We start from the raw sequence: 72089 nt of genomic DNA on the forward strand, positions 1-72089 counted from the left end.
ATGTTTTTGCTGACTGACCAAACAGCATCCATCAGAAAAATTGAACAAGGGTATGTTTCTACAGGTAGCTCTATGAGCTTCTCTTCATATTCTTGCTAACAAATTAAATTGCTTCTTGGAGAGAAAACCTTACATTCGCCATTAGAAATGAAGTGTCAGGCTTCCTGAGGAATAACATTAACGTCTCTGCCCAGCCTCTGCAGTTCAGCTCTTATACAGGTACAGTTGATAAGGTGGGACCAGGACATTTGTCATAGAAATTGAGAGAACAGAATCAAATTCCATGTGTTAAGACGGATGTGTTTTGCTCTCTTTAACCACCCGCATGACTCATATTTCACAACCACAAGGTTTATCTGTTACACGGTGTTCTGTCCTTGGCTGTTTTTTATGGTTAGTAAACACCTTGGATGAGATTTTGTTCGCTGCTTCTTCAGGCTTTTAAGATGCATAAAACAAAAAAAGCATGAAGGTGCTCTGATAACCTTGGTACCAAGTTGTAGAGGGGGAGAGGGAGGAATTTCACCTCAGTAAGAACATGGAAGGCAGTGCTATCACTTGTCCTCCAGGAAGGCCCTCCTGCTATCACTTGTCCTCCAGGAAGGTCCCATGTCTGTGGGATGCAGGTCTCAGGCACAGCAAATCCTTCTTACCATCTGTGCAGTGCATCCTGGCCATCACCACTTGGAAAGCCCCAAACAGAATTATGATACTCAGAAAAGCTTTGTACAGCTTATCACGGAGGCATTGCTGTTGAAAGCAGCTCTGTTTGGAAGGATTTCCTGTCTGAAAACGAGGCAGATGTGCTTGTGTGAAGTGCCCTCCAGGAGTAGCCTGAGGCTGGGAAGCACCAGCTGACAGCAGCAATGCCGTGGCACCCACTGAGCTGCTGCCCCAGTGACTATGATCAGTAAAGTAAAATGGCTCATTACAAGCCACGTGGATACTGTAACATAACTGCACAAATGCTGGCTATGTTTCTATTCACTAATTGCATTCAGCTTACGGAAACTCTCCTTGCAGCTGTCACTACATATGACTGTGCATCCCAATAGATACTGCTATGTAACTTAGTCACTCTGTAAATGTCTGCTGTGGCTGTCTCTTAGCTGAGTGACTTGACAATGAAAACAGAAAACCAAAAACCCATTAGCACTACAAAGGATTATGTGCAATAACACTGAGTTATACAACTGGGTACATCTCTGCATATTATAGTTCTGATAAATTGCTCTTTAAATCAGTCACTGTAACAGAAATAATCCCATCAAAAGGAGAAGCTACTCTTGCAGCGGCTGAAGAGTGAACTTGAAGACTGACAGGGAAACTGTTTTCACAAAATCAGTATTTCTCTTTGTGTTTTTTTAATGCTCATGAGAGTTTTTGCACTTATCTGTATCAGTGTTTTTGCTCTCGAGTTATTTGTAAGTACATTACCTCATCTTCCAGGGAAAGAAAATATATGAGTAAAGTTGGAGGTATTGGCTTCTTTAATTTCTTGCAGGTATGTAAATGTCTAAAATCTTGTTTTTGACTGCTGTCTGTCTCTGAAATGTGACACAGAGTTAAAGGCTTTTACACAGACACAGAGTTAAAGGCTGTCTGCATACGAGTGGCTTCCTGCTGATATTGCAGCTGGCTCCAGACAGAGCCTTGGTGTGCCAGATACGGATGGGATGGGGCTGGCCATAAGCTGTGTGGTCTGGGTTTGAGGGAAGGTAAAACAGTTAGATGAAATTAAACAAGATGTGTATGGTAAATTGTCTCTAAGTTTCCTGCTTGCCTGATTATTGAGACTTTCTGAGCATTACTACTGAGGTTTGTTACTGAACCTGAACTGTATGTGTACTGGTAGGTCAGGTTTACTTTGTAGAGTGCCTGACTAATATTAAACCAAAAAAGCTCATCTGTAGTTTTCTATTGCTCATCCACCTTTTGTAGGCAGCAAAGGAATCTCTGTTTTCCTCTAAAATTGCTTTACTTTCAGTGGAAATTAATACATATTTGAATATCCAAATGTTCATTCAAACATACAACCTCATTTCTTCTTGAGGGATGGGGCATCCACAACATCCCTGGGCAGCCTATTCCAGAATGTCACCACTCTCCTAGTAAAGAACTTTCCCCTAACATCCAACCTAAATCTACTCTCTTTCAACTTAAAACTGTTTCCCCTTGTCCTACTATTATCTGCCCTTTCAAAGAGTTTACAGCCCTCCTGGTTATAGGTACCCTTCAGGTACTGAAAGGCTGTAATGAGGTCACCCCGCAGCCTTCTTTTCTCCAGGCTGAACAAGCCCAGCTCCCTCAGCCTGTCCTCATAGGGCAAGTGCTCCAACCCTTGACCATCTTTGTGGCCCTACTCTGGACCCTCTCCAACAGCTTTATGTCTTTCTTGTACTGAGGACTCCATACCTGGACACAGTACTCCAGATGGGGCCGTAGATTCCAGATGAGGTTGGTAGATTGATCTGTTTGTTGGTAGGTAGGTGTCTGGTTTCTGGCTGCAAAGCCACTAAACTCAGTGCATTGCTCCAAGTACTCAGGTCACAGCAACAGAAAAATGCCAAATCTGCAATGAAAAACAATTGCTTCCTGGTGTTCAGGTTTCTGACAGCTGGATCAGAAATAAAGGCAATAGCCCCGCACTTAACAAGTGATTCATTTGGTGGTCTGACAGGTCTTTTCCAGCTCTTACCTCAGTGAAACAAAGGTAGTTCCTCTGCTCCTGTAAAGGAACAAAAGTTTCCTATTAGCTAATCTGAGGAAGAGCCTGCTGTAAAGCCATAAACTGAGTTAATTAACAGATAACAGTAAATAGACAGCAAAAGAGAGCCATTGAACAGTCTGCCAAATTAATGCTTTCTAGTTTAGCAAATTAAAGCAATGCAAATTACCGAGAGCACTGAAACAACAGAGAGCAGCAGTAAGCATGCCTCATTCTGGCAAGAGTGACAACAAAAGGATATTTAAATTTGATACCAGCAACAAAGGACCTCAAGCTTTCTACTATGGCACAGAGGAAAAGAGCAGAGAATCAGCAGAAATTCAAATAGCAGCTAGCAGGTCAAAAGGTGAGGATACTATTTGTTCAGTCAACTACAGACAAACAGTGAATAAAACAGTATTAAAGAAAAAATTGGTCATTTTATATACAGAAATCAAAGTGTTTTGTGTTCCTTAGTGAATGTATTGGAAAATGTCACTGTTTTGCCATAGAGCTAAGGCTGGTTTTCGTCAGTTGAATTTTAGCTGCAGGGAGGAACTGTGTAGTTGATTTAAGTGAAGTTTATGTAGATACATAATGATTGCTCCAGCAGAGGCACAGCACAGTGTAAGGGTCTCCACTCTTAATCATTCTGCTAAATTCAGTGAATTTGGTCTGGAATTGGTAAGAATAGAAACGGGCCTCTAAAGTGCCTTCAAATAAAGAGAAACATTTCACATGTTAAGAATTAAATGGTGATACAGCAAAGCAAAATGCAGTGGAAGAATCAACAACCCACTAATTTACAGAGATTTTTTCAGACAATATAAAATAACTCCTGTAAACAAGAAAGTAAGAACAGTGAGGCACTGAATAGATTTTCAGGGATGATACATAGTCCCCATGGCTAGTAAACTCTATTTAGAACAAGCTTGACAAACAACTGATGATGTGGACGTCATCTAAAACCTGTATCCAGGTGGTGATCCTGCTTTGGCTATGCTGTAGTCTAAATGACCTCTTGAGATCTCTACCAGCACTATTTTTCAGAGCTGACAAAGTTCTCCCTTTACCACCCACCTCGTTATCTATTATAGAGCAGTCGCTCAGATTTATAGATTCAGCTTATATCTGGGTTACGGTGTTGGCCGGTTGTGTAACAACCCGCTGAAGCACCTTTGGTTTAGCACCAATTCTTTACCCAAATTGACTGCAGAAGGCAGGAGGTGGTCACTCACCTGATCTGTGCCTTCCCCATGAGAAGCATGAGCCTGTGGGGCTGCCCAGAATACAAGAGCAGGGCTGTACTTCTCCCTCTTGTCTATCCTTAAGTCCTATTATCCCTGTAGCATTATATCCAGTTAATCTACTGTACAACACATCACAAATACACGAAACCTTTCCCATTTGCTTATTTTTAATGGCCTGAGTTAGGAGAAAGCCCTTCTGTGCTGGAAGGCATCAGGAACGCTCACTACATAGGGAGGCCCCTGCTGGAGAACGGCAGTGGGGCAGGGGGAGATACAAGCAGCTTGCAAACGTAACAACCGGCGACAAGAAGCAATGCCTGGTTAACTGCATATGTTTGATACAGTTCCAGGGTTACACAGGTCGTTCAGCAGTGCCCTGATATTTGCCCTGGAAGCTAAACTGCATTCATTCCTCAGCTGCTTGAGCAGCTGAGCAATGGCAACAGAACACACACTGCCAAAGGAGGGCACCCTGCAAACCTGTGGAATTCGCTTCCACTGCAATCAATAGGAGTATGTATGTGAGCAACGGTTTGCAGAATTGTATCTTTGGTGTCAGAGCAGAGACACCCAAATCCATCACTTTGTCACAGAGAGGGAGAAGGCTGGGCATGCTGATTGCCTCTGACAGCTCCATCATTTGTGGTAGACTTTAATCTCGTTTCAGATCACAACGGGAAATAGAGTAGAAGATTAAATGAGGAAAGGGAACTGCTTTGGAAGCTGTGATATGATCTGTTAGAAATGGAGACCCAAGCAGTTTTGTGAGAAAACTTTGTTGGGAGAGGTTGCTAAGGGCTGAGAGTCACTGGGAGGGCACAAGCAGTACAATGAGGGGATGGCTGCAGATTGAAACACTCTGTTGACACAGTGGTAAACTACTCTGCTCTGAAGGCAGATTCCTTTTCATTGAATAACTTGGACAGTTCACAGTGATGGTCCATTTCAGCTGGAGCAGGGATGATTCCGAATGATCTGTTGGTTGCTTTGTTCAGCGTAGCTGAGGGGTGGTTTCTGTAGACAGATTGGTCATATGGCTGTCCAGAAGTACAAAAGGGGAAAAAGATGTGCTGATTTATGAGGATTCAAGGAATGGGCAGTGAGGGCTGGTGGCCACGTAGTGCTCTGATGCAGAGCTGGCAGTTGGCTGGTTTATGCATTCAAACACTGAAGGAATTTTTGGTTTCTGTAGCCTACATGGACCAAAAAGCAGCTTTCTCTCCTTTTTCCCACACTGTGTCATATTCAGCTTCCTGAGGCTGGGTAATTTCATATGTCATAACTAAAACTGTTGCAGCTGGTTCAGTGTAGTGGTAGGGAGGAGTGATTTCCTACACAGCCTGGAATTGAATGAGACAGAGACAGGGGAGGAATACCCAGGAAGACAGGAATTACTCATTTATCTTCAAATAAAATGGTAGTGCACCAAGCATCTTCACGTTATCTGCTGGTATCCCAACTCTTTGGTATTATAGAACACTGTCTCAGAAGTAACAGAAACAAAAAAAGTGAGGGCATCACGTTTCTAAATACATTCATTTATTATTCTCATTCAGCATGAAATTGTAATAATAACTACAATTGCTTAGAAAATGATTTTTATATTGCAACGTCAATTTCTTTGTGATAGATAGAAATGGCAGAGTTTTAAAACCGGACCAGTATTTCAATATTAAGGACAGCTTTTTTGGAGCAGTACCTTAAATTGACACACGATGGCAGGAGGATGACATCTTTAAGCAGATTTCCATGAGAGCGTTGTGGTAACTATAGCAACAGTTTGAAACGTAGTCCTTAAAGTACGTTTTGCAGAGGAAATTTATTTATTTCACTTTCCATTTAGAAGTGCAAGTGATATTTCGTTACCATTTGGGTCAGCTACATCATCAGGGGCTAACTTCCTAAAGTTCGATTGGAATGAACAATTAATTCAGTACCTGGAGTTCCTGTAAGAAAAACACAGTGCAGATAACTGAATGTTTGTTTGGGCAGTGATGGGTTTTTATTTCTTTGTTTGGGGTATTTCCTTCCTTCCTTCCTTCCTTCCTTCCTTCCTTCCTTCCTTCCTTCCTTCCTTCCTTCCTTCCTTCCTTCCTTCCTTCCTTCCTTCCTTCCTTCCTTCCTTCCTTCCTTCCTTCCTTCCTTCCTTCCTTCCTTCCTTCCTTCCTTCCTTCCTTCCTTCCTTCCTTCCTTCCTTCCTTCCTTCCTTCCTTCCTTCCTTCCTTCCTTCCTTCCTTCCTTCCTTCCTTCCTTCCTTCCTTCCTTCCTTCCTTCCTTCCTTCCTTCCTTCCTTCCTTCCTTCCTTCCTTCCTTCCTTCCTTCCTTCCTTCCTTCCTTCCTTCCTTCCTTCCTTCCTTCCTTCCTTCCTTCCTTCCTTCCTTCCTTCCTTCCTTCCTTCCTTCCTTCCTTCCTTCCTTCCTTCCTTCCTTCCTTCCTTCCTTCCTTCCTTCCTTCCTTCCTTCCTTCCTTCCTTCCTTCCTTCCTTCCTTCCTTCCTTCCTTCCTTCCTTCCTTCCTTCCTTCCTTCCTTCCTTCCCTCCCTCCCTCCCTCCCTCCCTCCCTCCCTCCCTCCCTCCCTCCCTCCTTCCTTCCTTCCTTCCTCCCTCCCTCCTTCCCTCCCTCCCTTCTTTCAGTTCTCTCTCTCCCTCCCTTTCTTTCATTTGTTTTAAATCCTTCCATTCAGAGAGCATTGTCTTATTACATTACAGAGAACTTTTGCTTCTTCCCAGTAAACTGAGTTCCACATCTGCAAGGAGGGGGGCTGTGAGCAGCAGAAAGAGAATGCTCTTCATTTGCTCCTACTGAAACTGTGTTACGAATCCCAAAAGTTTTGATCTGGATATCAATCAAAAGGCTTTATGCCACTTTACATGCCTTCTGAAAGAGATGTGTGTTTCTTATAGTGGGGAAACAAACAAACAACAACCTGAGATGGATCTGTGAATTTTGAAATGCTGAATTTGATATGTGAAGTCTTTGCTTTTGTTAGTATTCAGATAATGGATAGTTACTTCCAGAAATCAGTGCTTAAAACAATCCAAGAAGCTGTAATAAACCTTTGTATTATGTTTTATTGCTTTCCTCTATTTGGCAGCATAAAGCGGTCTCAAATGTCCTACTGTCACCAACCAACAAACCAAGATCACCTCTCCATCTTGCCTTGGGCTGACAAAAGAGGACAGGTTTTTCAGTGAAATCCAGATATTTCTCTGGGTAAGTGTGTGCATTTATTAACAGATAATACTGGAGGAGTGCAATTTATATTTGCAGAAACTGAAATAATTAAGGAAAGTTGGGTATTAATGGGTATATGTTTTGAGCAATCTCAAAAAAGTTCTTTGTGTGGAAAATTCAGATGCTTACCAATATTGAAATAGCTCAGATTGTTGCAAACTCCATGATTCTAACCACTGGGAATCACTTTCATAGTCTGTCAGTGCTGATGCTGCCTCTTCGGAAGGCTGAAAATGTCAGATATCTCAGTATTTTCAGGATTCTTTTGTTCCCATTCAGCCTGGCAGACAAAAAGACTGCCTCTTACTTCCTCCATTCCTATCTCCCTTTGCTCTTCCAATAACACCACTGTACGGAACCATTATGCCAAAATTTACACACAGAGACAGACTGGCCTGTCCCACTCCATCATTTTGACACTGTTTTTAACAGAGATGTATTTTCTGAGGATTATGTTTAAAAATAAATGGTTTTGGGTCTAGCGCTAGTAAAAGAAGAAAAGCAAATCCAAAGAATCCACTCATTGAGTTCAGAATGGCTACAAGGGAATGTTGTATCTTGCTTTTTAAGCAAAATCTGCAATTTTGTTCATCCAGAGCAATCTGTAACAGCTCTACGGTAAAGCTGCTTCGAGGTTTAGTTTTGAACTTTACTGCTCCCAGTTTTCATTTATTCCATCATACACATGCATAAAACATTTTTATTATTTGGATAGCAATTTGCATGAGCACCAGGACTTTATCTCAAATGCTCATGAACAAGACCGTTCTTCAGTTAGGTCAACTGGAAGTTATTCTGCTTTACTACAGGGCTTTCAGTTAATTAAATTCAAAGAACCTGTTCAACTGCTAAGGCCTGTTATACTCCAGATAAGGAAAAAAAACACCATTTTTCATCAGTCTATGGGAACAGACACTGCTGATGCTCCTCCTGCTGTTGCCACAATACACAGTGGAAGGGAGGAAGAATGGCCTGCCCAGAGTATTTCAGTGGGACATTCCCATCTGTGATGAACATGGAAAGGACAATTCAGATGCATTTGTTATATGGAATGAACTACATTTCTGATCTTCTAATGCAGTGAGTGTTGTGCTCTGCAAGTAATGTAATTAACACAGGAAAAAGAGGAGTGAACTGCAGTTACAGTAGAAGTCAGAAAATTGATTGTCCTTATAACTGTTGTTGATGATGATGATGATGATGATGATGATGATTTTCTTGAGTTCCCCTTAATTTGGATAGGTAATAAAATTGGTTTTGATTCTGCACATTGAAACCCTAGTGGCCACATTCTGACTTTATTTGAACTAGTGTAGAAGCTCATGTGGAAAATTAAGTGAAAATCAATTAACAGTTGCCCCAGGCATTTGAAACTGATACCAACCAGGAATCCCTTAATGTCTCTCAGTTCTATATAAATCACAGCTGACAAATGGTGGTATCTCTGCTTTCACTGAAAATTTGCTTTGTTACAGTGAAAATACTTTTATTATATATAGTTGTTGATATACATATATATATATACTAACAGTTTACATTTTTTCATGTGCATCTTTCATAAATCTCTTTTTGAGTCTCTTCCAAAGAAACTAACCTATGTTTTTGAAGAAAAGATGGCTACCTGGTTTAAGAAAAGGGGTAATGGCGAACACATTCTTCAAGGTATTTGATAGTATTCACTGCACCATCAGGAGATCTCTTTGTTTGGTACAGAGTGCTAAAGCCTTAAAAGACACTAAAGTCAAACAATAATGAATGGATCTGATTTCCCATCTTTGGATTCTGGAGTGCTGATGTGGGAGCTTGAAGATGGTGGAAGAAAGCTATGGGCAGTATTTACTGATGTAAGAAATTCAATAATTAAAGGTAATTGTACAATTTCTCTAAAGTTTGTTGATATTCAAGATTTTTATTTTTACTTTATTTTGCTTTTTTTCCTACCCAAAAATGTAATAATATTTACCATACTACCTAATTTATGTACGTCTTTAAATCATTAACAAAGTTAATTGATAACACAAAAAGTGCCCACAATCAGAGAGAGAATTTGTACAGATTTATATGAATCTACAAACTTGAAAAGGCTGTCTCTGTTTCAAAAGTTCCGTCTCTGTTTCAAAGAGAGAAACTGAAACATTACGTAGATTGGAGAAAAGGAGCTGAAGGTTGTAGATAAAGGAGAAATGAGCTTAAAGCCTAAGGAAGAGAACAAAAATATATAATACAATCAGAATGATCAGAGATAAAGAACAAGAAAAAATCATCAAGAGATTTTTCTTAAAAAGAGAAGGTAGAATGGAGATGTGCTTTATAGGCTACTCCGTTGGATTAAAGAAGGCCTGAAATGAAAAGGTATGTGCAACAAAGGTGTGAGACAGATGGAAGGCTTCTCTTCTTATTTCTCAAGGCTGTATTTCTCAAGGAGCTTCCAGTCCTTTTCGCATTTGGCTGATTGCAGAGTCTGAAATCTCAAAGGGTCACAATCATCTTCAGCTTTTGCTGGTGAGAGATACAAACCAGACCACAGTGCATGTTGCTCCTGCTATAATAATATGTCCTTTCATCAGGAGGAGTAGACAGAAGGACAGATCTTCCTCTTTCCTCTTTTCCTCTGCTTCCCCTTGGCATAATCCAAAGTACCTCCCATGTAAATGATACTTGAGTCGTAGGTGTACTGCATGGCCTCTGAGAAACCAAGACCACACGGAAACTGTTCCCCCTCAGTTCTGCCAGTAACATCAGATTGTGCATTGCTTCCCCAACAAGAACTGCCCTGTATCAGAGGCTAGCTTTGTGCATGGGCCGATGGTTCCATGTGGTCTGTGTGGCTTTGACTGGGAGAGAGCAATGCCTCTAGCAATACACAGAGCTGCCCACCATCTGAAACATGAGGACCCCTTAATGATGAAAGAAACCTGGAATCTGTGCCCGTATCATTGCAACCTCTCTGAGTTTACTTTAAGAATCTTTGTACAGCTCTTCATCTTTCACTGTTATCACTGCAACATCTCTTCACTTTGGTTTCTAGTTTCTTCCTTTCCCTGCACCAGCAGTCTGCACAGATGCTGCTTTTCCCACAGTCAGAGCCTCTTTTGGCATTTTTGCACTTTACCTCCATCTTATTTCTGAACTTCTCTCCCTGTCCCTCAGTGACTGTGTTTTTGCATACTGTAGAGATACTTGATGCTTTCTTTTTCTGTGCCAATGTCCTCCTTCTATTCTATGACCTCTTTTATGCTGCCCTGTACTCCAGGAGTGCTGAGACAAACAGGCTGGGACAGAACACATCTCCGTGCTCTTCCTGGGAGCACATTTTATTCCAGAAAATTTGTTCTGCTGGTCTCACCTATATTTCTTCAATTGTTTAGTATTAAGCACTTATCCAGCAGTGTGAATTACAATTAACATGAATTATACAACATGGCAGTTTCTGCCCTGCTTTGCTCTCATTTACATAACTGCTAGACTGTAATCACATTTTGTTTTCCAGACAGAAGTCTTCCAGATTTGTCCCAGGTTTAATTGGAGGTGTTTTGTAAACCTTAGATGGTTAAGAACACCAGATTTTGGAGTGAGATGCTGGTTTATCTATATCATTTCTGGTTTTATAAGACTTGATTTCATGGCCACTCATTGCATCTTCCTGTTGGTGAGGGTTGTGGATAAGGTGTGGGTAACTAAAGAAGAGCAAATGAAGCATGCTAGTTTATAGAGTTGAAACCCTTTGTGCTGAGTGAAGAAGCTGGTGCAATAGTGATCTTTCTGCAAGCATCACAGAGGCTGGCTTTCAGATAATGTAAACGTCTGAGGATGTGTTTTGTCTCAGAAATCAAGCTGGATTCTAAGTCTGACATCCATTACTGTGCTGTGCATTATCACAGCTCTAGAAAATATTCTCCCAGCAATTTAAATTTAATATTTCAAGTTCACTTTCAAACATCATAAGCATCATAAGGCTTGGTCAGTACTTTCCTTTTTGTTTTTAGGTGGTAAATTTTTTATCTTCTCCTCCACATAATAAAACACATGCTGCATTCAAAAGTCTCTCATTCTTTCTTGCAAAGGTCACGTAGTGATGTTGTACGTGTATCACACTCGGTATCAGATGTTATTACTGATGTAAATAACATGTCAGCCCTGACCTGTGTGATGCTGCTATTTCATCTGGAGGCATCCTTCTCCAAGCCATATAAACACACTGCTCCAGTGCTGTGTTCTCTTCAGCCCTTAGCTGACTGCATAACATTTTTGAACATGTGTTTTGTATGTAGCCCGTGAAATCTGTTTGTGCAGCAATTGGTTGCCTTCCAGAAGAGTGCTATATGAGTGTAAGCCATTAATGTCGTCATTATCCAAGGAAAAGGATGAAAATATGCAGCTATATCTCTTAGTGTAGATGTAATTATAGCATTTTGTAAGACTACTTAAACAGTACTTGTTTGGCATAGTGGTTGCTATTTAGTTTTAAGCAAGATGAAAGGTAGATCATTTTTGCTTAGTTTTGTTCCATTTTAATTCAGTGCTATTAAACTAAGCACATTTAAGATTGGAGAGGGTGAAGTAATTGGATGATTTGAAAAACAGCGATGAAATATGAAAATAATTGTTTTTTAGAGATAAAATTAAAGTAGCAAACAGCAGTAAAACCATACCTGCCTCTAACTTTTTCATCTGTTTCTGTCTTTTTCATCTTGAGATCCCAGAAGCTTGAAAGCACAAAAGAAACAGCTTGTGGAAAATCTGTGAAGTCCATCTATTTCTACAATAGGATTATTCATCACCACATGTTTTTCCCATCTGGAAGTAAATGGACAAAATGCTGAAACCCCCACCGTCTCACTTGCAAATTGCTCCACAGTCTAACCAGTCATGCTATTGAGAAGATATGCCTGCAGTTCAACCCAAATTGTCTGTAATCATGTTGCTTCCTTTCCCTTGTTATCCTGAGTAGTTCCTCCCCACCCATGTGTTTAACCTCTCTGAAATATTTGTGGATGGCAATCAGATCCCTCTGAGTCACTGCTTAGCTAAGCTGTATGCATTTTCAGCATCGTTCTTTTCTTGTGTAAATCTTCTCAGATATTTAACCATTTTTCTCCACTTTCCTGTGAAATCCTCAGCATTCACTAAAGATGTTAGAATAATTGCCCCTGGAAGAACATGGGGCTGGATCATGGGCCTTACACAGATGGTCCCTTTAGTGGCCTGGGTACAAGTGCAGTGGATTGAGCGTCTCAAACACTCCCTTACCACACCTAGAACTCCTGCTCCATGAATCACGGAGATGTATCAGGGCTATACAGTCTGTGGAGTACTGGACCTGTACAGCTGGGCGAAAATCCCAGGTTTGCTCCACCTGGACTGTGGCCACAATGGAAAATTTTCTGGTCAAATTCAATTTTTTTGCTGTCCCAAAGGTAAGGCTCCTAAGAAAAATGCCCTTGAGCTCTTGACAACTGCAGCTAGCTGTGATCCTTCATCTGCCCCTGGGCTGGGAGCCCATCAGGGTAGGCTTCTAGAGATTCAATCAAAAAGGATCCCTTTTGGGGGCTGATATTGATCATGTGCTGAGAGACGATGAAAGGGAAGGGTGAGTAGCTCACTGAGGAGGGGGAGAAGATAAATTTCCCCTTCAGTGCCATGCAGTAAGTCGTGTGAGCCTTGCCATTCTCAAACCTTTAGCTTAATCACTGTATTTGATTGAAGCAAATTCTACTGAATCATTGTATTAAATTGGCTGATGATTAAGTGCTGATTAAGTGCTACTGAGAGTCATACAACCTAATCTTGTGATTTACCGTAAAAGCATTAATAAAACCTAAATTTTTACTAAGTTGGAGTTATGTAAAAATCACTCCATGACAGTGGCCTCTGTATGGCTGGGGATATGCTATGAGCAGTTCTTAGCTACAAAGAGAGGTAAAGTCCCTGCTCTGTACAGCCATGCCCACACTCTTACTAACTGCAGCATAACCCATCTTAATCACATGAGCAGTGCAAACAGTGAGGGAATACCGTCTTCCAGATTTCAGAGGTAGAACCAATGCTTAGATTACTGGATTGATCAAACACATGGATCAGACACACAGAGTTTTCTGATTTTCTACTTATTTACCACTGTGGTTTGGAAAAACTGTTGGGGAATGTGAAACATGGCATGGGATGGAATGTTTTTAGTGCTTTTCCTTAGAAGAATGCATGTAACTTGGTGTTTTTAAAAACTATTGCAGTCAGGGAGCTGACTCTTGGCCATAGCGGGAGCCTGGGAAGACAGAAATATTTACAGCTGGTCACTGCTTTCCACCTCTGCCTTCCCACTGAGGCCAGTAACCAAAAAGCCAGACATCCTGAGTGCTAAGACGCACTGGCCTCCCTGCCTACTTTCTATCAACGGTTTTGACAGGTCCTCACTGAGTGTTGTTATTAAATCATATCTATACTTACAGCCAGAAAATGCCTGTCAAAATCTGTCTTTAACAAGCTGAAATTTAATTCTTCAGCTGTCTCTATATTAGGCATGTCCATTAGAGGAAATCTTTCATTCCTCTTTCCATTAAAATATTTTCAGTTTGGCATGCCAAAAAAAGCCCTATCTCAAAGAGAAAAAACAGTCTTCAGTAGAGCACGTAGATGTGCAAAATCACTTATTACCTTTGGCTCCCAAACTAATCTTAGGGTGACAGAAAGTAGTGCTAAAATGCCTAAGAAAAGTGGGGAGTTTATGGAGCCACATAACCTACTCAGGGTTAATAGTAACAATAATAATAATAATAGCAATAATAATAATAATAAAATAGAAGATCTAAGTTATTTCTTATCTGAGCTTATTATCTGACAAGTGATTGAAACTTCATTAGAGGAAAAGGAATGTATGAGAAATTAAAATGACAACACTGGCCATACTGTGTGTCAGGTGAAGTAATTGCAGGAAACTTCTGCAGTGCACATTAAGACCACCCAACTCCTCTAGCTGGAAAGGTAGCAGTATACAATAAGCTACTTGGAGAACATATTACTAAAAATCAGCATATCTATTTAATTGGCCTACATTTCATATAGGTCATAGCTCTCATAAGAAGAGCTAATGTCTCTCATGTTTCTGCTTTGTTTATATTAGGAACTGCAGCCAAGTTCTTGCTCCTAGCTTTGCTTAGAGTTTCTCATGGATCTAGGAAGAGTGTCCTGCCAGTAACAGACTGGGACTGACTGCAATTGGGGATGCAGGAATGTGAGAGAAACAGGGCAACATCCCAGAGTCATGGGGTCATTGCTTGTAAATGGACAGAGGGGAAAGTCTCCTGATTATTTCCTTCATCTTGATTCAATAGAATGAATAATTTTCTTTGGTGATATATAATGAACAGTAAATTAATAAACTATATTGTAGCTTCAGCATTTTATTTATGTATGTTATTTTTCATATATCTTTCCCCATATACCTTCCAATAGAGTCATAGCATCACTGAGGTTGGATAAGACCCTTACAATCAAGTTCAACCACCAACTTCTCACTACTGTGTGAATCACTGAACCATGTCCCCAAGCACCACATCCATGTATCTTGCATACCTCCAGGGATGAGGACTCAGCCTCTTCCCTGAGCAGCCTGTTCCTGTGACTGACTATCCTTTCCATGAAAAAATTCTTCTTGATTTCCAACCTAAACCTCCTTTGGCACAGCTTGAAGCTCTTTCCTCATGCCCTCTTGATTGTCACTTGAAAAAAGCAGGGTAACACCTTACTCCTTTCAGTTAACCATAGAGAGTGATGAGGTCTCCCCTCAGCCTCCTTTTCCCCAGACTCAACAGCTCCAGTTCCCACATGCACTCCTGATAACTCTTATTTTCTTGTTTTTTCACCAACTCTGTTGCTGCATTTTGCCCATGTTCAACAAACTCAGTGTCCTTCTTGCAGTGCGGGACCAAAAGTTGAACATGGTTATCAAGGTGTGGTCTTACCAGTGTCAAGCACTGAGGGACAAGCAGAACAAGTCCAAGGCTATGAGTATCCTTGAGACCCTGTAGTACCTGCATCTACAGAAACTGTCCACAGAGACCTTTCCAGACCATGCTTTATTGTTACTGTTTTTGGGCAAAGGTTTTGTAATGCTACAGTGGAGTCCATCTTGCCAAAGCAATGGAGAAAGACAGTGATGGATCTGCCAGAACCACCAATTATCAGCTCTAAAATCCTCAAAGAGCACTTTGTGCTGAAAAGCAGGCTGTTCAAGGCAGGAGGGGAAGAATTTGATCTTTGTCTGCATTTGTCGGACAGGATCAGTAAGAAGGAGTGCTTTGTTCGTTAAGTGAACACAGCACTTTAATAATCCAACTAAGTCGATATATATATATATGTATATGTTTAAAATGTATTCACCTTCAAAGAGAGATTTCCTTGACTCACAGAACTGACAGTAGTTGTAAGTTAGCAAAAGTTGCTGCAAAGGGTGCTGCACCCATCACCTGTGTGAAGGGGTCTTATGTGCGACAAGTTGCTAAGGAAGTTATGGAACTTCCTGATGGAAGGTCCTACCTTTGACTGGTGCTTTGGTAACTTCCTGTGGGGATAGTCTGCCTTTATTCTATTTTTCATCCTTCTTTGTCAGGGAAAATGGCAGTCTGGCGACAGTGTTCTTGAGAATAGCAATTTCTTTAGGTCCTGCGAGTAGAGTAGAAGTGGAAAGTCCTGACTAATAATATGCATTCTAGAATCACTGCACCCCAGTCTGGCAGTTCTCCAAAAAACAGAACATCAGCATGTTGGGGGAGGAAACTTAGGTCAGTGTTGGCTATAGGCCATCCAGAGTTAGATGTGAACTGCCTGGATTATGGCATTACTGGGCAGTAAGAGTGTCTGATCCCTTGATGATTTCAACTTCAGATCTGTATGCCTTATATTTACCTCTGAGTTCTTAGTAGCACAGTTTGATATTTATGCTTTGACTTACTTTAATACAAAGAGAATCTGGAGAGGAATAAGAGAGAGGCTAAAAATGTGCAAGACAGAAATATGTGTGTGATTTCTGAAATCTGACAGTGTTTAGGGGGGAAAATAGAAGCTATACTGCTGACTATTTTACTTTATTCTTCCTACTGAATGTGATTTTTTTATTTTTTATTTTTTATTTTTCTTTCTATTATATGTATGTATGGTACCAGGCCAGCTCCTATCCAAAGACTTGCTTAAGTGCTTTCAGTCTTACTTGCTTACCTTGCATCTACAGTAACAAGGATTCAGTTGTGAATAAACCTCAGCATGTTACTTTACTTTGAATGATTTCTAACTGGGATATCAGTGAATCTTTACCTTCAGGTCATCTGTACCCTTTCATAAAAATGGATTTCAGTAGCTTAAAAATGCTCAAAGTTTGTGAAATATAATGATAACTCACTACTATGAAACTTCCTGTAGGTGTGCACACGTCTCCCAAAAAAGAAGAGACGGATTTCAAATAACAGGTCCTTTTACTCATAAGATTGGCAATTAAAAATATGTTAAGGAAACTCTCATTTCAGAAGCAGGTGTAGGATATCTCTGAAGTTTCCTGCTTTTTTTCTTTTCTATACATGTTTGAGGCTGCTGATAGTCTAATGAGATAAGGATAAATTGTATCTTGTAAATGGTTTTGAAATAACAGGTAGAAAGCTACATCAACTTCTTTCCATATGTAAAAGCAGCCTGCTTTCCTTGGTACTGAAAGAACTTTACGGTTACTAAAGTCTTACCCATATCCTTTGAATTGTATGAGCAAAACTTGTGTTCATGAAGATATTCAAGAAATCTCAGCAGCTACGTATGCAGGTAGATGAGTAAAGCTGGCATTTAAACTCTTGAAAATTACATAATAGCTAGTAGTGTTAAGAAATTATAGATACGATGAAGGAAGAACTGTGAATTAACATTTAGAAGTTAATCCAGCTGGGTTTTCTATGTGAGTGAAAGGTGAAGGAGAGATATTTTTAAAAGCTATTATTGTATATCAGCAAGGTGTGTGTCATTAACTAATTATTTTGAGAATGCCTTATTAATTCAGTGGCGATAATTAGTCTTTAGGTTTGTAGAAGGAATGAGATTTTTTTTTTTTTTAACTGGGAAAGTTTTCCTGCCTTGAAACACATGCTCTGAAGTGGAGAGGGGGAGAGAGCAGAGGAGAGGGTAAAGTAGGAATGGAGTGGAGGAAAGATGCAAGTAGGGAAGGAGACCCAGTGGACTTTTAATAATGTCCATTCTTTTCCAAAATAGTCAGCAGTGCTACTGAAGAACCTTCTTGCTGAATGACATTATCCTTACTAACATTACTTAGGAGTTTTCTATCCCTACATGAATTCTACATTCATTAATGCCAGCAAGTCTTTTTTTCTGGACTGTTGAGGCCATCTTTCCTGCAAATGACCTTAACAGCTGCAAAGAGAAAAGATATGATAATGTGATATTAAAACACACATCATGGTAATTCTCTGAAAATTTGGAGATTCTGTGAGATTTCTGGCTCAGTTTATGAATTTACTGTATGCAAAGCTGCAGCATTTTTGCATCAATAGCAATGGATTTTTCAGTGCCCTTCAGTAGTTCACTCAAACCTCAGGTTATGAGAGAAAGGCCAAAAATTCAGGGCAGTCTCAATTATAGGACAACCAGAGGGATTATGTTCTCCTCTACCAGGCTGTTCTCAACTGTGACCTATTGCCACACTTCAGAGAACAAATTAAGATGCTCTGCAATGATGGATCCCAAAAACTTGTTTGACCTGAGAGCTTAGGAAGAGAAAAAGGTGTGGCAAACAGTAAATGCACCAGAACAGATGAAGCTAGGGGGATGTGGAAATATAACGCTGAAATATCCAGTCTATCTTCCCGTCACTGCCCTAACCTACAAGAGAAATAAAATCAGCTGTGTATTTTGACCTTTTGTGTAATAGAGGGAGTATTAGACCTTCTGGATTCAGGGGGGAACCATGGACATAAGAATAGCTGCTAATCTTCATTTGTGGTCTTGGGGATGATGAGTAAGGAATGAGTGACAATGTGTATTCACTTCTGAGTATGTAACACAGCTGTTTGAGAGAGGAAGGGATGTAGGTTTCTAAAGTCTACCAGCTGCCATGCACTGAGCTAGTTTTGCAACATCCATTTTAACACTCGTGAAAGTAGACCTTTGTATATTTGTGTAATTCAGCAAAGTGTGTTGTCATGGTTTTGTGCTACATCATGACATCATGTGCAGTATGAATCATTAACTGAGGGTACAAATAGTGGCAAACTGTTTTGGTGGTATAAGAAAGTGTAGTTGTTAATGGCATACGGAAGTATAATAGAGGGTATGTGGAAGTGTAACAGAGGGTATGTGGAAGTGTAACAGAGGGTATGTGGAAGTGTAACAGAGGGTATGTGGAAATGTAATAGAGGGTATGTGGAAGTGTGGAAGGTTCATGCTCCAGTTCTGTGGAATGGCAGCATCCCGAGTACTCAGCTCTTGGAGGAGAACTACATATCCCAGAGGACGATGCGGCCAGAGACGAATCACCGGAGGAGGACACATATATAATCTCGCTCCCAGGCTGGAACATTCTTTTCTTCGCGCTATCTATCTGTCGGAGCTCTCCGGCCCTGTTGTCTCTCTTACAACGTTCCAGCCTGTCGCCTAGAGATCACAGTAGGCCTCCCGGTTCTCAGGGACTCTTTTTCTCTCTTTCTATCTCTCTCTCTCTGTCTTGTTTGATTTAGTAGTCACAATTATATTGTATCATATTGTGATTACATGTGTGGTCAAATTATTGCCTTTATCTCTTCTTACTCTGAGTTACCTCCAGAACTAAGGTCAAATAAGGAAAAACTATCCCGAAGCAAAAAAGAAAAGATGCAAAGAGAAATACTGGTTAGCTTCTTACTGTCTGCTAAACTGTATGAAGTCTATTTGAAATCTCTGATCTACACTAACATACCAGCTTCAAAAAAATCCACCAACACTATACACTGCAACTAAAAAAGTAGGCCGCTGGTTTAAACTTGTAGGTAGTGAATCAGGCTCCTCAGATTTCGAGGAAGACTGAGGATGAGAGGAAGCAGAGTAGCTGCTGGCTTTTTGATATGGAACACAGGCAAAGTCAGGGGAAAATAATGGCAAAAGTTTTCTGGCCTATGGGGTATTTGGGATATGAATCCTTTTCCTGAGGGTAAAAGTGGTGCCTGAAAGAGTCGTGTACAGAAGTCAGTGCATTAGGCTGGTGAGTGTCCAAGAGGAAACACTCCTGAAGGACAGCAATACATGAAGTTTAAGAGAAAAGAAGGACAGAACATAAATTCTTGCCACCCTTTAAAATTTAACAATATTAAGCATAATCATTTGGCAGTTCAATTAATCTCAGTGGCAAAAATAACTGGTTATAAATTATTATTGAAGATTAAAATCTTAAATCTTCCATCAAGGCAGGGAGGGAGTGGGAGGTGCTAGATATGATTTTTGTCACATCATGGCCCTAATGAATCCTGAAAAAAAAAAAAAAAAAAGAATTCTTATGAAATACCCTCCCCATTCAGCTATTGTCTTTAGCTGTAGCAATTATTCACTTGCTCTAAACTGAAATCCAACAGCATGAAGCATAGCTATTCTCCTTCAAACTAAAATCAGTATTGGCAGGATGACTGAAACTATTTGCTTACATTAAAGGCAAAATATGTCCTAAGTGGTCACAAGTCTGCCATCTTCCTCTGCTGCCAGTGCCTAATTTGAAATATTTAATTTAAGATGTTTTTAAAGCAGGCTGGTTGTCTCTGTTATTCTGAGCTTACCTCTCCTACATTCTATTTCCAATACCTGCCTCCAGATCCATAGGCTGCTTCTGATGTGATAATGCATTTAGAAATGTGATTTTCCTCATCTATGCTAGACAAAAAGCCCTATGCAAGATCACCATTTTTTGTCCTAATTTAGCATTGGCCTTTTCTGATGGGTGAAGCAACAGAAAGGAAACTGACATCCAACTACTGCTCCAGTATGGCCAGCAAGATGTACAGGAGTGAAATTCCGTACCTACCTTGTGGGTATAGCATGCCTCTTTCAGATCCTTCTCAGAAGGGCATCTACATTATAGTAATGAGCCCAAAGATATGATGAAGAAGCCATGAGAGAGGAATCCCAGAGAAAACCTCATAATTCATAGAATCATTATGGTTGGAAAAGACCTCTAAGGTAATCCAGTCTAACCACCAACCCATCCCCACCATGCCCACTAACCAGCACCGTAAGTGCCACATCTATAATTTTTTTGAACACCTCCAGGGACAATGACTCCACCACTTCACTGGGCAGCCTGTTCCAATGAATTAACACTCTTTTGGATAATAATTTTTTCCTAATATCCATCCTGAACTACCCCTGGTACAATTTAAGGCCGTTACTTCTTGTCCTATCACTAATTACCTGGGAGAAGAGGCCAACACCCATCTCACCACAAAATTCTTTCAGGTAGTTGTAGAGGGTAATAAGGTCTCCCCTGAGCCTCCTCTTCCTCAAACTGAGCAATCCCAGCTCCCTCAGATCCTGGATTAATCTTCTGTGCACTTGAGTAAAAATGTAATCTCTAATGAAAGACAAAACTTTTCATGCAAAGAGAGGACGGTTCTGCACACAAACAACAGTAAGTACATCAGAGACGTTAAATTCCTCCTAAATTCTGGGGAAAAAAAATAAAATAAATAAATAAAGTTCTACCTAGAGAACTGTGTAAGGAAGAAAATTTTTTTGATTTATTTATTTTTTTCCCTTAACAATTAAAGCTGAAGCATTCAACATCTTGGATCCAGTATAAATCCTCACATTCCTGGGCAAAATAATTTTTTTCTCTGTCAGCAAATCCTCAGTGTTCACATTAGCTAATCTTCCACCTTCTGTCTAAACACACACAAACTGTCTTTTGCATTTGTGGTGTTCCCTTGTGGCAGTCCTTTTTTCTTCCTTTTTCTTCTGTCAAATACGCAGAAAATACCTTTGAAAAAGTACACAGTTTTCACAATAAATGGAAATCACACAGATGCATGCGTGTGCATTTGTGGAAGTGTAATAATTCTGAAAATGGTACAGAGAACTCAGTTAACAAACTACAGTAAATGATGCCAGGTTACCTAAACCTCATAATCCCAAGAGGAAGGATTTTAGACAGCTTGCTGATGTTCACAGTGGCATGACACGTGTCAGCACAAAGCCCACATAACGGGTTTAAACGATCTATTGACCTCCAGGACTGTCCAGATCTTGCTGAAGGGGCAAGCACATCCTTCTGGTGTGTCAGCCATTCCTTCCAGCTTTGTATCAGTCTTTCACACACACAGAATCTTTTCATTGATTTTTCTGTGATCTGTTGTACCATTAACACAATTTTAAAAGCAATCTCATTAAAATCTGATACTTCAGTGAAAGTTAATGGAAGTTGTATTTCTTTTTTAAAAAGATGATCAGGTTAATTCTGGCACCTGCAGAGGAGTATTCCTGGTCTTTCAGTAGTGAAGCAAGAATAATCATAGTAAGATATAAAGTGAAATTATAGTAAATATATACACCTAGAGTAGAACTCAAGCTAGTTAACTTCAGGGGAGTGTGAATGTGGCCATACAGTGCCAGTGCTTATCCTAACAGACATACAACATCTGCATAGCTTTGGAAACATGATGTGGGGTACACAAGAGGACTTCACACTTCTGAAGTTGGAAGTGAAATATGCTCTGCTGAGGTATCTCAACTATTCCATTTATGCTGAATCTGATCTAGTCACGCTTAGGCTTCCTTTAGTGTAAACAGGGAGAAAGAGACATCTCCAGAGAATAGTTTTTCTCATCTTCAGATTAGATAGATGAACTTCATCTGAAGCTGCCTGGTCATCTCTGCTGGTGATCATTTTCCCAGAGTGACTAACTCAGGCACTTAGATACATAGGTGTCTACTTATTTCTGTGCATCTGAGCTTCCAATCCCAGATCTCCCACCCCATGCTCAGATATTGCCCTAGCAGAGTCAAAACTCACCTTGGTCGTGCCAACCCCTTGCAGTGGCTTTTGGTCTGTAGCAGAAGGCTGGGCAGGAAACTGTGGAGAATCTGAAGTGAGTAGATATCTCTGTATCAGCAATTGAACCAAGCCATAGATACCTACTTCAGGGTGAGCCACATAACTCCCTAAGTTTTTGTTTATGACTTTATTGTCTTTATGTCTTTTGCATGATCTGAGGTACAACTGAGGCAGAATAGATACACCATCCATTTAGTTGCAGATTTTTTTTTATTTTTTATTTTTTATTTTTTTGCCAATTTACCTTGACTGTGTCAGCAATGGGAAGCACTTATAAGCTTTCTCCCTCTGGGAAACTTTGCATAGGGCCAAGCAAATTGGTTGAATTTTGCTTTAGAAGTAAACTGTTATATATTTACTTCTCGGTGGTAAAAATACATGGCAAAGGATAAAATCATGCTGTGAAGCACATCCTGATCTGGTAGAGAGAAAGAGACTGTCCAGCTTGTTTTGGCTCAGTGTAATAATGGATTTGGTTCCATCCAACAGTCAACAACAGACGAAAGGAGCAGTTGCAGGTAAATGCTTTCTCCCTGCAGCCATCACACCCCATGGGGCACAGCACAGTCTGTGGAAAAGATACGTGACATGTCTGGCTGGCTTTTAGATGCTGGGAAGGGATGAAACACTCTTAGAGCAGATGGTGTCTTTGGAAACCACCAGCATGTAAAGAATCCCCACTGACCATATGTGAACTGAGATTTTTCAAAATCACATTTAGTCAGATTTGAGTGGATTTTCATGGGGTCAAAATAAAGGCACAAAACTGGCACCAGGAACATTCTTGTCAAATGTCCTGGAAATGCTTCAGTGTACGGAGCAACTTCAGTTCAATGGAAGCCATGAGCTGTAACAACCTTGTAACGTAACATATTTCCCCTAGCTAGATCATTTCAATCCTTCTAATGGAAACTAGTCCAAGAAAACTGGTCTCTTTTCAGCAGTGCATGGGGACAGGACTAAGGGTAATGGGCTGAAACTTCAGCATAGTAAGTTCCGCACAAATGTGCTCAAGAGCTTCTTTACAGTGAGGATCACGGAGCACTGGAACAGGCTGCCCAGGGAGGTGGTGGAGTCTCCTTCTCTGGAGATATTCAAGACCCGCCTGGACGCCTACCTGTGCAACGTGTGTATGGAGCCTGCTTTGGCAGGGGGGTTGGACTCGATGACCTCTAGAGGTCCCTTCCAACCCCTACAATTCTGTGATTCTGTGAAAACCCAGCCTGAGGCTGGACCTGAAAAGTTTGATTCTGAGCTATTAAATTTTGCTAGGCTTAACAGTGAAAAGAAAATCAGGTGAAATAATACATCAGGCTACGCGGTTTGCTATCATTAGCATCTGTGAAAGTATTTCATAACATTTTTTAAAAGTGGGTAGTTGTATACTTAGCTTAATTATGAAAGCTTTCACGTTGCAGCATCTGGGAAATTTTTGAAAAGACTGGGAAACAACTGCTGAAATTGGGTGCAGATTGGCAAAATGCAGGTGAGTTTTTTACTGTTGGATTCAGCCAATTCTCACTCAATTAGGACTGATATCTGGATGCCCAACAGACAAAAAACCCACAAAAGTTGAGGCTCAGATTTCAAATATACTTGCACACAAAGCATCTACTAATGTAAGTAATAGAAACCATGCCCATATAACGAACAAACAAATAAATACATTTCATCATCCCCCCGAGACTGCCTTATTTTTCTCTGCTCAAGATGTTGCTGTGCCAATCTTGGATAAATTTTTCAGACATTAAACAAATGATATTCAAATGCGCACAACAATTTCTAATATGAAGTACCAAATTAAGAAAATAAACTAATGATTTGATTTAATTAAGAAGTAGTGTGTCTACCTACACCACCCGCAGAGCATGCTGTTTCCTAACTGAAATGCCTGTCTCTTGGCTGTTCAGTGTTTTCCATTTATTGGCTGTTGGTTACATGGCCTCTGGCAACAGTACATTCAATAGTATTATTCCCATCTGTCCTGCTGGCTCAGCTTTGTAGCAACATGTTGGAGTTTGGGAGTTATTTTTGGCTGCAGTTTAATTAATTACCCCATTGTTCACACACTATACAGTAAATTTTGCACCTATTTGGAAATTTCAGACAAGGTTTACATCATCAATCTTCATTTATTTCTTCTACTTAGAAGTAACAGAAGGCTGTAAGCACAATAATAACTTTTTTTTTTTCTTTTTTCTTTTTTATCGTAACAGATTGGCAGTACTAATCAGTTTAGGGATGAATTTTCTAACTTACTGTAAATTTCCGAATTATTCAGAGAAGAACAGAACTCCCAAGTGATTCTCGATCATTGTAAATTCAGATCTAAACTGGGACTCAAAAGATGACCTATCATCACATCTTTTTTCCCCAAGGAGAGTTCATTTATCTATAATGGCAAGGCAGATAATTATGCAACATTTTACTAAAAGTATTAGTGATGGAGATTCATGGTGTCTCAGTTTTATGTTACTAATTTATATAAAATTGGACTATGTGTTAAGAAATTGAAGAATTATTTTCTATTCACACACCTACCATTTTCAGTAATTTAACTTTAAACATCTGTTGCTTTTTCCTGTCATTGGTGTTGTTCAGATATTTGGTAAGTTTTCCCAGACCAAGCAGTTTTTCTTAGCTTACTGATAGTTTGCATGTGTGCTGAGAGCTTAAAAGCTATGAAGATTAGGTCACTCTAGGCTTCTTGGCAAACTAATAGGATAGGAATATATGATAGGAACTATGTCTATGGTCATACAGCAAAGTTCATATACCCCTGGTGATATGGATAATCTGAGTTCTGGCATCTTCCTGAAATAGGTAATTATGATTCAAGTAGACATGTTTCTTTCTTTACACTTAAGTTCTGCACAGAATGCAACGATTTCATGAGGTAATGTGTTTGATACCCAAAGAAGAGGGAGAGATTACACTAAATTTTTCACCTTCTTTCTTCAGAATCACAGAATCACAGAATTGTAGGGACTAGAAGGGACCTCCAGAGATCCTTGAGTCCAACCACCTTGCAGAGCAGGAACCCTACAGCAGGTTGCACAGGTAAGCATCCAGGAAGGTCATGAATATCTCCAGGGAAGGAGAATCCACAACCTCCCTGGGCAGCCTGTGTGCCTGTGGCTTTGCACCTCACCCCAGTATATGAAGCACAGTTCTGACACAAATCCAGAATATTAGAGTTTGAATGTAATCATTCTATTTCTACCAATGCACTCTTCTCCATTGTTCAGTTCTTCAGGTAAGAACATCACAAGTGCTGTGAGATTTTTTTCCTACAGATGGTTAGCGTTACTAGGGAACAAACAAACTGACCTACATAGTGCTGTGTAATTGCTGCAGGGTGCAATTAATATGGTGTTGTCCCTTGAAAAATAGTCATAAAAGGTTTGAAGAAATATGTGCAAGCTTTGCTATAAGATGAGGAATAAAATTCTACTTTGTCTTTATCTCGAAAGTTGAATGTTTGATTGAAGATCTGCATCATGAGGGTTAATACTTTTTCCAGAAGCGCGTTGGTGTTGGCTATTAAATCTCTGTCTACTGGCAATACAAAATGTTCAAGCTACTTTAAAATTCAGTTTAATTCCTTATTTCAGCAGCTTTTTTCAGGTACACATATTTCCTTTTGTCAGTTTCAATTTTGCCACAGTGGACAAAGTATTTTCCAAATTTATGAAAAAGCAGCTCTAAAGAGTTTGCATCCTCCAGTAAGACAAAGATGATAAACAGGAACACTGCAAATTTCTGTTAGATGAGCAAAAATGAATGACTTTGAAAAAGCTCCAGTTACATAAAAGGGGTGGAGGGCAGGAAGGGGTCAATATATTGACTCAGAAAATGCAAAACTAATCCTTATACAGGGAAAAATTATGAACATGAAGAGTGACCTGATATCTCAGGTGAAGTTACAGAAACTAAAGCCCATTTACTTGCTCTTGAAACAATTAAATGCTGACTTTGAGTGTGTGCTCCATAAAACAGGGAATTACCTAGACTGACCAGAACAACTCTTTTTTATCTCCTCCTAATTTGCTATTATGTCCTTACAATTGTGGTCAGTAAGCGATAATGTGACAACAGAAATGTGTTGTCCTGCTACAAATTCAGAAATCAGAGGACTGACAGTGGAGTTTCTGGAGGCCGACAGCAAAGGTATTAGCTAACAGAATCTAGACCAGTTTCTATATGTGAGCAAATGTCTTTTCAAATAGTGTAATACTATGACGGTTTGTTAGGAAGGCAGTAGTCTGCATATTTCCTGTTGGTGCTCAGAAAAGAATAAAGCATTATGGGTTGAAAGTCATAAACAAAATAAGTGAAAACCAATATAATTACATCAGCTTAAGAACATGCATTGTTAGGTTCTTTCTTATGTGTTTGGGAAAGCACAGAAGTACTCAAGTGACATTTAGAAATATCATAAATTATCCGGTATCCTACGGTGGTTATTTTGCATTGTTTTATTAATTGGTATTGATGCTTCTTATGTGGAATCAGAGTCAGGAGTGTTTGATGTAAGACTGAAAAATATGTTTCAGGTAACTGATGTTATACTACATGATTTTGCTTTTGGTTTTCCCCAGCTTTTACACTAAAAATTATACGCAGTCATTCCCATGCAAGCTAGTGGAACTTCAAATGCCAGTGAGACTGACCATAAACCTTAGGAAAGCAGCAGACCAACAAAGCAGTAACCAGAAATATGCTATATAAATATTTTAATTTATTTCCTGAGCTTTCTTTTACACATCATATCTCATACCTGGCCTTACTTTAAACAAGTGGTTGGATTACAGATCTCTTAAGATCCCTTCCAATCTGAATGATTAATAACTAGATAAGCCCCAAACAATCCAATGAAATGTTGCAGATTATGGCCGAGATCAGCTGGGTAGTATGTTGCTTATGCATAAAACTGGTACATATTCAACTGATTCTCTCAGAATACGGCCTACTCATGCCATGACATCTTTTAATTAATGTTGGATGGTTGGACTAAGTGATCTTGTAGGCCCTTTCCAACCTTGTGATTCCATGATTCTATTATTTATAAGATCATAAATAAAGCATAGCTGCCTCAGTCTCCATGAATAGATCTCCGAGATGATGTAATCCAGTGAGAAATAAGAATAGAGATACTGGACACTGTGCTGGCCTCTATACAGATTCACTGGTATGGTGGCTATTTCCATAAATTTTCTGTCAAGTGCTATCTCTGTCAGGTACTACTTCTACTGAAAAACACTTTCCACTCAAGCAAACACCTTTGAGAGAGTTCAGAAGTATTTAATGCATTTAAACCCAAGATCTGACACAGTTTTCAGGAAAATTGATTTCCTTTTCTTGAAGCCCCACAACTCTAAAATGTCCAGAAAAATTATGACCCCCGGCACAAAGTACAATTTCACCTTTTTTTGGTACACCATATTCTGCACCATAAAAATTATTACTTCTGACTTTGCTACCTCACAGTATCTTGAAAATATAACTATTTTTTATTTTTTAATGCTGCTTGTCTGCAGAACTTTGCATTCCATATTGACACACACACAAAAAAATAATAATAATAAAAAAAATCCAAAATTAAGTAATGATCTGTTTGGGGCCTTTTTTGTTTGAAGAGTCCTTTTGAAATTATTTACATGTGAGATGTTCCAGGCTTATACCCACTAGAATGCCATTTTGATTATTTGTTTTTATATGGTGCAGAAAACAAAACTACAGAAGCAGTTATCTTTTCACAAAATCTACTAGTTTACTCCACTGCTCATGATCTGCAGAAAGTAGCCTATAGGAAAAGACTGAGAAGTTTTTCTGATCCACCCAGCTCCACCAGGTGAAACTGAGAATCTCAAATCCAGTCCCACTCATCTCCAGTAAGTCAACCTTAGGGTGCAGCAAGCCTTCACATTTATGCTGGCAAATCTTGTATGTAACCATAGATCAACTCTGAAGCAAAATTCAAGTTATAGTCTGAGATAACAGTGGCACAGAAACAATCTTTGTTAAGGCATTGGGTTCATTGCCACTAAAATTCACTCTACTTTCATGTTATACAAGGTTTGATAACAAATATTTGACTTTAAAGGCATTCTCTGTCACAGTTCTAGTCACCTTATGGATGACAACTGGATCAAGTAATACATATATCAAGGAATAGAATCATAGAATCGTAGAACCATAGAATGGCCTGGGTTGAAAAGGACCACAGTGATCACCTATTTTCAACCTCCCTGTCACAGGCAGGGTCACCAGCTCAGTAAAAAGAATCAGGCAGTTTCTGTTTTAATGAGTAATATATTTTTTATAACAGAATAAGAGTTGAATTTTATAGGCTACTAAAGAAAAAAGAAAAAGCATAGTGAAAAATAAAGATGTAGAAAATACTAAAACAGATAGTGGGATAGGGTCATATAGTTATATAAGAGAGAAGTGGTTAAGTCTTCTTGAGAGTCCCCAGCTACTGAAAACATAGAGCCAATGCCTTCAATACGAACTAATAAATTATGAATTATGCTCAGTGCTTTCCTGACATAGCTTTGTTGGAAGGATGATGATGACTATTTTATTGCAACTGCAAAATAAGTTCAGTCTGGGTTCTAAAAGTGCTTGAACTGAATGGTGAAAGTGTACCTCAAAATTCTCATAGAGAATAGAAGGAAATGAGTCTGCTTTGAGTTTTTCTAAGAAGTGTGCTACAGCCAACACAGTATTATATAAAAGAAGAGCACTGATATTCTGTTCTTTTTTACCACATTATTTCTGTGTACTTGTATCTCATATAAAAATTAATATATTTTATATTTTTATATTTTATGTATTTAATGTAGACTGAGTCCAACTTGACTCTTGAACAGAAGGAACAGACCCCTTCCTGAAAATGTTCTCATTTGTGATTATTAAATGGACAGAAATGCTTCTTCCTTGAACTCCAGAGCTTGACTCTATCACTAAAATCTGTAACATCATCCTGGATTTAAGCAGTCATTTTGAATTCACTTTTTTCTTTTCTGTGTATTGGATGTTTGATCTCTTAGTTTGACCTAACCATCTCCCAGTATACCGTGTCCTGCAGCTTCCCTCTTTGGACAGTAAGACTATTCTGATAGATCTAAGGCAACTTGGAAGGTTTTCCTCAGAAATATGAAACAGGAGGAAAATGAGAATTAAATGAATTCTGGCTTTGTCCAGCTCCTGTATAGCATTGCAATAAATGTTGTAGTGGGTATGGTATCTTTTGAATTATTTGAGACTGAACTGTTATAAAACAGAATCATATGATCTCTTTTTCTGTATGCCCCTTTATATACGTTCAGAGTCTGAAGAAACCAGGAGGATGCCCTGTGCTGAGAATCAATGTCTGCAACAGTCCCTTTTTTGCAGAGGATGGAAACTGACATACATATGACTCTACTTTTCTCACATGTCCAGCTGAGGAGGAGCAGAGGGGCTAACCTAAACCATCCTCAATGAACAACTTCTTTATAAGGGGTAAAATAAAATGCAGGAAGAGAAAGCTGAACATGATGCATTTGCACAGTTAGACCTTCTTTACCATTTTGGATGAGAGACTTCCTTGCCTCATCTGGAAGAAGGGACTTTGCACAGTTGAACAACATTCTACAGAGGGTAAGGCATCTCTGTACTTGCTGAGGCAGTGTTACTTTATTGCCTGGTACAGAAGAAAACAACATATATACCTGGTAGGAAGGAGAGAAGAAGAGAACATGTTCATAGCAGAAGTCTCTAGTGCACATCCACAAGGGAGAAAATTTTAATCCTGGTATTTCTTCAGCTTTTAATAACAGATCTGTAAAGTTAATAATGTGTTTTCAGTGTATTTCTAATGAGCTTTGTGTAGAAGAGCACTGAGCTTCATAGGAACCGTCTGAGCAGGGCAAGGACAGCAGCAATGCCCCACAGAACTCACATCCTAACAATTCCTGGGGGCAGTGCACCATGTGATGAAAAGGTGAGGAAGTGTCTGTATTAACAGGGGAAGAAAAATGGAACATTCAGCTTTGAGGAATAATAGAACTTCTGTCAAGGATAAATCAAAGAAAACTCTTTAGTCCTTAAAGCATTTCTTTAATAGTGAAATTTATTTCAGCTGTGGATTAGCATGAAAAATTGCAGGAAAGGTTAAGGACAGGAGCTTCAACAATAGCAATGACTGTGCTGCTGCGGAACTGGCTTGAGGCAGCTACAACGAAAATTGTGGAGTTTCAGACAGTCTGTTTCTCTGGGCTCCTGTTCAATTGCCTCTGAAGGATTTCCTTCACCAGAGCAGACCTGCCCTTTGGAAGGTGCTGTGGCTTACTCATAGCTCTTGTCTCCTCCATTATTCTTCGGTACCAGACCTCTCAAACAGGAGCTTTGAGCTGCCTACTTCCTCCAATTTTCCATGGCCCATTTAGTTGTCTTTGAAAGGCCACGTGTCCTTAATGAAATTAGCTGCACTTCCTGCTCAAGGCCTGGCTGAATGCGCAAACCTTCAACACGCATCAGGGGATTTGCCTTTATTTTTGAAGAAAAAATGACCCTACACTCTAGAGAGGACACTGCTGATAGGCACAGTGCTATGGTAGTTATTTTGTAGAGAGCATCAGATAGGTCGTCACAAAGTAAAATGTTGCTGCAGTTTTCACCATATATGTGGTGAAGTGTTTTTCAGTGTACATATATAAATGTAAACATCTTTTTTACATTTATTAGGCCTGTCACTTTCAGCTAGAAAGCAAAATTCTGACTTCTTTTTACTTTTTTTTTTCTCACTTTCCACACTTAATTCTTTCTCATTCCTCTAAACCTGTGTTTTTATTTTGCTCCCAACTTCACCTACAATTAATATTTCTTACCCGCTGTGTCCAAATGTGTGCTAAGCGTGTGGCCAAGTGCTGATTGTATGGGACAAGTGCAGCTTGAAAGAACAAGAGCAAAGCTTGTGCTGTGAGATTTTGGTCATGTCTACAAGGTGCAGCGGTAACCAGGTTAGACATTCCAAAGACAAACAATGGAGTAAAGTGGCTTCTTGTTCTGCATTAACATTTACAGGCTTGTCTGCCCTTGACTGCATGTTGTAATGTAACTGTCAGTCACCCAATTGAGAAAATACAAGAGCTGTTGAAGTTGCAGTGTTGTAATTATCAATTCATCAACCCATAGGATGGATTGTGTTTGTTCTAAACAGAAGTTCGCCTAAAAGAAAGAGTAGGGAGAGAACAATTTGATTCAATCTAATACTCAGTTTTGATCTTTTCTATTTTCTGCTTACTTTTTCTTATCAAGTTTCCATTTCATATGATTCAGTTAAGCAAAATCAGAAGGAAACATCTAATTTCTCATGAAACACTATTTATGTTTCCCCCAAATACTGTTTTCTGATCGTTATTCTGCACACAAGGCAGACTTTTACATTTCATGTGTGGATTTATTTATTAATTGTGTTGTTTTGAAATACAAAGCATTTTTCTCAGTCTAGGGTACAAAATAAAAAGCCCTGCAGTAGCAGGGCAGGAGCTGTGTTTTTCATTTTGCAGGTTGAGTTCAAAGCATTGTATGATCCAAAATGGCACAAAACCAAGAGGTCCTGGAGAGTGCCCAGGAGGCTGTGAGGTCTGTTGCTCTTTCATGGACTAGGACAGCAACTTTGGCGTGGTATGAGCAGGGGAGTGTTAGATCTCACACTTTAAGCATGAAATACACTTTTTTTTTTTTTTTTTTTTTTTTTTTTTTGATACAGACAAAAGCAGAACCTGGTTTATATCTGTACTCCATGTTAAGTACTTCAAACACACACTGTTCGGCAGAATCAGTGCCCTGCTGTAACTTGTTGAGCATGCTTTTGAGCCTACTGGGGTCCAGACGCATCTGCGGGGAGCCCTGCATAGAGGATTTACTGTAGGCCCTCCTGCAGGAACACACCTCTGGGACAGAGAAATCAAAGTTCTTCCAAATGCAAGATTCATAAACAGAAATTTTCTATTATCCTGACACTTGCTGCCCTACTGCTTCTTTCCCTCTTAATAATTTCCACAGGCTGAGCTTTTGTTCGACACTGTGCTCTGAAGCACAAGGCCAAGCCTGTAGTGAGTCCCTGAGCTCCACTGATCAGGTGGTTGGGGCACATCATGGTCTCTGAGCAATGAGGATGCTGAGATGGAGCCCTGAGGTAGCAGAGAGCAAGAGGGAGATCAGCCACCTCTACTGACTATCATCATCTGTGCCCTGACCTGAGCCTGCTTCTCCACAGATGGTGTGGGGTAGCTTCCTGGAAAAGGGGTACGAACCTTCCTGCCATGATGTCTGCAGTGCTGTTCTCCTAGGTTATGAGTTCATGATGCACGCTGAAACCCAAGATGAAGGGGGAGGCAGTTTGAAGAGTGAAGCTTCTTTTGGTTTGGGGTTACTGGGCTCAGGGCCAGTATTTTACCTTTGCTGTGCATATGAAGATGTACCCTAAAGTATCATTAAAAAAGCATTTGGTTAACCTCTGTGGCACGCCTGGGAGATGGCTTATTGCTAGTTGCAGCACTGCAACAATTCGGAGAAGTGGCATCCAGACTTTCTAAGTGTGCTGTAATCTATATCTTCTTTCTTCCTTTTGGGTTCCCATTGCCCTCAGCTGTCACAGTCAAAGTCTGACTTTCTGTTAGGTTTAATCAAATTAGAGTTTTTCAGATTGAGAGGGGAGCATGAGGTAAAAAAACATCAAAATCTGAAGATGAGTTTGGATGTATCAAGAGTCAACAACAACTTCAATGAAGGTAAATCCTATTACAAACAACCAGAAAATTCACAGCTGCCTCTCAAATATACCCCTTAGACTTCAGGATTATATTTCTAACATTTGTGGTTTGGTTTATGTTACTAACAGAGACTGCTTTGGAATGACATGAGTAATGAGTTTTTGTCTTGGTTTGCTGATAGATTTGCGTTGGGTAGTTTAATTTCTGCTATTGATTATACCAGGTACTCAGCATTTATTTTTAAGCTAGGTAATGTCCAGTTTCTTTAGCACAGCTGAACTGCAGCAGCATTTATGGCCTGCATGGCAGATAAAAATTATCTAAGATCACTGAAACACAAATACAGTTAGGCTTGAGAGAGATGCTCTTACTAAAAAATGACCTTCTCTGCTCCTGGAGTGACTCTGCTGAGCCAGTTGCATTTTGTAAGTATTTGCATAGAACTTCTTCCACAAAAGATACTCTGGAATACTCTGCAGAATTAAATAGTACAATTACATGTGAAGAAGCTCTGCTTTCAGATGGCCTTGTGAAGCAGGTATCGATGTCACTTGTAAACAGATTGCAGACCTTCTCTAAAACATTTAACCAAGTTTTAGAGTGCAGACACAATCAATGTGTAAGCAAGTCAAAAACACAAATGAGGGCAGGGGTTTGAAGCTGAAAAGTTGGAGGTTTCCTAAGTCCAGTATTACAAAATAGGGACTTAATATCTTGCCAGTACATTTTAATGGTACATCATCACTATTTTCTACAGTTTCTAAGTTCATCTAGTTCCTTCTTTCATCTATCAGCACAATCATAATACAGTGATACTTAAAAATTCTTCTTAGGTTTCATTACCTCCCAGTTTCTCTCAGTTCCTAAGTCAGGTTCCAGTTTCTTCCCCTTTCCTGCAGAGGTCTGCTGCATTCACAGTTCTTACTTGTGCTTTTCTACTTGAGCCTGCTCAATAAGTGACTTCTTTGTACTATTCTCATTGTTTTCCTATTGTGATATTTCTTGTACTGCTTTTTAGCATTATGGAAATAGCATAATGGAAGCTACTTACTAGGTAGGGCAAACTGCTTTTGAAAATGCTTAAATGTTTTTCCTTGAAGTATCCTCAATATTCAGCATCCTGGAAAAAGCATTCCTAACAAAGAAGGGTTTCTAGGTTGTAAATTAGCCTCTGAAACAAGACTGCAGGGAATTCAGACCGTCCAGCTTCAGGTATCTAAGCTGGATGGTGGAACTGAGATCTTCACTCCTCAATACAGCAAATGAAGCTTCCAGGGATGCTTCTGAGTCCTCAGCATTCTGGGGAATTATCTTGAGTTTGAAGACTTGCAGTTACATTTCAGTGGTCCCCTATAGCTTCTATGCACTTCCACACGAGAGGACATTTGCTGTGTGTAGGGAAAGTTTTGGTGTCTGAGTTAGAACGCAGAGGAGACTCCAGTTCTGCTTGTGACTGCCATGCCCTGTTCAGTGAACCACTCATTCCTCGATGTTCCTACAGGCATAATAATGATTTAGAAATGTATTGTAAAAATAAATTATTAAATGTGTATGAATGACCATGTCCTAGAGTAAAAGGAATTATAAATCATCTGGACTGATAGTTATTGATTAGCTTAGAGACTGAAACTGAAATCTTTTTGCTGCAGTATCATCTTTTAATTAGTGCTGTTGAAGGACCTGGACATGGGAAAATATAAAGAGATCACTTAAGGCACCAAGTATTCAAAATGAGATAGGAAGGCAAAGAGGTTTCATTAAAGTCTATCCTCTGACATAGTTTTTGTAACTACATATAACACGAGAAATATAATTAAGTCTATGCTTTCAGAGTGACAGGATTTTAATGACCAGCACAAGAGCCACTGTCTTCTGATAACATAGTTATCTACAAAAAAAGAGGTAAAGTGAAATTGTAAAGAAACTAACATGTGCCTATGCAAAAAATGATGAATGAACTTATAGTTTATTATTATTAGGTATATTAAATTTGGAAAAACAAAACAAAACAATACTAAACAAATACAACCAATGATCCAAGATTAAGGAAAGGTAAAATCTGGCAAAACTTTCAAAGTTTCAGCCTCTCTTTAAAAAAGAACCAGTCCATAATATTTAATGTTCTTCATTTTCCTGGAAGGACATTGATTTCTTCATTTAGAGACCCTTCTTGTGAGAGCACAGCTTCATGGATGAAGGTGTACTGCAGCCTCTTTAAGTAACAATGTTTTTGGAAGTTGTCAGTGGGGACATTTAATTATTTGCTTTGCTTGCACTGAAAATGTGCATATTGATCCTTTTATCAAGGCTTAGTTGCAAATTCATGTGGGAAACATAAACTCTAATAAAGAGTATATTGTTCAGCTTTGGGACTGTATTGCATTTCCAGAAACGTCAATGGATTTTCAAAGTTAAAGAGCCATCAGTCTGTTCTTCAAGACAACACCAGTACAGGCACAAGAACAAACTGTCCCAGTGCAAAAAGATTATTAAATGTTGTTAAGAGATCGGGTTAGTTAAATTGTGAACTTTTCATTGACACCAATTCCAAGAAGGAAGAATAATGTGGAAAGTAGATTGAACCACTAAGGACAGATATAAAAAGACGATCTGAGCAAGTAGGAGCAACCTCAGGACAAAGAATGAATGAAATGTTGTGGGAAAACTTCAGTAATGACAGGAAATCCTCAGCAGCTTCAAGCAGTGTACTAGAAGCAAAAAAAAAAAAAAAGACCAAAGTCCATGCTTTTCTGCTAGCTGATGGAAAAAAAAAGTGACTAACAAAAGAAGACTATTGTGTTTTATACATTTCTGAGCGTGGCTTCACTGAAGTGTTAACTGTGAACTAACACAGACATGACCAACACTAAGGGGCAAGGTCTCTGTCTAGAATATGGAAAGAACTAATTAAAGAGATAATGAGGTAAGATAAATGTTCTCAACTCACCTGAGTCTGACACACTTTATCATAAGATCCATGAAGAAGTGGAGCAAGTTAGCCTCTTGGAAAAGTTAATGTTTGTGCTCTTGTTCTCCACAAAGGCATACATTTATTTAACAGGGCCTATCTTTGCGAAGGGAGGAAAAATGAATCCAGATGATCATGTGGTGACAGTTCTATAGCCAATTTAATTGATTCCCTAAAAAAAAATCTAGTTGAAAATGAAATGCTTTAAAAAATTGGAAAAATAACCTGGAGATAGCAGCAGACTTGGATTTCTTCAGGCCAAATCATGTCAGCCCAGTATAATTCTCTACTGTAGCAGTGGAGATAGTTTATGGATAGCAGGGAAAAAAACAAACAAACAGCAGATATTTAGGCTTCTGGATAATGATCATCTAAGAAAGTTAAGAACATCTGTCTCTTGCTACAGAAACCAACAGATTTAACAGCTAGACTTACTTGTTTATGGATAATTTATGCAGTTCTCCAAAAATCTGCTGTTTGCCCATTTGTTTTTCTTATACTTCCAGTGCTGATCACAGAGCAAAAATGCAGTATCAGTTCAAATTAATTAAAGCGCTGATGTGAAAGTCGTGAAAGGATTTTAGAAACTAATTAATTCCACACTTCAAAACAATTACAGGCAACAAGACTGATGTTAACTTTAAAGAACATACAACAGGTAAAGGAGCTTTGGATTGGATTTCAAAAATACTGACCATGCTACCAAAATCACATTTTCTTAGAGTGGATTTTCTCAATTTTGTGTAACTGAGATGAGGCTTGTGCTGATCGCCGAAGTAAACAGGTTAGTAACATATCATAGGCTAACAGCAAAAGCTCAGATGATAGGGAGTGATACTGATATCATTGGCTACGTAGGAATATGGATCACAATACATGAGTGCTTCAAACAATAGTCAGCTAAATATGAAGCCTTTCATGAGCATACAACTGGAAATAAAAACCATATGTGTTAGGGTTTAGAGAGGCAAATGAAGAAGTTAATAGCCTTGAAATAGAACCCAAGAATTGACTGGGGCAGAAGAAAATAATTTTTCATTCTGAATAAACAAAACCTCCTCAGTACTCCACTTGCTTGGATTCGAGATACACATTTTTGCCCTTTAAGGCCATTTCTTTTTTTAAGTCTTATTGCTTGATGTTTCCATGGCTACCGATCATGAAGTGAAATCGCTGTGTAATACAGTTTATTTCCAGCCATAATTGCACTGAGACTTTAGCAGTCAGTTTTGAGCAATTAAAGAAGACAGGCTCTAAGGTGGACTTGACAAATCCTCTAAACCTATGGGTGGTAAAAACTGCTGGGATTTTAGGGCTGCTTGTTTTTTTACAAGATGCATTAGTATATACAGTGCCATTGCGAACATAGACTAACCTGAAGTCCTTATAAAAGCCATAAATTCTTCACTTGTAGTTACGAAGACAAAGTGGGAAGACAAAGGGCATAAAACCTGCATCCTTGAAATATAGTCCCCACATCTCTCCTGCTTTTCATTTTCCCAAATCCATTTTGTTTGAGTAGAAGTCTTACATTTGTTTCAGTACTCAGAATACCTTCTGCTTCTTCAAGACTGGAATGTAACAGTCACAGATATGGGTTCTTCCTTGTCTAGTGAATGTAGTGGGGCAACGGGAAACCTAGAATCATCTGGCACCAACACTGTGGCAAATGAGTAACTGAAATATTTGAAAGAGGCAGCACTTTGGGGGACCAGGTACAATTCCAAATGGGAGTGACATCATTACTTAGTGCTGCCCTATGACTTGTAAGTACCACTATAAGTATTTTCTTGGTCTTAGTTTTGGTGATAGCATCCCTTAGAAAAGGGTGTTCACAGCAGATCACCTTGTGCTTTTATCCTGGCACAATCAAACCAGCTCTGGGACACCAGTGAGTCAGTGATGCTCCTTCTGGATAACAAAGGAATCAAACTCAGCCATAACCTCTTGGCAGAGTGGGAGATACTGCCTGCCAGGTGTTATAAAACACACAAGAACATTGTCTATTAAAAAATACAGTGCTACCTGTGTGCCAGGGGAATGATGTAGGTGACATGCATAAATACCTGCTCAGATGATTGCATTCTTTCTTTTTCTTGTGTCTGTAGTGTTGATATCTTTAGTCTTTGTTTCCTGGGATCCCTGTATTCCACCACAGAGTAGCTTTGGCTCAGTACAAGTGAAATAACCTCTAAGACCTGCTTCTCTCCAGTGAGCTGTTGTTCACTTTGATAATATTTGTAAGAAACTTAAAGATTGTATGCTGAAACTTAATTTTCATTTATTTTTTCCTTGTTTTTATTGTATTGGCAACACTAGTGTCTGGTAGAGACTGTATGGTTGATTGAAGAGATTTTGCTCTACAGTGTATATTACAGAAAACAGAAAAGGTAATCCACAGAATGAACTAGTCACAGACTGTTCTCAATAAAATACCTGTAAGTACTCTGAGCAATTGATTGAACAGTGTGGGTTCACACTGTATGAATTAGATAAACTCTATATTTCCAGGTCCCAGTGAGCTAAAACTGAATGCCACTTACCCACTGTTTTCCTAAAACAAGAGGTACCTATGGTCATCCTGCTATTCAGGTAGGTGTTCAAGACAAGGTTCAGGATAGGCCCCAAGAAAATGGGGAAAACAACTATTTGCTGCTCTCTGATGTCCCCTTAGTTCATACCTTTAACATGGAAGTAGTAGGTGTAACTTCTAGCCCTTCCTCCTTTTTATTTTATTCTACGTAAACTAGTTCCAATAATCAAAACCCTAATTGCAACCCTCAGTGCTGAGTTCAGGCTGAAGGTATTGTTTCTTACTGATTATTTTAAGCATCACCCTACACAGTAACTAAGCTTTTGGGGTTGTTTTTCATGACAGATAACTCCCTCCATGACTTGTGCAGAGCAGCTGTGTACATAAAACAAGTGGTCTGGGTCTCTGCTCTGATCTTAAAAAGGTGAACACTGGGCACAGAAAAGCATGATTTATGCACTTAACCTGGTAGTCTGGATTCTGTCACGGATATTCAGCTAACAGTAAGCACAAGACAGCATCTGTAGGTCAGATGATAATTGCCCAAGCAGGCCGAGCTGAAAAACTGCTTGATCTCTTTTGTTCCCAAATGTCTGTTTTTGTGGCAACTTCAGGAGTGATACTGATGATATGACTCGACTCTTAGGAGAGCCATCAGTACATCCCAGCTCTGTATGTTATTTCCTTAGCTTCAGGAGTCTTCTGACATTCAAATATATTTCCGAGAAACAATCGAACTGTTTTGAAAGTGCTACTAGGATGACCTTTCTGGGTTTCTTCTTCAAGCCGTTGATTCCAGTTACTAGGATAATTTATGATGCTGTTTTATTGTATCTTATCGGCTTTTTATTTGTCACAGTGAAATGCTGTGGAGAGTCTTGACTGCCTTTGGAGAGGAATCATGAGAACTGAACCACTGCATCTAATTCAGTGACATTTTCCTGGACGTGACACATCTGCTTTAGACTAGAGTGCGATTTGTAAGATGTCATTAGTGCAACTTTGTTGGCATTAGGAAGCACGACCAGGAAGCACTTCTTTAGCATTTCGTATGCATCCACAGTATTACACATATTTTTTTCCTATGATGAGGATGGCTAACTCATGATTTTATAAAATCCCAGAATGACTGAGATTATCAGAAAGGTCTGGGTCCCTCTGGCCCAACCCCTACTCTAGCATGGTCACTCAGAGAACCCAGCACAGACACATCATGGCCAGGCAGCTTCTGATGGTCTCCAAGGAGGAGATTTCACAGCCTCTGGGCAACCTCTGCCAATGTTCAAGGAAGTGTTCAAAGCAACTCTGTCATATGATTGACTAAAATCCAGTGAAGGGAAAATGAGCAACCCCTCTCACTCCCTGGCAAAGTGTCTATGGAAGGACCTTCTGGTAGACTGAGCTGCTTTTGGCCATCATGTCTACTACACACCCATCTCTTAAGACCTGCTATGCATGTAGTCAGAACTGAAACTAACCCAATGATTTGCTTCAAATTATGTTGGACCAAATGCTGTTTCCATTTACACTTACAGAAGCCTAAACCAACTTTTGCAAAAAAAAAAAAAAAAAAAAAAAAAGGAGCACACTTTTATTTTTACTTGTATACTGTAAAATTCTCATCCCTCATTGGAAACAATTTTCTGTGTCCAAGGAACATTTTATAATAACAATGCAGGAAACATCTACTCCTACACACAAGAGAACTTATAGTAAAGGAGGTACCTGTATTTCTGTTTGCCTCATAGTATTTCAGTCAAGTTCAGTTTAAGTCTGAAGTCAGATTTCTTCACAAAATATGTCATAAAATACAGGTGTGGGCTTTTTGTGTTCTTTTTGTTGTTGTTGTTGTTTGTCTGTTTTGTTTTTTCCCATCAGCCATTCTGACATTACATTTTAAAAACTAATTACTCGATGACAAGAATCAAAGGCAAATCAGTAATGCAGACTTCCAAGGAGAACTTTTGATAATACTCTTTTCTATGTTCTCTAATTAAAAACATTAACACATTTGGATATCTAAAGAGAAAGGGGTGGGATTGAGTGGGGAGTAAAGAGGTATCTTTATGAAGTGTTTTTTTTTGTTCATGTAGGCTGAACATAATTATGGACAATAGCTTGTTTTATTTTACAGAAAAGATCCCAGACAGTCTAGAGATAATGCATCATTAATGCCAATATGGGCAAACGTCCTCCTACCCTGGAGTAAAAGCGGCCTTTTGTGATGCGACACCTCCCTTCCTTGCACAAGCTGTAACAAGAGAATCACAGAATCGCAGAATAATTCAATTCAAATGGGATCTCTGCAGGTCCTTTGTTAAATCTATTGCTCAAAGCAGCATCAGAGGCCTTATCCAGAAGAACCACATTTCCAAACTTGGAGATTTCAGAGCATGTCTGGGCAACCCGTTGCTGTTTTAAACTACATGTGTGGAAAAAATATCTTTCTCATATACAATTAGAATTAAAGCCAGTGCCTCTGCTCCATGTTCTTGTGCTGTTTGCATCTGGAAAGAGTCAGGATCAATTTTTTATGCATTTCCACTACATAACAAACTTGGAAGTTACTTTCATAGCACAGCTGGGTCCCTGTTCTGACTGAAGACCAAAAACCTTGACATTCTCCCCTACAAAAATTTGCTGAGACAGCCTTTAAAACCTCTAGTAGAAGGGTTGCCACAACTTGGATAGCTTGTTAGTGCTTGCTTATCTCTGTGGTTGGGAATATATTCTGTAATACCTAAACCATGCATTGTCCTAGAAAATTAATTATTTTTGTTTACTTATTGGAAATGAAAATTCATGTATCATCACTCTTCCAACAATATTCTCAATATTGGAATTTCTATCATGTTCTTCCATGCTTTATTTTATTTCAAAAATAAACTGAATTACCTCTGCATTGATGGATAGATAGCATTCCTTTTATTCTTCTTAGTGTGTCTGCTTCTCTCTTAAAGTTTAGTGCCTCGAGCTAAGTGGAGACAAAAAGATTAATTGCTTCATAAGTTCTGGAGATGACACTCTTGTTCATTTGGGATGGTGATTTGCTTTGTTTATAACAACATTGCATTGTAGCCCTGTCATACAGTCGGTGGTCCACAACAGATTTTAATGCCTTCTCTCCAAGGTACAATTTCACTCATCTATCTTTTATTTTTTTTACTGTTGCCACTCATTTTTTTTTCTTTTTTCTTTCTTTCTTTTTTTTCTTTTTCTTTTTCTTTTTCTGAGTTGTTTTTTACTGTCTACTGCTTTTTGTTGTTGTTATTTTCAACCCCTTTTTTTTCCACTCTCAGGCAATTATCTTCAATTTTGATCCTGTCTTCAACAGCATTTACAGTCTGCTTTGTGCATTAATGACTACATGGTTTGTAAGAACTTCTGTTCCGCTGATATTTAATCAAAGCGTTCACTGACACTCAGGAGCTCAGGCCAATGTGCTGTTAGTAAGATCTCTAGAAAGGTTGTGCCAGTTTAGTGTGATCTATTTATATTTGCTATGGGACAATTTGCTGCAAAGTCACATTTTGACACTATCATCTAGATCACTTTTCTCCTAATTTCTTGAAATGACATTAAAGCAACATTTAGCAGGAAATGAGACACTGAGGTCCAAAACTTCCATCTAAACAACTCCACATCTGCTAATCCCTGAGCCCTGACTGAGGCTACAGATTTCCCTATTACCTAGATCTGCCCATTGACACATACATTAAGCTATGTAGCTCTCATGACTAAATTCAATCAGGATCTTGAAACTAGACTTAGGGATTCCTGCTTTCTGAGGGTCCTGATTGAGGTAGAAGCGCCCCAAGCATGCACTGACAAAATCTTACCTGAATGCATTCTTTGTTAGCTTGGCTATGTACTTATTCTACACAGCAACAACTTCATGACAAACACTGTTCTTGAAGCCTCCCTGTTTGCACCACAGGTTTTGCCAATAAAGCAGTGTCAACTCTGTGGGTGACGGTACCTCTAGAAAATACAGGTATGCTGAAAAAATTTGTGGTGGAGACCTGGCTTCGATTTCCTGAGTTCCAAATGATGTGTTTGCTTTTAAGAGCTGCCTCCCATCCCCTAGGCACTAAATTTATTCTTGTCATTTGAGTGGTGACTCATACCCTTCTGACTCAGCCACATCTAATCAGTGGCCTATTGAAAAAAAATAATTTTTCTCTGACTTTGAAGATCAATGTGTCAGTTCGCACACTAACCACCAATTCATTCACTAACAACCAACATAAAGAACAGTCTGTATCAGACTGTCAGACACCACAGCTAGAGATCACGTAAACCAGTGCTCAAACTGCATATTTGCTCTGAGTTTCTCCAGATCAGATGGTTTTGCAGCCCTGAAAAATTGCTTTTATTCTCCAGTGCTATCAAAGAAAAATGATGCTGTCATCATTCTTCCATGACAGACCAACAGAAAAGAAGATACAAGCATGCTAGAGCCGAGTCCTGCCCAGGCAATGATGATCTCTTATCTGCCTCAGTTCAGACGAGCTCTTGAAGTGTCTACGCTAGCATTTTACACTAGCATTTTCAAGAAAAATTGTTTGATTTTTGGATGGTCCTGTGTGGAGCCAGGAATGGGACTTGATAATCTTGGTCCATTGCAGCTCAAGATACTGTATGACTCTATGATTCTGTGATTTAGTTGTGTTTTTGAAATCAGTCATCTCTTCTACTTCCCTTGGATAAGAAACCAGAATAGAAGATACACTAGGCGTGCAGCTGCCAGTGAGAGTCCAGCCCAGGGAACCAGGGAACCAAGTTAGAGACACCCTGAAACATATGCAGTATGAACACTGGGTTGTCAACAGGAAGTATTTTTCTAAGCAGACTCATTTATGCCAGGCCACACTACTTGCCAATATGGGCTTTTTTGATAATGGCATGCATCCCTTCCCACAAACCTCAGGTTACTTGGACATGCCTTCTGATCCCAGCTGTGTGTTTCTGCTGTTTTCTTAGCATTTGCACTGGTGCTAGGTCATAGGAAAGTTACCTACTTTTTTGTAGGGGTAATATTCTGTGACCCTATAATAACTACGTCAAGATTAATCACTGTGTTAGTTGTCCTCCATACTTCCTCTGTCTTTTTGATCTCATATTGAACTGATCTGGTGTCTTCTCAGAAAATCATGTACTTCAAGTGGTTCTCCGAAAAGCGTAATTAATCTCCAGTCTTTGCCCAGTTAAAAGCTTTGAGCGTTTTCACTCTGTCGCTGAAATCTGTGCAAATGTGTCCCTTTCCTATGATTCTTCTTCAGGTGCATCTCAAGTGACTTCAGCATCAGTTACAGAGATTCAAAATGATCCCTTCCTCAAAAAAACACAAAAACAAGCAAACAAACAAAAAAAAACCCACAGCTAACGAGGTGTGAGGAATTGCGTATTGGCAGAAACCATCTCCTTTCTGATTATTATTTGTTTTCTGGAATGAATCGTGATGCAGGATGAAATGCTTTGTTAACATTCTCATATATCTTCCCTTCCAGAGAGGTTCTGTGCTGGTGAAGCTTTCACTTGCTCCTGTTTATTTTCATATTGAAAACTAAATGACATCAACTAATCACCGACATTTTCTTTTAGTAAGAGTCTGAATTCCAGCCACACAGCCTCGTGTAACAGAAAAATATATACCATAGCTTTAATTCAGCTCAGACAAGTCTTTTTTTATTTTATTTAATATATAATAATGATATATTTATTATATAGGTAATGAGTTTTATACATACCCTTACAACTAATATATCCTGTACATTGTGTCAGGAGCTGAGGCGTCTAACTCAAAGCTGTGGAGTTCAAATCACAGGCTTCCAGATTTCTGCCAACTCTGGAACACCTGCAAGAGAACTCAAATTTGAAACTTGGCCACCTGATTCTCCCAGAAGTACCTGAAATACAAAGCATTTCCTCTTATGGCACTAAAGGAGACAAACTATTCTTGCTCAATGCCAAATAATAATTAAAAAGAGGTTGTTCATCCTTTCTCTTAGGCAGCACAATTCAAAATAAACATCACAGCTCTACCAAAATAAATAAATAAATAAATAAATAAAAACCAGCCCCCAAAAGTTTTAAATTATATGAAAGGAAATTGCTTCATTAGAATAACTGTTTCAGAGCATGTCCATTAAACAGGCAGCAAGAGTTTGTGACAGTTTTAATGCCAACATGGAAATATGTGACAATCACTGGAATTCATTTAATCTCCATGCTTCATTACAAAGTGTGGCCAGCCATGATTACCTTTTGCTGTATTCATAATTTCACAATACTTACAGACTGAGGTAATTCAACTGTGCAGAATTTATGAAGTATGACAAGAGAAATGGGATTCATTGTCATGGTAAAAAAGGAGCCTATTCAATGTAGGTATGTCAATCAGATTATGCAAGGGTGAAAGAGCAATTTATTCCCTGCTTGAAGAGGTAAATTCAATAAACACTTGATGTGACAGCATCAGGATTTCCTTATCACAGAAAGGGTAATAAACCAATGAATTACAGTAAAACCGTCAATCACAAACAATGACGTTGATATAATTTCAACATGCTGCCATTGGCAGCATGCTTTAAAATGTAGAAAAAATAATGGCTTAATATAATCAAATGGTTCTCAAAAATACAAATTGGCAAATTAAATGACTGTAAGAAAAAGATTTCTGCTACTTTTTCATAGAAAAGGGTCTTACATTAAAAATCTACTTATATGAAAAATCTGAAATTGCTTGGCTCTTTAAATTTAGATAGTGGTTTACCTGAAAGGGTAGCACAAATACAAATAGCATCTGAAAGTGAAGATCATACAAAGCAAAATTCTATAATGATATTATGAAATGAATGTGGATGCAAAGGGATGAAATCCAGAATTTTAAAAATCATTTGGAAGTAATTATTATTTTTACAGTAAAAGAAGAGTCTTTTCATGAGTAATTATCAAATATTAAATTATCTAATAATACTAGAAGAAAAATAATAAAAATAAGGAAATTTGGAATAAAGAAGAGACTTGTTAGAGACACAAAGCAGTGTGTCACAGCTCACAGTTGGATTTTTTGAATGTTACTTATTTAAGTCTACATTTCAAAAAGTTTATCCAGTCAAATTTTGTGTTGAAGTCAGGGATAATTTTCCTACAAATCATCTTTTTCTTCTACCACTTCTAAATACTGAAACTCTTTCCTACCAATCATAATCCCAAGACTAGTTTGGTAAATGGAAATTCTGGATCATAACCCAATTAATGTAAGTGTAACATCATTATTGCTATTTCTTCAATGTATTTGCTTTTTAGGCATGGTTTTTAACAGCATGCAACACTCACTGGCCACCGTTAAGAACTTCATGAATTGATTCTTTTCACTTCTCTTACCAGTGGCTCATCAGAAACAAGCAAAGAATGATAGACTGACAAAATCCATTAGGTGCCAAGGGTAGAATTTTAGTCCTTGTAGGACATCAAGTTTTGTTAGTTTTTATGACCTCTAGAGGCCTGCTCCAGTTTTAGTCATTGTATGATCCTAAGATTTTTTTCCTCAAAAAGAATAATACTGAAAAGCATTTTTTTCTTCCTTTCAGCTTTTTTTCATTTTTCCTTTTGGCTGGACCGAGTGCTGGAGAATGCAAACCTCATTAGAAATCAAGTATGCTTTTTCCATCAATTTTTTGCCTATTAGCATATCCTTTTGGCAAACAACTCTCCCTGCTCATTTACCTGGGAGCCTTGATTCCTTATCTGTCTCGTAATGTGAGTTAAATAAACCTATGGCCTTCCCTCACATAGGTCTGATAAGGTTGATAAAGTTGTGAAGAAACACAGTGATGTTAGCAGGATAGCTGTAGTAATTCCACAATGTTATCAGGTTTACTACAATATAATCATGCTTACCTAGTTTTTCAGACTTTTTCTAAGTAAGGCATTTTTCCAGATACAGTATGAACTGTATCTCACATGTCACAGGCATCTTCCTAGAGATGGGCTTCTCTTTCTTCACTGTTTGAAGACAGAATCCAATAAATTGACTACTGAGAAAAGATTAATGCGTTATCTTGCACTTCAGTCATCTTGTATAATTAAAAATTATTTCTTTGAATTATTCTCAATTGCTCAGTCAAGGGTATGTAGAAGTGTAAAATAGGGTAGTATAAGGCCTAAGTGCTTGATTTTCATGCTGAAAACTTCTTAAAGTGGAGACTGATACAGATGCTTAGGCCATTTTTTTTCAGTCTATGTCTCTGTCAGTCTTCTCAAGTAGGCCTACAGGCTAAATCTGCTTTCTGTCCTCCAAGAGTAATGCATCAGCTCTTTAATATTCTTTTTTGTATTGAGTCTTTACAAGCTATATTACTTTCTCTAGAATTTGAGGAAAAGAAAAAAAGAAAAAGCTTTCCAATGACTATTCAGTCCATGGTTCTCTTTTTCTCTTGGAACTCTTTACCTTATGACTACCATTTTTCTTTCTTTGTTTGCTTTAGAGCTCCTTTACTTTGACATTCATGTGACAGAATGATATCAAGTGATAGACTAAATTCAGTTATACATATTATTCATAGAAGTGATATAGATATAAGACTCCAGACTGCAATTGTTTTTTTGGGTGATGAGAGGACGTACAGTGGTTAAAGCCTAATGCACGGATAAACAAATTGCAACTGTCATACTGTGATGCTGTGTGGATATTGGCAGCATCTTCCAAAAGTGAGAGTAAAGCTATTTTCGGCAAGTTATTGAAGGAGAATGATTTTAGTGGATCACTGCAAATCAGATAGAAAAGATGGAAATTGGTTTCGTCGATTCAAATATAGAGGATATGATAACAATGTGTATATTACAGACATTTCAATCAGATAATCAGCCTTTACATCAAAGTGCAGAAGATACTAAAAGCTCACATCAAACCCAGAGTTTCTGAAGGTAAACAGAAAAGCTGAGAAAATGGTAATGTTGCACAAGGGACAGTGAAACAGGTTCGCATGCACAAAGATTTATTAGTGGAAGCCTTTTGTAGCTAATGACATCCATCTACTCTAACAGTGGAAGGTACTTTTCTGGAAAAAAAATAGGAGGTAAGGGAGAGAAAGAGAGAGAGGAAAAGAGAAATAGGGAAGTGAGAAAATTCTCCCAACAGCCAGCCACAAAAGTAGAGAGTGCCAGGTGGATGTAGTCTGCTGATTATGAGGTATATACGTGAGGCTCTGTCTTCCTCCACATATTGTGCTATCTTAGTTTCAGCTGGGATGGAATTGCTGGGTTTTTTTTGTGTGTGTGGTTTTTTATTATTTTTTTTTTTGTCAGAGTCTGGTATGATGCTATGTTTTCGTTGTAGGAGGAAAACAATGCTGATAACACACAGATGTTTGTAGTTGCTGCTAAGCAGTGCTGTACAGAGCCAATGTGATTTGCAGTGGAGGGAAGAATGAGCTGGGAGGGAACAGCATTAGGAAATCTGACTTAAATTGGACAAAGAGATTTTCTACGCCATATGACATCCTGTGGAAGGAGTTCATTTATCCTTCTTCCATAGCTCAGGAGCAAGCAGGGCATTGGTTAGGGGGTGATGAGAAATTGCTTGTGCATCACTTGTTATATATATATTTATATGTACATATATATATATATATAATAACTATTGTCCTTTTCCTTTTCTCTATCTTAGTAAATAGTTTTATCTCAACCCACAAGTTCTACTTTTTCTTCATGATTATCTCCCTAATCCCATTGGGAAGGCTGGGAGTAAGTGAACGACTGTGTGGTGCTCAGCTACCTGCCAGGTTAAACCACAACAGATGCTATTAGCACTCATCAGCATACACTGAGTGCAATTATTGCATATCCATTACTTGTTAAACTTATGTGCACATGCTTTATTGGATACTATTTATTGAATATTTCAGTTATGACTCTTTCCTTTGTTATCCCATATATTTAGTTTTCTCCAATATGAGATAAGATCTACAAAAGATGAAGGATAAAGTGAGGAAAAAGAAGGTAGTTCCTACACCAGTGGTAGTTCTTCCTATGAGAACTTCCCTGATGTTATTGGGATATCAATATGCAAAGCTACAATAGCACAAGATTAATAGCAGAAAAGTACCACTGCTGAAACTCTCAAGAGACTCTCAAGCTACAGTAACTTGGGTGAAAGAATACAGAGCTGGGAATAGCAGGATGTGCAAGGATAACGTGTAAGAATAACAAGGATAAGGTAACTTGCAGAACTAAATTGCCATATTTTTCATATAATTTTCACACACCTGTTTGGGAAATATCAGTAAACTCAATGAACATTCCCATTCCAAAGTTATGTGAACTTTAAGATTGTCTTTTTCAATCACTTGGCAGTTCACTTTAGGAGCTCTCCTAATCACCCATTTCACCCCAAAGTGAATGCACAGCCTCATCTTTTCTACGGTGTCTCTAAAAATTCCAGATTTGGAATTATAGAACTACAGAATCATTAAAGTTGGAAAAGACTTTTAAGATCATCTAGTCCAACTGTCATTCCATCCTCACCATGCACATTAATTATGTCTCTCAATGCAACATCATGTTTTTTGAACAACTCCAGATGACTCTACCACCTCCCTGGGCATACTGTTCCAGAACCTCACCACTCTTTTGAGAAGAAATTGTTCCTATTATCCAATCTGAACCTCCCATAGTGCAACAGGTTACTGTCATGGCATTTTTAGCTGACTTGCTTTGACAGTTATTTCCTAGTAGCCTTGTGCCTGTTTGGAGTAACCTGCTGATGATATTTGTTGATTTCTTTTAATTATGTGTATTATTTGTGTTTTAACTTAGAAGAGACTTAAGGCAAGGAACATCTTTTTACCAGACTTTTGCAGAGTACAAATAATAAAATAAAATGTTTTATTTCTTCTCACAACCTGTTAATGTAAGCAGTTGAATTTTACGTGCATGATTATGTCCCCTACATAAGCAACTTATACAGTCTTTTTAGTCATTATATGTAATCTTTATTATCCTGAGTCATGAATCTACACCAGTGTGGACAATATCATTAAAGATCGGAGGCAGCCTGGGATGCAGCAACCATGACCTGGTCGAATCTGTGATCTTGAGGAACGTTGGCCTGGCAAAGAGTGGAGCCAGGATGCTGAGATTTAGGAAAGCAAACTTTAAGGATAAAATCTCCTGGGAAGAAACAAAGAAGTGGAACAAATCTGGCTGTTCTTTGAAGATGCCTTTCAGTGGGTGCAAGAGCTCTCCATCCCTCAAAAGAAGATAGCAGACAGGGAAGGCAATAAATTGACATGGCTTAGCGAGACTCTGCCTGGGAAAGAAGGGCAAGAATGGCAAATATAGGTTGTGGAAGCAAGGAAGTGTCCAAGTCTGGGGCCCCCAGCACAGAAACAATGTGAAGCTTTTGGAAATGGTCCAGAGGAGGGCCATGAAGATGATCCAAGGTTTGGAGCACCTCTCCTATAAATATAGGCTTAAGGAACTGGGTTTGTTCAGCCTGAAAAAGAATGCTACAGGGAGACCTCATTGCAGACCTTCATTACTATTTTAAGTCTAGGTTGGATGGGGTTCTGAGCAGTCTGTTCTAGTACTTGATCAAGCAGTTGGCTACTATGTCTGTGTCAGAAGGGTTGAAACTTGATGATCCTTGGGGTCCCTTCCAACCCATTCTATGATTCTGTGAATGAGCACTGGTGAGATGGGCTGGTGCATACCAGAAAATGCAAGAACAGGGTGCTTCATCAAAGTGCAATAAATATTTGAATGCTCTCTGGGCCTTCACTTGGTCACATTAAACAATCTCTGATGTGAAATACAGTCTGTAGACAGTAGTTTTGGCAGAGGTAAAGTGCTAAAAATCAGCTGGAAAAATTAATTTTAAGAGAAACAATTATAAGTTGTCCCTAAAATTCCCCTTGAAAATGATAAGAACTGTGTATAACCTGTCATTCCATGCCACAGCAGAAATGTTGAAGATGATGGCTTATTTTCATATCTTTCATGTCAAGGGTTTTAAAGAATATGACATTTGGAAAAGAATGAGGTTCAAGCAGAAAGTGGAAGTGGCCACAAATTAGTATTTGTTAAAAGGTTTTAACAGACTGTAATGAATGTAAAGATATGCAAAACTATCAGGCAAATGAATCAAGATGAGACAAATTAGAATACATTAAAATATTACTCAACAATATAATTAACCTTTCAAATCTGCAGAAGTATTACCAGTAGTTTGATAAAATAGGACTGTAGCCCTGACAGTCAAATTCTAAACTTGATTAAAATTTGTGAATTTCATAAATTTGGAAGAATTTGTCTGATTTAGCAGAGTCCTTGTGGAAACTGGTGTAGGAGTCTCAGTCGCTCTGCTTCATCCTTGTATTCCTTCTAGTGCTCTCTCTATAACCTCAGAATCAGCCCACACCTTCCTGTTTATGCTTTTTCACAAAACCCAGACGTTTAAAAGCCTAATCATTTTCTGAGCTTGTTGTTGCTACCAGTAACAAAACTACACGTTTTCTGTGCATAAAAGCAGAAAACCCAAACCTAGCCTTCTTTCATAACTAGTTCTTTAGACAGAAAAAGCAGACTTGCACTATGTAATCAGAGCAGAATATTATATAAGACTAAATACTTCCAGAAAGTAAGGAAGAGAAGATGAATGGGATATTTTAGAGATTTTTTTTCTACTGCACTTTATATATTGAAATTGTTTTTTTTCAGAGCATCTTGAGAGGCTTCATTTGATGAGCCTGGTGAGGAGAATTCACATTTACACATCTGTGTATGAAGGGCTGGGGGCAGGGAGGATGATGTGCATTAGCTTTAAAACAGTGCTAAGTAATTAGTCACTAAATCATTTTAGATTCACAAAATGATATAGATAAGACTTTCTTTGGAGCTGTCCCTTGGTCTCTCTCTGCACCTGCACTGGGATCCAGCTGCTCCATCCCCTCCAGTTCAGTTAGCTGTAGTCAGTCTAAGCTTCTTTCTCTTCTTCCCAATCCTGGCACCAGCAATTGGAGCCTGGCAATCTGAAGGAGGCCTATTTTCCATTTCTCAGCTTTGTACCCCTGTGTTCCAAGCAACAAACCTACGATAGTTTGTATTCAGTTTTTTCAGCCCTAGGACATTGTACTCCTTGCAGGACAAACAAGCAGAATTTTCCCATCAATCCAAATTTATACAGGCTCTTTTCATCCCGGCTTTTATCAGAAGCAGTGCAGCCAGCAGGAGCATGGAGCTGATTGTCCCTCTGTATTCAGCACTGGTGAGGCCATACCTCAAGTATTGTGTTCAGTTTTGGGCCTTTCACTACAAGAAAGACACTGAGGTCCTTAAGTGTGTCCAGAGAATGGCAACAGAGCTGTGAGGGATTTGGAGAACAAGTCTTACGGGGAGCTGCTGAGGGAGCTGGCACTGTTCAGTCTAAAGAAGGCTCAAGGGAGACTCACCACTCTCTACAACTCTGTAAAAGGAAGTTGCAGTGGTGTGGGGAGTTTGTTTTCTTCTTCCATGTAACTAGCAACAGGGAATGGCCACAAATTGTGCCAGGGGAGATTCAGGTTGGATGTTAGGAAAAATTTCTCTGAAATAGTGACCAGGTGCTGGAATGGGCTGCCCATGGAGGTGGCTGAGTCACTTGCTGGATATGTTCAGTAAACGTTTAGTTGTTGTACTAACGGACATGGTTTATTGGGGAAATATTGGTGGTAGGTGAATTGTTGGACTGGATGGTCATGTAGGTCATTTCCAACCTTTGTGATTCTGTGATTCTATGATCCCTGGCCATGCTGTCGTGTTGCAAATTTAGAAACTTTCAAGTGAAAATAGGAAAACTACTGATGTCAAGTGATGCCTATAAAGGTATTTAGAATTTCTGCTCCAAAATGAGAAACGTTCTGTGAAGGATTTCTTCATTCACAGAGTGACAGAATCAGTGGGGTTGGAAGTGACTTCCTAAGGTGGTGTCATCCAGAGCATTTTTTCCAGGATTGTGTCCATCTGGGTTTTAAATATCTTCTTGAATGACGTAGTAGAAATGTGGCATCTTGGAACAGACAGACTATTTCTCTGGACTTTCATTATCCTTGATGGCTTTTTTTCCTTCTTTCATTACTTGTTTTTTGCAATAGAATGCAACAAGCCATCTGAACAATTAATGTGATATTGCAATATGCCACGTATGGAGAGACCTGAACTATTAAAAGGGCACATTCATTTTTGATCATCAGCCTCACTAATTTGAAGTCTTCAGTCAATGATGTAGTGTATCCTTCCTTGTAGAAACTGATCTAATAAGAAACTTTTGAGCTCCTGTGTTTAGAAATATGGACAATTGGGGGCTTTTTTAATGAAAGGTGTATGTATTTCATCCAGAAGTTGAGCTTTGAACAAAACACACCAGAAGGCTGCATGATATAGCCCAGGAACTTCACAGTGCTGAGCCTGTTTCAAACTGTGGTTTAAAATTAAATTATAGCACTATAACTGATCTGATCTCTGTGTTTCATTTTACTGCTTTGTGTCAAAGAAGCCTGGGAGACTTCTACTGGAAGCACAGTCAGTGATGTAGTAGGAGATGGAGAAGAATATCTTCATTAAAATGCTTGAAGTTTATTATACTTCAAAGAGAGATCTTATATTTTCCTACCTGATATACAATTTTTGCAAACAAAGAAACCAAAACTGTACTGAACTTCAAATTATTCTCTACCATCTCCCAAACAGCCTCTTAAAGTCTGCTGTTTAACAGTATGGGGAGGAATTTGTCATTCCCCACAAGTACAGCGGTTGGGACTGATGTTTTGCAAAGGAGTCGTACTTGAAGCATAGCAAATTGTGAGGACATCATGACTGCTATGGAGCTCTGATTATTTGTGTTTGTGAGCGTGGGTTTGTATGTGCTGTTTCTGCTCTCCATCAGCTAGCCTGGGAGTATTGTGTCTGCATCTAATGAAACACAACAAAATCCCATCTCAGCTGAAAGAAGGGTTAGAATATGTCTTTTCTCTGTCAAGTCTGCTGACAGCAGTGTTGGAGAGATAGGGATATAACCTCAGGAATGCCAGGTTTATTTTCTCACAAAAGAACATCAGGAAAGTAGGAAAAAGGTGTGAGTTTGGGAAGAGCAAAAAAAAAAAAGTGAGAAACTGCGCAAGTGCTAAGTCAATATTCGTCATTACCTGCTCCAGGAAAGACAGAACTGCTCACAAAACAGATTCTTGGAGGGGGGCAGAATTATCACATGGACTCAGTCCACAATATATATAGTAGTGTCACAAGTATGGATCTTCTGTTCGCAACACACAGCCATGAAAGGATGGAGTCCCAGCTTCCTTGCTCGGATGCAGTATGTTCTTGTAACTCACTGTAAGAAATGGAGCTAATGGGGAGCCAGACCTGAGGGCAGCTGAACAGTAGACCTACAGTCAGCCAGATCATACTGAATCTCAAAGATAAGTATGTGATTACAATGCTAGTGAGAAGAGACCTGCCCTGATCTCACTGGTAAGCACCTTTCAGATACTGGAAGAGAGCAATAAGGTCTCCCCTCAGCTTCCTTTTCCCCAGACTAAACAGCCCCAGCTCCCTCAGCCTCTCCTCATAGGGCTGATTTTCCAAGCCCTTCACAAGCCTCGCTGCCCTTCTCTGGACCTGCTCCAGTACCTCCATGTCTTTTTTGTACTGAGTTACCCAAAACTGAACACAATACTTGAGGTGAGGCCTCACCAATGCTGAGTACAGGGGCAGGATGACTTCCCTAGTTCTGCTCACCACACCATTCTTAATACAAGCCAGGATGCCATTGGCCTTCTTGGCCATCTGTGCACACTGCTGGCTCATATTCAGCCAACAGTCCATCAGCACACCAAGGTCCCTTTCCATCAGGCAGCTTTCCAGCCACACCTCCCCAAGCCTGTAGGATTGCCTGGGGTTGTTGTGACCAAAATGCAGGACCTGACAATTGGCCCTATTGAAACTCATGCCCTTAACCTTGGCCCATCAATCCAGTCTATCCAGGTCCCTCTGTAGTGCCCTTCTCCCCTCAGGCAGATCAACACTCCCTCCCAACTTAGTGTCATCTACAAACTTACTGAGGGTGAACTCAGTCCCCTCATCAAGATTATCAGTGAAGATGTTAAACAGAAGCTGCCCCAGCACTGAGCCCTGGGGGATGCCACTCATGACCAGCTGCCAACAGGATTCCACTCAGTTGACCACAACTTTTTGGGCCCGGCCATCCAGCCAGTGCTTCACCCAGTGGAGCATACACTCATTGAGACCATGGGCAGACAGCTTCTCCACAAGAATGTATGCAGGACAGTGTCAAAGGCCCTACTGAAGTCCAGGTAGACCACATCAACAGCCTTACCCTTATCCACCTTGTCATAGAATGAAATCAGGTTTGTCAGACAGGATCTACCGTTCACAAACCCATGCTGACTAGGCCTGATCCTTAGGATGACCTTTAATTGGTCCATGATGGTTTCTGAGATTATTCATTCCATAACCTTCCCAGACACCGAGGTGAGACTGATAGGCCTGTAACTACCTGGATCAACTTTCTAGCCCTTTTTGAAGACAGGTGTCACATTTGCCAGCCTCCCATCCACCAGGACGTCCTCAGTCAGCCAAGACTACCAAAAAATGATGGAGTGTAGTTTGGCAACCACATCCGCCAACTCCCTCAGCACTCTAGGGTTCGATCCATCCGGACCCATGGACTTGTAAGCATCCAGCTTACAAAGCAGTTCCAAAACTATCTCATCATGGATCATGCAGGATATTATTCTATTAATAGTGTGAATACCTCATCCAAAGGAGAGATATCAGAAGAGTATGCAGGAAAAGCTGAAACAGTCTCTTAAAAATAAAGGAAAATTATAAACAGAAGGCCACATTCAAAATTTCACTGGATAAGGTCCTGAACAACCTAATACATCTTTGAAGCTGGACCTGCTTTGTGCAGAGGGTTAGACAAGATGATTCTCAGAGGACCCTTTGTCTTTCAGCATCTGACAGGAGCACAATTACATGCAGTAAGAAGTGAGCTTGGACCAGCACCTATTTTAACCACTTAATTTTTAGTGAAAAGCATTGATTTAATAGAGAGTTCTTTCTCATCTTACCTCCTTGAAACTTAAGTGTCATATATTTTAGAGCCCTTGATCCATGGCTGCATTAACAGAGCTACAGGTCTACCATCACGGTGAATAAATTTCTAGCCAGTCACAGGTTAAACATGTTCAGGGTGTTGGCAGTATTCTCTGTTAGGGATCTCTTTTTCTCTGGTTCCCTCCTAATTTCCACAAAAAATTGCTGGTATGTCAGATTCTTTAAAGAAGAAAGTGGAAAGTATCTTAAAATAAGACCTCAGAAAATGCATTGCACACTGTGACTGTAGGACATTAATTCACCTGGTGTGCAATTAAGTCCCTTGCAGACGTGTGTCAACTGCTAGCACCTTCCTTCACATCCTGTGTGTAGGCACCTGAGTTGTCTCAAGAAAGTAGTGGTGTATGGTTTATGGCGTCTCCATCTCATGGCCTCAGATGCTGAAGCTGCATGAGCCTGTGGCTACAGTTCTTTTCTGGATGTGGAAATTCTGACTGCCTCTTCTTCCTGGCTATATGTTCCCTTGGGCTAATCCCAGTGCATGCTAGATGCTTTCCTGAGCCTATGCTTCTTGCTAGCACAGTACCAATGTGACATGCAAAAGAGAAATGTTTGGGAATACAGGCTTGATTTAGCTCCATGAATGTCTCACAAATACCAGAAGAGGTGAAAAAACTGGAAGTGACCAGGGAGTGAGATAAAATGGCGAGCCAGAGCACAAGAGAGATCCCCGTGTCTTCTAGGGACAGTGAGATCTTGGCTCAGCTCTGAAGCTTGTGGCATCAGTCAACTCTCAGAAACAGACAGGCAGCAAATCCAATGGAAGTCCATGAAAATAACCTTCCCTGGACCTCTGCCATCACCTTCCATGGCCCTTAAGGAAGAGAAAAAAGAAAAATTTGCATTGTGATGTTACATCTTAAACCTGACCACATAGGAAGCGATCTTCTAATCTCCCTATCCACCTCCATGGTAAGTTCAGTCCCAGAAGTCTTTTCAGTGCACTTATAATAATGGAAGAAATTGGCTTGCTTGTTTCTGTGCTTGATTGTTACCTTTCCTCCTTCTCATTACCACTCAAACGTTATTACCTTTCCAAGGAGTATAGGATACTCCTTTAAAACAATGTAATAATTCTAATATATTATCTGGAAGAGAACTGATGTTTTCTGAAAGGTTGGACAAGGTTATTAGGAACCTTGTGCAATACTTTTTTTTTTAGATAAAAAGATCTGCTTAGGCTTACTCTCACATAAGAGAAAGAAATAAATAATACAGATAAGTTTTCCATAATATGTTACACTCCAAGTGCTATGAAGTTCTTTGAGGCTTTAGCAAATTAAATTCTTCCATCACAGGAATGTTTCTGATCCAGTAAATCCAAGTAAATGTCATGAGCTTTTCTAGATTTGCATGTTTAATAGGCCTTAAAGTACTGGCAACATTATAAACCAAACAAACCAGGGCAATCAAATTCTATTCTAGTCATCATTTTGGAAGTAAAACAAGATGATAGTACAAAGCATAGACCATTTATGGAGAAAACTGGCTTTTTATCCTTCTGCTTTAAACATAGTTGGTTTCACCTTGCTCCTTTTCATGTTGACTGCCAAAGCCTTTATCATCTTTTATGTGCATTTACACCCATTTATACCCAACCAGAATAGGGGGCTGGTCACACAGTAGTAATTTACCCACATAGGACTGAGAAAGGAGAAGCGTTGCATTTTCATATCACATCCATAAGGACAAAAAACTGACTGAGAGCTTTAGTATCCAAACTCAATGGTCAGGAGAAAGAAAAAAGAGAATTCCAGTGAGAAAGTGTCTTACATAGTTTTTTTCTTGACATAGGTAAATAGTCTCATCTAACAGTGACATTAATGAAGGAGGAAAGTTGGAGGTTGACAAAAACAAGACTGCAGGGCTGGAATCCTTCTATTGGAAAGATGAAATCATTTCCATGGTAACAGTGAATAAATTGTTCAGTGAAAAAGAGAAGAGAGTGTGACTCAAACCAGAACTGCTCAATCCATCTCCTAAATGGAAAAATGCTTTAAGTGGGAGAAGACAGAAATATAACATGTGTAAAATGTTATAGGAAGGTTAATTTTTTAATGCAAAAAGCCTGTCCAAAGTCTATGTAATACCTCAGAAATAACAGCTCATTATGAGCTGGCAAAAGCATCCTAATAATCTCCCTCCACAAAACGTACTACTACTTTGTGGATATAGTAGCCTTTTTGTTTTTTGTTTTTTTTTTTTCTTTCTCTTTTTTCCCTTTGTAGGGTTACAGTGGTGTATTTGGTCTTCTTGAGCTCATATTTGTGGAGAAAAGATGTTCCCCAAAATCCCTTATAATGTAATTACCATGTTGGGGTACTGAGTTGTCTTAGCAAGGATTTATGAGTGCATATAGTAGTTCTGAGTAGATGGAGTGTTCTAGAGTAGCTAAGTTAGGCCTGTAGCTTAAGAGTTAGTGGGCGGGGGGTTTAGGTAGGTGTGTGTACAGGTTCTCTCACGTGCATCGGGTTTTGCGCAGCGGGTGTACGCATCTGCGCGGGATTTAGGATGGTATATAAGGAATGTGACGCAGCAATAAATTGAGAGAAGACATCATGGCATCCATGTTTGTGTCTGTCCCCCAGACAGTCGAGGTCCCAGGATAAGTCGGGTTAATTGACAAATACGTCATTAGCACATTGTTTGATAGGACACTGTTCTACACTGCTACCTCTCCGGACAGCAGAATCACTAGACATTTTTTTATCTGGACAAGACTGAAGGAAATTTCACTTTAATTTGAGATGGAATATTTATTTGCTTTGATCATAATGAGATTTGAAACTTTCAGTTATTATATGTCATTTCACTAAGCAGTCTTCATTACAGAGATTTTAGTCAAAGTAACTGTACATGGGCAATTATGTTATTCTTTCTAGTCATATACCTTTTTAGTTAGCTAGATATTATGTTAACTGAAGCATTATGATTTTTTTTTTTTCTAAAATTTTTATCCACAGGAAAATTTAGGTGTATAGAAATCTACTCAGCTTCTTCTTATGATTTTCAGTAGTCAAGTTCCACCTTGAGAAGTTACATTGCAAGGCCATGTATCCTGGGAAAAGGAGAATTCCTTGTATCATTAACTCAAATTTGTAAAGCAATAATATGGAATAGTTTTTTTGGTTGTTGTTGTTTCAGATGCCTCCAGCAGGGGGAAAAAAGAAAGGAAGATCCTTGTTGTGAACCTGGAATGAAAGAAGACAGTGAAAATTCTGAAAGTTCACCATCGCCTCTGCCTGTGGCTGCAGGAGATACAGAAAGCTGTTAGTAAATGCGTGCTCTCTGGAACTGCCTCTGTGTCAACATACAGTGTGACGGTCCCTTATGTCAGGATTTTCATACATTCAAAATAATGTTTCTCTTGGTTTCCACAATGGTTTGTGAAAGCAGAAGTAGTGGACAACACACTGAAATTATGTATAAGTGCTCGGGAGCATTGTACTCTGGCTGTGTTAAGCTGTAACAACAATGGACTGAATGATCCTGAGAGTATTTCAACTGTAGAGAAGTTAACATTTTGCCTTCCATGTTGTGTTTTGCATGGTGAATCAATCTTAAACTTTGATATTATCATTCACACTTGCACAGTAAACCAATTGTATCTTGAGGTGCATCAAAAGAAGTGTGGCTAGCAAGCTGAGGGAGGTGACTGTCCCTTTCTGATCTGCCCTCATGAGATGTCATATCTCACATGTGTTCAGGTCAGTGCCCCCAGTACAAGAAAGTCACAGAGCTGTTGGTGTGGGTCCAGAGGAGGGCCATGGGAATGATTAGAGGCTTGGAGCATGTATACTACAAGAACAGTTGAGGGACTTTAGCCTGGAGATGATAAGATTCTGGGGAGCCCTCATTGCAACCTTTCAATATACAAAGGGGCATATAAGACAGACTTTTCACTAGGGCCTGGAGGTAGAAAACAGGGAAAAATGCTTTTAAACAAAAAGCGGGTTTAAATTAGGCAATAGGAAAAAATTCTTTACTCAGAGGGTGACAATGCCCAGAGAATCTGTGGATGCCCCCTCTCTGGAGATATTCAAGGGCGGGTTGAATGGGGCCCTCAGCGACTTGATCTTGTGGAAGGTAGGAGGTGTTCCTGCCTATGGCAGGGGGTTAGAACTAAGCGGTCTTTAAGGTCCCTTCCAATCCAAACCTTTTTGCAAGACTTATAATTCAGGCAAATCTCACGACTCATCTGCAGTACAATGAAGGATCACAAACTGTTAAAAATCAAGAAGATAATTCATAATCTTAGAGATGGAAATTAAATGCAGATGCCAATTAGTGTATCTTGAACTAGGATAGATACCAGGTGGAGACTTTTCCCTTGTCTATTTGTGAACATCTTCTTCCTCTTCTATTATACAGGATTTGTGAAGTACTAAAGAAAGCACTCCTAATTCTTTGATCACTGGCTTTGCAGTTTTTCACCACTGCAACCACACCTTTTTTTTTTTTTTTTTTTTTTTTTTTTTTTAAAGGGAGAAATGTGATATCCCAGCCTGAGGCCCTAAGTAAGGCAAATTTCGTATATAACTGACTTTTAAAATACAGCCATCCAAACAAAACAACTTGTGATACTGAAACTGACCGACTGCTGCAGAGAATTTAACAGACTCACTGTGGTGGCCACTTCAGCTGCCTTTGAAGTAATTTTAGCTGTCAGTGATCAATAATGCCTCAAAGAAGAAAAAAAATGGGAAAAAAAAAAAAAAAAAAAAAAAAGAAGTGTTAATGTGACCTTTTTAATGATGATCTTTCAGTGAGACCTATAAAATGCATAGCTTTTGTCCCTGCTGGCCTGTCCTTACTGTTTTATTGACTCTAAAACTTAATGACTTTGGGAGAACAGGGACAGTCAAGTGTTTTCTTGTATGTTATCACTATGAATTAAAATGTTATAAAGACAAGAGAAAATAAGATGAGATTTCTAAGTACCTTTCAGAAGCTGATGATATTCAAGTATGGTGGAAGCACAGGTACAGATACATTACAGTGCGTGCACCATTTCTTTTTCCAAAGATAATTTTTCCACCCTAAAGACTATATTCTGAGGTATAGCTACATCACAACTTCAGAAACAATTATCTTCCCTCATCTTTGTCTGTCCTGTTCTGGATTTCCAGATGCATACACAGTTCATGCATACACAGTAATACTATAGTGCCACATGACTTCGCAGACTGCCATCACAGGTGGCTGAATTTGTCTATGGTGAAAACCATTTGTCTAGGCTTAACATTGACAAGTTCGTGAGTTTCTTTTAAGTGAAAGCCATGATTTCTGAGTTTCTTATGACATCTAATCTAGTCTGCATGCTTCCCTTATCTTTGGGGACTGGCTCAACTTTTATGATTTGATTTGATACTGCTTTGTTGAAGCTTTGCATATTCATTCAGATACTGTAACCTGCCATGAATATTTGGCATTCAGCTTACTTTTGTGTGTGTGCTGCTGTTTTGTTCTTGCATCTAGTGACAACCTGATCTTACCAACCAATTTTTTTAAATTATTATTTCATTATTTTAAGATCTTCCTGTGAGTCACTGCTTGCTTCCTCAGTATATTTTCACTTGGCTCTTAATCTATGCAAACTTTGGCATAGTGATTTCCCTAGTCATACTTGCTGCAAATGATTCAACATATTAAGCATTAAGTACCAGAAGGTTTTACTCCAGAAGTCTCCCTTTACTTATTTTTAGTTTCCTGTTTTGTTTTTGTATCTTTTGTACAGATTTGGCACAATCTGTCCTTTCACATTTTTGACCTTTGCTGGATGGAGAATTAATTTTATCCATATCTGTAAGAGAGTTTATTCACTAAGTTTGCTCATATCTGTAACCTAGGAGATTCTGTGCACATTCTCCATGCTTTCACAGAGAAACTCTTTGTCCCTTATTCCTATCGCTCACTGTCTGCTTAGTCTCTCAAGATCTAGCAGCTGCATGAATTGATTGCTAGCATGGTTTGGTAATGTGGGGATCTGGTGTTTCTACAGATTCACAATTACATTTCTCAGTGCATTCAAACGCTTAATGTTTTCTTGTTTTTTAACTCCGTTGGCCATATAGTACATTGAGCACAGAATACATGGCAGTGTAATTGCCCTTACTCTGTTTTCTTCTTTTGCACTGACCTCTTTCCAGTTCCATTTGTATTTAAAATTATGTGTGATTTCTAATTATATGTCTATTCAGTCTCATCTGATTTGGATATGTCAGCATGATTATTATCTATCTTTTGTTTTGTTTTTGTATTTTTTACTACTTCTTTTTTCACACTTTATGGTCTTTGATTGCAGGACTTGAAAGTCCATACAGATTGCAGTTTCTGACATCATTTTCAAGACTTCTGTAAGTACGGAAAGATGTGAGGCATTTAGCCCTTGTGCAATCTTCTAGATGTTCTTTCTCAGTGAACAGCTGCTGAAAGCACTTACTGTCCAGTAGTGCTGAATTAAAACACAAACCACAAACACTGGCAAACCTTGAGATCTTGGCAACACCTCCTGGTGAACGAGCACTCTTGAATCTTTATGCTGGGGCTCACATAACTGTATTTTATACCAGCCTTATTCATAAAGGATGCAAGCCTAGGTACAGCCTCTTCCTAAAAAAAGCCTCCATCAGAGTATTGATTCCTGTCCTTGATGACAGTTACAGCAGCAGCAAGGAAGACCACTAGACTTGAGATACTTCTAGACAACATATGAGATCTGATGCTTCTACCACAGAATCGGAGTCCTTTTTAAGGGGCTGCTGGGAATTAGAAAGAACTCCCTCAACACTCTCCCTCCCCCACCCCCCCAAAAAAAAAAGCAAAACCAGAACCATTTTTGTTTGTTTGTTTGTTTGTTTTCATAGCTTTTCCTGTGCTTCAATGGGGTGCCATAGTGGAAAGAGACATATAAGAGACATATTTTCATTTGATATCTTCCCAAACAACACTTCTTTCCAGAGTTATCCTCTTCCTGCCCCATGGACACAGAAATATCATTCCCACCATATCTTCAGAAGTAGAAGGGTCGTGAAATGGGCAGCAAAAACATCAGGCCGGATCTGGCTTCACAGACTGGTGAACAGACTTGTATATTTCAAAAACGAATGCTTCAAAGCACAGGGCTCCTCTTATGGAGGAGTGAAGGGGCTAAGAGTGCCATCCTCCTCCACTGCTTGCAGAGAGGTGAAAGCATTTCACAGGGTACAGCACGACCATTTAAAAAGACAGTTTATTCCATCAGAAATTCAAATTAAAGAATACCTTGAAATTCTGTTCTGATAACTTTTTTTTTTTTTTCTGGGAACTGTGAAACTGTTTTAGTCAAGAGTTCAAAAATTTGTCCTTCATTTAACTTTTCAGATTACAAAATTATTCAACATACCGTTTATAGCTTCTGCACTATTGTGCAAGGACCATTAATATCTTTCAGAAGCAGCTGTGTTACCCCAAATGCTCAAGCCACTTAGGTGCTTGTATCCCACTTTCAGAGTCAGCAGGCATGCAGGAGCCTTAGTCCCTTGATATACAGGGCCACGAGGTTTGCTACTTAAGCTATCCTTGGAAGTGATGCTCAAGCTCCTGCATCCTTAGAGACTATTACATTTAATTAGGATGTATTTGTTCTTCTCTGAGATGGTGGGAGTTGTGGGAGTACCCTTTAACATTCTAGAGTTTGAGTTGCCGGCCAGAAATTCCTGCTACCATTTATAGGGAAGAATGGGCCACTTAAGAAGGAATTCTCTCTTGTCTATGTTCAGATGAAGACACAAACTGTGTTTTGAAGAAGCCTTTTTCTTCGATGCCTGATGATGCATCCCAGACAACTAGTTTAGACCAAATGCCTTTTGGAGGACTAAAGTTAAGAAAGATGAATTTCACTGTCAGTCACTTCCTTCTACTTGCCTGCCCCTAAAATCCAGGGATCTTATCCAATCTTCCGCAGATAATGTATCTTCATTTATCAGCATCCTTCCATAGATTTGATTATTTTTTAAAGCCTGCTTTCTCTAGATTCAGCCTATGGGAAACATGATGCATCATGTTGTCTGTGTAGGACCTGACAGTCTGTGACTTGCTTTACTATGAAGGGGATGGAAAAGCCAGCTGCAAATCAAAACAATTGCTTGGAAGGGCACAACAACATGTGGCACTGACCTCCCGTTTGGATATTGACTTCCCCATTACCTGTGAAAGCACATAAAGCATTTGGAGATTGTGGAGGCATTGATTAGGTTTCCATGCTCTCCCTGCTGGTTATCCATGCAACAATTTGTCTTTCTTGGCAAGCAATTAGAAAGAGATGTTACAGGAGGCTTCAGGGCCTACCTGGTTACAACAAGCCTGAACACAGCTGGAAAGCACCTGCAAAAAATGTTGAACTGGGTATTTGTGATATTTGATCTTAAAGACGAAGTTGTGGATCCATTTCCTCACCGCCCCTCTCGCTCCTTAGATCAAGTTGAGAACAATGGCTTTAAGTTAGCCTCCTGAGGGTGCTATAGCAGAAATAGGAGTGAAATCCTTGGTGTTAGCTGTGGTGTAATCAAGCCTTTACATAGAATAAGTTTTGGGGTGTCAGGCAAGTCTTCACTGGGTCCATCATGAAGGCTGTGTGTGCTTTCCCCCACTTGTCCCCTGCAGGTCACTGCTGCCCTTGAAGAGACATCTAAGCAGTCCAGGTCACTGCTTCATTTACAGCCCAGCATACTATAACATTTCAGTTGTGCTAGAAGAAGGAGAGAAAAACTCCAGTGGCTCAAGATGAATACACAATCCTCCCAGACTTCCCTGCTGTGGAAATAGTGATGTCTAGGAATGAGGTGGGCAGGGCAGCTGAGGAGCCAGGGTCACTGATTCTGCCTTCTCAGTGTCTGCTGCTGTGCAAGAGGCTGGTGAGCAACCTGGTCTAGAGGAAGGCATATATTAACCCCTACAGCAAGGGGTTGGAACTAGATGATCTTAAATGTCCCTTCCAGTCCAAACCATTCTATGATTTATGATTCTATGATTTATGATGTACATAAGCATATGTACAAGCAACTTGCTGTAGACTCCTGTGAGTTAAAATTCCCTGCACAGGCACACGTGTAAGCAGTCCTCTACACATCACATGCTATAATGAACAGTTCAGTGTTACTGGATTGCTCCCTTTGCAGGAGCAGCCTGCCTTACAGCACTGTTCCAGGAAGTAACTGGTGGTGCCTAAGCTGAACATCTCATACCACTGTGCATCCTTCCAGTATTGCTTGGGTAAGTTTCCCTGTCTTTTGTGTCAGATGCAATAAGAAAAGGTGGGAACTTACCTATGTGCCTTAGCACAGGATTTCAAAATGTAGAGGTGAATAAGTTTATTTGGACCTTATCTTCATACAGTAGATTTCCTCTGGTTATCACTGTTGTGTAAGGATAAAATGTTCAACAGTTAGCGGCTCAGCTTGCAAAGTTCAGCTCCAGCAATCCCCACAGTGCACAGGGAGGGGTGGGTGTCTCATCAGCTCTCTCAGATCCTGTCCAGCTCCAGCTGTAACCTTTAAAATAATGCCTTGAGGCACAATTAGCTGCCACATAGTTTGGTTTGGTTTGGTTTTAAGTTGCCTGAGACTTCAGAGTGTAATAGACCTTCAGACTACAGGGATGCAATAAGAACAAGTTCCTTGACCTTTTATTCTCCTTATAAACCATTTAATGGAGCAGACCTGGGATTTTTTTTTAAAGCACCAACGTCACGCTATGTCTGTTCTAAATCTTTGCGCTATCATTTAAGTATCCATCAGACATGAATAAAAATTACTTTAAAGTACCATACAGAGGAATTTCGAAGAAAATCTTCCTTCAGTATGGCTGGAAAAAAACAATTAGAAAATAATATAAGTAAAAATTTAGTAAGCTTTATCATAGGAGAAAAGTGGATGAATCTGTGCATGACATAACAATACTTTGCTGTCCTGATGGGTGTAGGGCAGGAAAGGCAAACATTAACAGGAATCATAGAATCACAGAATGGCCTGGATTGAAAAGGACTACAATTATCATCCAGTTTCAACCCCCCCATGCTACGTGCAGGATTGCCAACCAGTAAGCCAGGCTGCCCAGAGCCACATCCAGCCTGGCTTTGAATGCCTCCAGGGATGGGGCATCCGCAGCCTCCTTGGGCAACCTGTTCCAGTGTGTCACCACCCTCTGTGTGAAAAAAAAAAAAAAAAAAAAAAGGAAACCCAGGAAGAGATTCTACATGGCATATACCTCTGTCTGCAACAATATTTTTCTACTGCCTTTGTCATTTGTGCCTTCCCTTAGCTGTTCCTATTAACCTTTCTTACCCAGGTGTTTCCCAGTAATTGAGATTGCTCCATCGCAGCTTCAGTGCTGTTAATCTTTGGCGGCCATCCTGATTCTAAGGATGTACAGAGCTAGAAGAGGATTTTGCAGGGATCACAGTGTGAATCCTACTGTAATAGAAGCCACAAAAAAGTAACCAAAAGTACTGGGAAATCCGAGCACCCAGCACAGTCTATTTCTTCTATTAGAAATTGCTAACCTTTCTGACAGTTGTCTTGTACCTTTTTGTAACAGTGGAACAAGGACTGGAGCCTCCATACTGGGATGAAATTCACCCCTCAGCAAAGGTGATCCTTTGCTGCAGTTATCAAAGACAATCCTTTACTGCAATAATCAGACCTCCAGCTGTGACAGATCAAAAAGAAGAGGACAGAGATGGCCTTTATGCCCCTTTAGCCTTGATTCACTCCATGTCTGGGGGAAAAAAAATTGACTTCTGCACTAAAATTATACTTCTCCTGGCCCTCTGTTCAGAGCAGAATTTCTCATTGGGCAATGGATCTCTAGGGATAATGTCATATGATGCCAATGGCCTGATTTACCTTTTCTGGACAATTAATTTTTATCTGTATTTTAACTTTACCTGCATTTAAATGATCACTTTTGTATAATCACTATGGTATGTCTTTCCCTGAGCCATTCCTCCACTTTCTAGGAGGTGATACTAAACAGTAGGATCAATGGCTTGTATTAAAGTTTAAAAGTTTAGAATTAGTTCTAAAAGTTATTAGAAATTAATATCAATCATTTTTAAAGAGGTAACTCAGCTGATTTTTTGAGCATCTTTATTTTTAAGCTGAAATTTTACATTATGCAATTTAAGAAACACTTCTAAGTATCAGAATGCTCAAAAGGAATCCCTGGCTGCATTGCCTCAGCAAAACAACCTCGAGGTAGCTTTAGGTTGGCCCTGCTATTTCCTTCTGTGTTCAATAACGAACCCACAATTTTTCCTCCCTCCAGTGGTCAGATTTGGCAGTACCATGCAGGCAGTTTTCCACCACTACTGAGCATCCATTTAACAGAAAACACTTTATTTGTTTTCTTGCTGAGTTTACAACCATACCAAAGCTTTTGCAAAGCAACATTAGGCACTGTCCCTAAGCTTGTGTGCCTGAGGTGCTATACAGATTTGCTGTCTGCAATAGATAGTTGAGAAAATAAAACAGCATGATGCTATTTTCAAGTAGAGGAATAGAAGACAGGGTAGTGAGATTATCCAACTTATTTCTTCATGTTTATTTTTTAGGCTTAATAAATATTGAGCAATGCTGGCTCAAGTAAGATGCAATGAGTTACTCCAAAAGTAATGCCTTCTATTTAATTCTATGGAAAATACAATGGGTACAAGATTGCAATAACATTATTTGATAAAGCAAATTCCCAACTACAAAACACTATTTCATAAAAATCTGCACAGCCGTCTGAAACATGGGTTGTCTTTCATGTCACTGTCACCACTGCTAAAATGTACCATCCACCACCTCACTGCCCTCACATGCAATGTTTGGTCTCCATAAATGTTTAGCAAGCATCAGTGATTGTCAGCTAGTTTTTCTGCACAGGGGAATTCAATCCCACACCTTTTCTTCATACACACTTCCATGTCAGATTTTGTCAAACTTCCCCTCTGCTGCCATCTGTCACTCAGCAACAACGTGTAATGGGATATTTTCAGGAAGATTAAAAAGGTTCAGCCTCTATTGCCACACCACCAGCATCTGCCTCAGACACTGAGGGCCAACATAATAAAGAGGAGGCATTACTTTTGGAGCAGCTGTCAGACTGCTTACAGGTAGTAAATAGAGCTAACACAACAGAGATCTCAGAGATGCAATACTATACATCTTGACTGTATAGCTGTACGTACACTGCCTCTTTATTTATATGTGCTCGCAGCATTTGAGAAGCAGTTACATTTCATTTGAGAAGCCTCAAGTTATGTTTCATATACTGATCAGTGTATTCTCTACGGTGTGTTATCAAATTACATTATGTGAGCATAGAGAAATGATAGAATAAACCTTATACATTTCCCTTCTCCCAGTAGCCCATTTACACCATTCTTTTATGTTGTGAATACATTTATTACTGTTAATTTATTACTGCAAGTAGTAGCATCATATGGAGAATGACTGCTGCCATTCACTGTTTTCTGTCTTTGGCACCTGGACACTACATGGGTTAAGTAGGAGCAAGAAGCATAGAATCATAGAATGGTCTGAGTTGAAAAGGGCTACAATGATCATCTAGTTTCCAGCCCCCTGCTGTGTGCAGGATAGCCAAACACTAGCAAATTCAGATTACTTTAGGTGTAAGCGTGGATGCTGATCTGACTTCAGAGACTGATCAGATTTGAGCCATAATCAATATCACACTTTTCATATATGAAGGTATTATATTTGTACTTAGTAACTTTCATTCAGGTGCTGCCAAGTCTACAGCACACAGGCTACTCTCAGCAACCCACTGAGTTTTATCAGCTGAAACCAAAGATGGAGAATACCACAGAGCTTGGTGCAGCTTACAGCCCTAGCCATGCTGTGTGAGACCACTCTCCTGGAGCAATGCCAGTGGCTGTAGGCTCCATCACAGCCATCATCAAGAAATACGTATGATGTATTTCCTGTAGCTCAATCAAATATCAGGGCTGGCTGCGAAGACCTCCTAGCACTGGATTAATGCATCTCTCATCAGGTACAGCAGTGTTCTTGTAGCAATTGTTGGTATTATTGCTTCAGAGAATCCGTGGCAGGGTGTTTCATCATGCTAGCCTTTAATTTAGGTACACAGTCAAAAAGAGATGGACACTTGAGTATTCTTACAGAGGTGATGGAAAGGCATAGAAAGACTTCATCACAAATCCACTATATCAGTGCAGAAGTGCCAGAATGCCAAACTGCTTCCCTGCCTGCAATCAGCCCTCTTTCCATGGCTGTGGAGGAGTACAGAGAGCCAGACAGGCACACTATTTTCAGATGACAGCAGCTAGGTGGGAAGCAGGCAGAAAACAGTTCCTCTGGGAACTACTTTGCTAGTTCATTCATTACTGAGCAGTCAGGCATAAAGTTGACTGAGCACATAATGATATAAAAATCCAGAGCTCTACTGGTGGGTGTTTACATGGTGCTTCATCATGTACTGTGGTCTGCAGAGGTCTGAGAAGCAGTACTTAGGCAGTGACACAACTTCTTCCATGAGCACTCCCATAGCACTCACTTACAGGGATGACCTCCTGCATCACTCTGGCTTGCCAGCAGCTGGTGACAAGAGTTTTGTTCCTTGTAGCAGGATCTCAGATACTCAGTACACATGCAGGCACTGAAATATAACGTGAGCTCGCTCTCACCCCATACATGTGCAGGTGTTCAAGGCCAGGTTGGGGGGTCCTGGGCAGCCTGGTCTAGTATTAGATATGGAGGTTGGTGGCCCCACCTACAGCAGGAGGACCGGACATTCATGATCCTTGTGGTCCATTCCAACTCGAGCCATTCTATGATTCTATGGTTCTGTGATTCTATGATTCTATGATTCTATGTAGCAGTGCAAAGAATCTGGGGATAAGACAGAATCAGAAATAAAAACAACCTTACACAAAATAAGAAGTTGTTTTATGAGGTACTATGTTACTTATGCTACTTGCTTAGCCTTGAGCTTTGCTAAAAAAAAAAAAAAAAAAAAAAATAAAAAAATAGAATCATAGAATCATGAGGTTGGAAAGAACCTACAAGATCATCTAGTCCAACTGTCCTCTCATTACCACAGCTACGGCAAACCACTAAGCCGTATCTCGTAGCTCCTCATCCAGACACCTCTTGAACACTGCCAGGAATGGCAACTCCACCACTTCCCTGGGCAGCCATTTCAGTGTCTGACTACTCTCTGAGAGAAAAAGTTCCTTCTTATGTCCAGTCTAAACCTCTTCTGGTACAACTTGTGGCCATTTTCTCGGGTCCTGTTTGTTGTCTGGCAGAAGAGGCCAAGCCCCTCCTCATCCCAACCTCCCTTCAGGAAGTTGTAGAGTGCAATGAGGTCTCCCCTGAGCCTCCTTTTCTCCAGGCTAAACAATCCCAGCTCCCTGAGCTGCTCCTCATAAGACTTGTGCTCCAGAACCCTCACCAGTTTTGTTGCTCTTCTCTGGACACGTTCCAGGGCCTCATTGTCTTTCTTGCAGTGAGGAGCCCAAAACTGAACACAGTACTCGAGATGGCACCTCACCAGTGCTGAGTACAGAGGGATAATCACCTCTCTGCTCTTGCTGTCCACACTATTTCTTATACAAGCCAGAATGCCATTGGCCTTCTTGGCCATCTGGGCACACTATTGGCTCATGTTCAGCCAAGCCTTGACCAACACCCCCAGGTCCCTTTCCTCTTCACAGTCATCCAGCCACTCAACCCCAAGCCTGTAGTGCTGCATGGGGTTGTTGTGGCCGAAGTGCAGGACCCGGCACTTGGCCTTGTTGAACCTCATCCCATTCACCTCAGCCCAATGATTCAGGGTATCCAGATCCCTCTGAAGGGCCTCCCTACCCTCAGGCAGATTGACACCACCTCCTAACTTGGTGTCATCTGCAAACTTACTGAGGGTACACTCAGTCCCCTCATCTAGGTCATCAATGAAGATATTAAACAAGATGGGCCCCACTACTGACCCCTGGGGGGCACCACTTGTAATGGGTCACCAGCTGGACTTACCTCCATTAACCACTACCCACTGAGCACAGCCCTCTAACCATATAATATTATTATACCTACTGATATAGGTTGGTTTAGCAACAGAGATCGGTATATTAGTTTAAGGATCAATATGTTACTTTACCATAAGGAATGCTTGTCCTAAAACTTTCCATTTTAATTTTACATGGTGTGCGAATAGCCATGTTTTTCTCAATGATTCTGATTCACGGGAGCACTGGAGTCAAAATAGACTACTCTTACCTTTGTATTTACCAGATACATAGAACTTTTCCTTGGATTTCACATATATTGTTTTGGATTAGAGTGCATGAAGATAGAAAGTTGCTCATTATGGCCTAACAAGCGATGGAAATTTGCCAAACTGGGGGAAAACAGTGAGGCGTCAGCCAAAATTCTCTGTGATGAAGCTGATAATGGAAAAATGGGGAGAAAGTAAGTGGTTGTATGACCATCTTAGATGCAGCTGCGCATGCACAGAGAGAAATCAGCATATATTGGAAAAGAATGGATATGTATGCCAATATATTGTATATGTACATCTTACTGCTTATATTTAGAACCTGAACTCTAAAAGCATGCACTTGATTTGTCTAGTTGCCCAGTATGTATCATAAGGAATAAAGGAATTGCATTTTCTAACACTGGAGTTAGAGAATTTTCTTCCTAGTTTTCGTATGACACTAGGAAAAAAATCTGGCAATCACTCAGGTTTGAATGGCATCACATAGTAACACCTTCCTCAAAAAAGAGAATCATCAGAAAAGGATCATTCTGCCCTTCCCCTCGCATCTTTTCAATCCAGAGAATATTTTCTATGACAATTCTGGGAAAATAACACTTTCCAAAACATCAGTGCCATATTCTTCCAAATCAAAATGTTTTGTTTACTTTGCTTCTTTTTCATGTGTACTGTGGTTTCCTATGTCTAATTTTATGAGCTCAGGTTAAGGGTCTATTAGAGAAAGCAGATTTGCTGAAGGTGATACTAACTTTACAGCTCTTCAACAAAATTTCCTTTGATGAAAAACCTCTGTCTATAACTGTAATGAGGTTTCCTTTGTATTCTGGTCATTTGTAAAGAGAGGGAAAATTTCCATATGTGAGTATTTTACAGACATCTATCTTTCCCCCTGCTCTTTCATTTCTGGTAGTTACCATGTACTGGTGGGCACCAGTTTGTCAAGACTGGAATAATTCTGTTCCGTGCAAGGTTTGTTTCTATTGCATCACTAAGCTGTAAACTAGGTGTCAGATCATATTGCTTCCCCTGGAATGACATGACATGACTAAATAACAAACAATTGCTCCTCCCAAGAAAGTGAAAGTTATATATATTATCTGCATCTGGAAGAGGC

This window comes from Excalfactoria chinensis, chromosome 2 (assembly GCF_039878825.1).
Source record: "Excalfactoria chinensis isolate bCotChi1 chromosome 2, bCotChi1.hap2, whole genome shotgun sequence".
Lineage (NCBI taxonomy): Eukaryota > Metazoa > Chordata > Aves > Galliformes > Phasianidae > Excalfactoria > Excalfactoria chinensis.